Source organism: Hypanus sabinus, chromosome 11, assembly GCF_030144855.1.
Source record: "Hypanus sabinus isolate sHypSab1 chromosome 11, sHypSab1.hap1, whole genome shotgun sequence".
In the NCBI taxonomy this organism is placed as follows: Eukaryota; Metazoa; Chordata; class Chondrichthyes; order Myliobatiformes; family Dasyatidae; genus Hypanus; species Hypanus sabinus.
In genome coordinates, this window is record NC_082716.1 from 22800398 (window position 1) to 22872486 (window position 72089).

Consider the following 72089-nt stretch of genomic DNA (forward strand, 5'->3'; position numbering starts at 1 on the left):
ATATCCTACAGAACATCCCTCTGTAATTGGATCTGTGACAATGACCCACAGAACATCCCTCTGTAACTGGATCTGTGACAATATCCTACAGAACAACCCGCTGTTACTGGATTGATGACAATATTCTACAGAACACCCCTCTGTAACTGGATCGATGACAATATCCAACAGAACATCCCTCTGCAACTGAATCTCTGACAGTAACCAACAGAACTCCACTGTGTAACTAATTGTTTGATAGTAACCCACAGAACATTCCTCTTTAACTGGATCGATGGCAATATCCTACGGAAAATCCCTCTATAACTGGATTTGCGACAATATCCTACAGAACATCCCTCTGTAAGTGGATGGGTGACAATAGCCCACAAAACTTCCCTCTAGAACTGGTTCAATGACAATATCCTACAGATCTCCCCTCTGTAACCTGATCTGTGACAAAATCCAACAAAAAATTCCTCTTTAACTGGATCGATGACAATATCCTACAGAGCACCCCTCGGTAAATTGATCTGTGATAATATCCTACAGAACACCCCTCGGTAACTTGATCTGTGACAATATCCTACAGAACACCCCTCTGTAACTGGATCAGTGACAATATCCGACAGAACATTCCTCTTTAACTGGATCGATAACCATATCCTACAGAACACACGTCTGAAACTGGATCTGTCACAATATCCTGCACAACAACCGTCTGTAACTTGATCTGTGACAATATCCTACAGAGCATTACTCTGTAACTGGATCTGTGACAATAACCCACAAAACTTCCCTCTGTAACTGAATCAGTGACAATAACGTACAGAATATTCCTCTGTAACTGGATCTGTGACAATAAACCACAGAACATCCCTCTGTAACTGGATCGATGACAGTATCCTGCAGAACTTCTGTCTGTAACTGGATCAGAGACAATATCCTGCAGAACATCCCTCTGCAACTGGATCGATGACAATATCCTACAGAACGCCCCTCAGTAACCGGATCTGTGACAATATCCTACAGAATATCCCTCTGGAACTGGATCTGTGACAATATCCTACAGAACACCACTCAGTAACCGGATCTGTGACAATATCCTACAGAACACCCCTCTGTAACTTGATCGGTGACAATATTGTACAGAACATCCCTCTGTAACTTGATCGGTGACAATATTGTACAGAACAACCCTCTGTAACAGGATCTGTGACAATATCCTCCAGAACAACCCTCTGTTACTGGATTGATGACAATATTCTACAGAACATCCCTCTGTAACTGAATCTCTGATAGTAACCCACAGAACACCCGTCTGTAACAGGATCGATGACAATATCCTACAGAATATCCCTCTGTAATTGGATCTGTGACAATAACACACAGAACATCCCTCTGTAACTGAATCTGTGACAATATCCTACAGAACATCTCTCTGTAACTGGATCTGTGACAATATCCAACAGAACACCCCTTTGCAACTGGATCGATGACAATATCCTACAGAACATCCCTCTGTAACTGGATCTGTGACAATATCGTATAGAACATTCCTCTGTAACTGGATCTGCGACAATATCCTACAGAACACCCCTCAGTAACCGGATATGTGACAATATCCTACCGAACATCCCTCTGTAACAGGATCTGTGACAATATCCTACAGAACACCCCTCTGTAACTGGATCGGTGACAATATTGTACAGAACAACCCTCTCTTACTGGATCACGGACAGTATCCTACAGAACAACCCTCTGTAACTGGATCACGGACAATATCCTACAGAACACCCCTCTGTAACTGGATCTGTGACAATATCCTACAAAACAACCCACTGTTAGTGGATTGATGACAATATTCTACAGAAAATCCGTCTGTAAATGGATCTGTGACAATATCCTACAGAACATCCCTCAGTAATTGAATCTGTGACAATATCCTACAGAACATCCCTCTGTAACTGAATCTCTGATCGTAACCCACAGAACACCAGTCTGTAACAGGATCAATGAGAATATCCTACAGAACTTCCCTCTGTAACTGGATATGAGAAAATATTCTACAGAACATCCCGCTGTAACTGGATCTGAGAAAATATTCTACAGAACATCCCTCTGTAACTGGATCTGTGAGAAAATCCTACAGAACACCCCTCTGTAACTGGATCAGTGACAATATCGTACAGAAAATCCCTCTGTAACTGGATCACTGACAATATCCTACAGAACATCCATCTGTAACTGGATCTGTGACAATATCCAGCAGAACGCCATGCTGTTACTGGATTGATGACAATATTCTACAGAACATCCGTCTGTAACTGATCTCTGACAATATCCTACAGAACATCCCTCTGTAACTGAATCTCTGATAGTAACTCACCGAACACCAGTCTGTAACAGGATCGATGAGAATATCCTACAGAACATCCCTCCGTAACTGGATCTGAGAAAATATTCTACAGAACATCCCTCTGTAATTAGATCTGTGACAAAAACCCACCGAACATCCCTCTGTAACTGGATCTGTGACAATATCCTACAGAACATCACTCTGTAACTGGATCTGTGACAAGATCATACAGAACATTCCTCTGTAAATAGATCTGTGACAATATCCTACAGAAAACCCCTCTGTAACTGGATCTGTGACAATAACCCACAAAACGTCCCTCTATAACTGTATCTGTGACAATATCCTACAGATCATCCCTCTGTAATTGCATCTGTGACAATGACCCACAGAACATCCCTCTGTAACTGGATCTGTGACAATATCCTACAGAACAACCCGCTGTTACTGGATTGATGACAATATTCTACAGAACACCCCTCTGTAACTGGATCGATGACAATATCCTACAGAACACCCCTCTGATACTGGATTGGTGACAATATTGTACAGAACATCCCTCTGTAACTGGATCACGGACAATATCCTACAGAACACACCTCTGTAACTGGATCTGTGACAATAACCCACAGAACATCCCTCTGTAACTGGATCTGTGACAAAATCCTACAGAACATCCCTCTGTAACTGGATCTGTGACAATATCCTACAGAACACCCCTCTGTAACTGGATCAATGAGAATATCCTACAGAACAAACCTCTGTAACTGGATCGGTGACAACATCCGACAGAACATCCCTCTGTAACTGAATCTCCGACAGTAACCAACAGAACTCCACTGTGTAACTAATTCTGTGATAGTAACCCACAGAACACCCCTCTGTAACTGGATCTGTGACAATATCTGACATAACTCCAATGTGTAACTAATTCTTTGATAGTAACCCACAGAACACCCCTCTGTAACTGGATCAATAACAATATCCTACACAGGACTACTCTGTAGCTGGATCTGTGACAATATCCAACAGAATATTCCTCTTTAACTGAATCGATGGCAATATCCTACGGAAAATCCCTATAAAACTGGATTTGCGACAATATCCTACAGAACATCCCTCTGTAAGTGGATGGGTGACAATAGCCCACAAAACTTCCCTCTAGAACTGGATCGATGACAATATCCTACAGAGCACCCCTCGGTAACTTGATCTGTGACAATATCCTACAGAACACCCCTCTGTAACTGGATCTGTGACAATATCCTACAGAACACCACTCTGTAACTGGATCTGTGATAATATCCGACAGAACATTCCTCTTTAACTGGATCGATAACAATATCCTACAGAACACACGTCTGAAACTGGATCTGTCACAATATCCTGCAGAACAACCCTCTGTAACTTGATCTGTGACAATAACCCACAGAACATCCCTCTGTAACTGGATCTGTGACAAAAAACAACAGAAAATCCCTCTGTAACTGGATCTGTGACAATGTCCTACAGAACATCCCTCTGTAACTGGATCGCTGACAGTATCCTGCAGAACATCGTTCTGTAACTGGATCTGTGACAATAACCCACAGAACATTCCTCTTTAACTGGATCGATAACAATATCCTACAGAACACACGTCTGAAATTAGATCTGTCACAATATCCTGCAGAACAACCCTCTGTAACTTGATCTGTGACAATATCCTACAGAACACCCCTCTGTAACTGGATCGATGAGAATATCCTACAGAACAACCCTCTGTAACTGGATCTGTGACAAAAAACAACAGAAAATCCCTCTGTAACTGGATCTGTGACAACATCCGACAGAACATCCCTCTGTAACTGAATCTCTGACAGTAACCAACAGAACTCCACTGTGTAACTAATTCTGTGATAGTAACCCACAGAACACCCCTCTGTAACTGGATCGATAACAATATCCTACAGAGGACTACTCTGTAGCTGGATCTGTGACAATATCTGACAGAACGTTCCTCTTTAACTGGATCGATGGTAATATCCTACGGAAAATCCCTCTATAACTGGATTTGCAACAATATCCTACAGAACATCCCTCTGTAAGTGGATAGGTGACAATAGCCCACAAAACTTCCCTCTAGAACTGGATCGATGACAATACCCAACGGAACACCCCTCTGTAACTTGATCTGTGACAATATCCTACAGAACAACCCTCTGTAACTGGATCTGTGACAATATCCTACAGAACATCACTCTGTAACTGGATCTGTGACAATATCGTACAGAACATTCCTCTGTAAACAGATCTGTGACAATATCCTACAGAAAACCCCTCTGTAACTGGATCTGTGACAATAACCCACAAAACGTCCCTCTATAACTGTATCTGTGACAATATCCTACAGAACATCCCTCTGTAATTGGATCTATGACAATGACCCACAGAACATCCCTCTGTAACTGGATCTGTGACAATATCCTACAGAACAACCCGCTGTTACTGGATTGATGACAGTATTCTACAGAACACCCCTCTGTAACTGGATCTATGACAATATCCGACAGAACATCCCTCTGCAACTGAATCTCTGACAGTAACCAACAGAACTCCACTGTGTAACTAATTGTTTGATAGTAACCCACAGAACATTCCTCTTTAACTGGATCGATGGCAATATCCTACGGAAAATCCCTCTATAACTGGATTTGCGACAATATCCTACAGAACATCCCTCTGTAAGTGGATGGGTGACAATAGCCCACAAAACTTCCCTCTAGAACTGGATCAATGACAATATCCTACAGATCTCCCCTCTGTAACCTGATCTGTGACAATATCCAACAAAAAATTCCTCTTTAACTGGATCGATGACAATATCCTACAGAGCACCCCTCGGTAACTTGATCTGTGACAATATCCTACAGAACACCGCTCTGTAACTTGATCTGTGACAATATCCTACAGAACACCCCTCTGTAACTGGATCGATGAGAATATCCTACAGAACAACCCTCTGTAACTGGATCTGTGACAAAAAACAACAGAAAATCCCTCTGTAACTGGATCTGTGACAACATCCGACAGAACATCCCTCTGTAACTGAATCTCTGACAGTAACCAACAGAACTCCACTGTGTAACTAATTCTGTGATAGTAACCCACAGAACACCCCTCTGTAACTGGATCGATAACAATATCCTACAGAGGACTACTCTGTAGCTGGATCTGTGACAATATCCGACAGAACATTCCTCTTTAACTGGATCGATGGCAATATCCTACGGAAAATCCCTCTATAACTGGATTTGCGACAATATCCTACAGAACATCCCTCTGTAAGTGGATGGGTGACAATAGCCCACAAAACTTCCCTCTAGAACAAGATCGATGACAATACCCAACGGAACACCCCTCTGTAACTTGATCTGTGACAATATCCTACAGAACAACCCTCTGTAACTGGATCTGTGACAATAACCCACAGAATATGCCTCTGTAACTGGATCTGTGACAGTATCCTACAGAATATTCCTCTGTAACCGGATCTGTGACAATAACCCACAGAAAATCCCTCTGTAACTGGATCTGTGACTATGTCCTACAGAACATCCCTCTGGAACTAGATCGATGACAAAATCCTAAAGAACTTCAGTCTGTGACTGGATCTGTGACAATATCCTACAGAACATCGCTCTGTAACTTGATCTGTGATAATATCCTACAGAACACCCCTCGGTAACTTGATCTGTGACAATATCCTACAGAACAACCCTCTGTAACTGGATCTGTGACAATAACCCACAGAATATGCCTCTGTAACTGGATCTGTGACAGTATCCTACAGAATATTCCTCTGTAACCGGATCTGTGACAATAACCCACAGAAAATCCCTCTGTAACTGGATCTGTGACTATGTCCTACAGAACATCCCTCTGGAACTAGATCGATGACAAAATCCTACAGAACTTCAGTCTGTGACTGGATCTGTGACAATATCCTACAGAACATCGCTCTGTAACTTGATCTGTGATAATATCCTACAGAACACCCCTCGGTAACTTGATCTGTGACAATATCCTACAGAACAACCCTCTGTAACTGGATCTGTGACAATAACCCACAGAATATGCCTCTGTAACTGGATCTGTGACAGTATCCTACAGAATATTCCTCTGTAACCGGATCTGTGACAATAACCCACAGAAAATCCCTCTGTAACTGGATCTGTGACTATGTCCTACAGAACATCCCTCTGGAACTAGATCGATGACAAAATCCTACAGAACTTCAGTCTGTGACTGGATCTGTGACAATATCCTATAGAACATCGCTCTGTAACTTGATCTGTGATAATATCCTACAGAACACCCCTCGGTAACTTGATCTGTGACAATATCCTACAGAACACCCCTCTGTAACTGGATCAGTGACAATATCCGACAGAACATTCCTCTTTAACTGGATCGATAACCATATCCTACAGAACACACGTCTGAAACTGGATCTGTCACAATATCCTGCACAACAACCGTCTGTAACTTGATCTGTGACAATATCCTACAGAGCATTACTCTGTAACTGGATCTGTAATAATATCCTACAGGACATTACTCTGTAACTGGATCTGTGACAATAACCCACAAAACATCCCTCTGTAACTGAATCAGTGATAATAACGTACAGAATATTCCTCTGTAACTGGATCTGTGACAATAAACCACAGAACATCCCTCTGCAACTGGATCGATGACAATATCCTACAGAACGCCCCTCAGTAACCGGATCTGTGACAATATCCTATAGAAAATCCCTCTGTAACTGGATCACTGACAATATCCTACAGAACATCCATCTGTAACTCGATCTGTGACAATATCCAGCAGAACACCATGCTGTTACTGGATTGATGACAATATTCTACAGAACATCCGTCTGTAACTGGATCTCTGACAATATCCTACAGAACATCCCTCTGTAACTGAATCTCTGATAGTAACTCACCGAACACCAGTCTGTAACAGGATCGATGAGAATATCCTACAGAACATCCCTCCGTAACTGGATCTGAGAAAATATTCTACAGAACATCCCTCTGTAATTAGATCTGTGACAAAAAACCACCGAACATCCCTCTGTAACTGGATCTGTGACAATATCGTACAGAACATTCCTCTGTAAATAGATCTGTGACAATATCCTACAGAAAACCCCTCTGTAACTGGATCTGTGACAATAACCCACAAAACGTCCCTCTATAACTGTATCTGTGACAATATCCTACAGAACATCCCTCTGTAATTGGATCTGTGACAATGACCCACAGAACATCCCTCTGTAACTGGATCTGTGATAATATCCTACAGAACAACCCGCTGTTACTGGATTGATGACAATATTCTACAGAACACCCCTCTGTAACTGGATCGATGACAATATCCTACAGAACACCCCTCTGATACTGGATTGGTGACAATATTGTACAGAACATCCCTCTGTAACTGGATCACGGACAATATCCTACAGAACACACCTCTGTAACTGGATCTGTGACAATAACCCACAGAACATCCCTCTGTAACTGGATCTGTGACAAAATCCTACAGAACATCCCTCTGTAACTGGATCTGTAACAATATCCTACAGAACACCCCTCTGAAATTGGATCACTGACAATATCCTACAGAACATCCTGCTGTAACTGAATCTCTAACCCACAGAACACCCCTCTGTAACTGAATCTCTGACAGTAACCAACAGAACTCCACTCAGTAAGTAATTCTGTGATAGTAACCCACAGAACACCCCTCTGTAACTGGATCGATGACAATATCCTACAGAGGACCACTCTGTAACTGGATCAGTGACAATATCCGACAGAACATCCCTCTGCAACTGAATCTCTGACAGTAACCAACAGAACTCCACTGTGTAACTAATTGTTTGATAGTAACCCACAGAACATTCCTCTTTAACTGGATCGATGGCAATATCCTACGGAAAATCCCTCTATAACTGGATTTGCGACAATATCCTACAGAACATCCCTCTGTAAGTGGATGGGTGACAACATCCGACAGAACATCCCTCTGTAACTGAATCTCTGACAGTAACCAACAGAACTCCACTGTGTAACTAATTCTGTGATAGTAACCCACAGAACACCCCTCTGTAACTGGATCTGTGACAATATCCAACATAACTCCAATGTGTAACTAATTCTTTGATAGTAACCCACAGAACACCCCTCTGTAACTGGATCGATAACAATATCCTACAGAGGACTACTCTGTAACTGGATCTGTGACAATATCCAACAGAACATTCCTCTTTGACTGAATCGATGGCAATATCCTACGGAAAATCCCTCTATAACTGGATTTGCGACAATATCCTACAGAACATCCCTCTGTAAGTGGATGGGTGACAATAGCCCACAAAACTTCCCTCTAGAACTGGATCGATGACAATATCCTACAGAGCTCCCCACGTTAACTTGATCTGTGACAATAACCCACAGAACATCCCTCTGTAACTGGATCTGTGACAAAAAACAACAGAAAATCCCTCTGTAACTGGATCTGTGACAATGTCCTACAGAACATCCCTCTGTAACTGGATCGATGACAATAACCTACAGGACATCCCTCTGAGACTGGGTCTGTGACAATATCCTACAGAACACCCCTCTGTAACTGGATCGCTGACAGTATCCTACAGAACATCGTTCTGTAACTGGATCTGTGACAATAACCCACAGAACATTCCTCTTTAACTGGATCGATAACAATATCCTACAGAACACACGTCTGAAATTGGATCTGTCACAATATCCTGCAGAACAACCCTCTGTAACTTGATCTGTGACAATATCCTACAGAACACCCCTCTGTAACTGGATCGATGAGAATATCCTACAGAACAACCCTCTGAAACTGGATCTGTGACAAAAAACAACAGAAAATCCCTCTGTAACTGGATCTGTGACAACATCCGACAGAACATCCCTCTGTAACTGAATCTCTGACAGTAACCAACAGAACTCCACTGTGTAACTAATTCTGTGATAGTAACCCACAGAACACCACTCTGTAACTGGATCGATAACAATATCCTACAGAGGACTACTCTGTAGCTGGATCTGTGACAATATCTGACAGAACGTTCCTCTTTAACTGGATCGATGGTAATATCCTACGGAAAATCCCTCTATAACTGGATTTGCAACAATATCCTACAGAACATCCCTCTGTAAGTGGATAGGTGACAATAGCCCACAAAACTTCCCTCTAGAACTGGATCGATGACAATACCCAACGGAACACCCCTCTGTAACTTGATCTGTGACAATATCCTACAGAACAACCCTCTGTAACTGGATCTGTGACAATATCCTACAGAACATCACTCTGTAACTGGATCTGTGACAATATCGTACAGAACATTCCTCTGTAAATAGATCTGTGACAATATCCTACAGAAAACCCCTCTGTAACTGGATCTGTGACAATAACCCACAAAACGTCCCTCTATAACAGTATCTGTGACAATATCCTACAGAACATCCCTCTGTAATTGGATCTGTGACAATGACCCACAGAACATCCCTCTGTAACTGGATCTGTGACAATATCCTACAGAACAACCCGCTGTTACTGGATTGATGACAATATTCTACAGAACACCCCTCTGTAACTGGATCGATGACAATATCTGACAGAACATCCCTCTGCAACTGAATCTCTGACAGTAACCAACAGAACTCCACTGTGTAACTATTTGTTTGATAGTAACCCACAGAACATTCCTCTTTAACTGGATCGATGGCAATATCCTACGGAAAATCCCTCTATAACTGGATTTGCGACAATATCCTACAGAACATCCCTCTGTAAGTGGATGGGTGACAATAGCCCACAAAACTTCCCTCTAGAACTGGATCAATGACAATATCCTACAGATCTCCCCTCTGTAACCTGATCTGTGACAATATCCAACAAAAAATTCCTCTTTAACTGGATCGATGACAATATCCTACAGAGCACCCCTCGGTAACTTGATCTGTGACAATATCCTACAGAACACCGCTCTGTAACTTGATCTGTGACAATATCCTACAGAACACCCCTCTGTAACTGGATCGATGAGAATATCCTACAGAACAACCCTCTGTAACTGGATCTGTGACAAAAAACAACAGAAAATCCCTCTGTAACTGGATCTGTGACAACATCCGACAGAACATCCCTCTGTAACTGAATCTCTGACAGTAACCAACAGAACTCCACTGTGTAACTAATTCTGTGATAGTAACCCACAGAACACCCCTCTGTAACTGGATCGATAACAATATCCTACAGAGGACTACTCTGTAGCTGGATCTGTGACAATATCCAACAGAACATTCCTCTTTAACTGGATCGATGGCAATATCCTACGGAAAATCCCTCTATAACTGGATTTGCGACAATATCCTACAGAACATCCCTCTGTAAGTGGATGGGTGACAATAGCCCACAAAACTTCCCTCTAGAACTAGATCGATGACAATACCCAACGGAACACCCCTCTGTAACTTGATCTGTGACAATATCCTACAGAACAACCCTCTGTAACTGGATCTGTGACAATAACCCACAGAATATGCCTCTGTAACTGGATCTGTGACAGTATCCTACAGAATATTCCTCTGTAACCGGATCTGTGACAATAACCCACAGAAAATCCCTCTGTAACTGGATCTGTGACTATGTCCTACAGAACATCCCTCTGGAACTAGATCGATGACAAAATCCTACAGAACTTCAGTCTGTGACTGGATCTGTGACAATATCCTACAGAACATCGCTCTGTAACTTGATCTGTGATAATATCCTACAGAACACCCCTCGGTAACTTGATCTGTGACAATATCCTACAGAACAACCCTCTGTAACTGGATCTGTGACAATAACCCACAGAATATGCCTCTGTAACTGGATCTGTGACAGTATCCTACAGAATATTCCTCTGTAACCGGATCTGTGACAATAACCCACAGAAAATCCCTCTGTAACTGGATCTGTGACTATGTCCTACAGAACATCCCTCTGGAACTAGATCGATGACAAAATCCTACAGAACTTCAGTCTGTGACTGGATCTGTGACAATATCCTATAGAACATCGCTCTGTAACTTGATCTGTGATAATATCCTACAGAACACCCCTCGGTAACTTGATCTGTGACAATATCCTACAGAACACCCCTCTGTAACTGGATCAGTGACAATATCCGACAGAACATTCCTCTTTAACTGGATCGATAACCATATCCTACAGAACACACGTCTGAAACTGGATCTGTCACAATATCCTGCACAACAACCGTCTGTAACTTGATCTGTGACAATATCCTACAGAGCATTACTCTGTAACTGGATCTGTAATAATATCCTACAGGACATTACTCTGTAACTGGATCTGTGACAATAACCCACAAAACATCCCTCTGTAACTGAATCAGTGATAATAACGTACAGAATATTCCTCTGTAACTGGATCTGTGACAATAAACCACAGAACATCCCTCTGCAACTGGATCGATGACAATATCCTACAGAACGCCCCTCAGTAACCGGATCTGTGACAATATCCTATAGAAAATCCCTCTGTAACTGGATCACTGACAATATCCTACAGAACATCCATCTGTAACTCGATCTGTGACAATATCCAGCAGAACACCATGCTGTTACTGGATTGATGACAATATTCTACAGAACATCCGTCTGTAACTGGATCTCTGACAATATCCTACAGAACATCCCTCTGTAACTGAATCTCTGATAGTAACTCACCGAACACCAGTCTGTAACAGGATCGATGAGAATATCCTACAGAACATCCCTCCGTAACTGGATCTGAGAAAATATTCTACAGAACATCCCTCTGTAATTAGATCTGTGACAAAAAACCACCGAACATCCCTCTGTAACTGGATCTGTGACAATATCGTACAGAACATTCCTCTGTAAATAGATCTGTGACAATATCCTACAGAAAACCCCTCTGTAACTGGATCTGTGACAATAACCCACAAAACGTCCCTCTATAACTGTATCTGTGACAATATCCTACAGAACATCCCTCTGTAATTGGATCTGTGACAATGACCCACAGAACATCCCTCTGTAACTGGATCTGTGACAATATCCTACAGAACAACCCGCTGTTACTGGATTGATGACAATATTCTACAGAACACCCCTCTGTAACTGGATCGATGACAATATCTGACAGAACATCCCTCTGCAACTGAATCTCTGACAGTAACCAACAGAACTCCACTGTGTAACTAATTGTTTGATAGTAACCCACAGAACATTCCTCTTTAACTGGATCGATGGCAATATCCTACGGAAAATCCCTCTATAACTGGATTTGCGACAATATCCTACAGAACATCCCTCTGTAAGTGGATGGGTGACAATAGCCCACAAAACTTCCCTCTAGAACTGGATCAATGACAATATCCTACAGATCTCCCCTCTGTAACCTGATCTGTGACAATATCCAACAAAAAATTCCTCTTTAACTGGATCGATGACAATATCCTACAGAGCACCCCTCGGTAACTTGATCTGTGACAATATCCTACAGAACACCGCTCTGTAACTTGATCTGTGACAATATCCTACAGAACACCCCACTGTAACTGGATCGATGAGAATATCCTACAGAACAACCCTCTGTAACTGGATCTGTGACAAAAAACAACAGAAAATCCCTCTGTAACTGGATCTGTGACAACATCCGACAGAACATCCCTCTGTAACTGAATCTCTGACAGTAACCAACAGAACTCCACTGTGTAACTAATTCTGTGATAGTAACCCACAGAACACCCCTCTGTAACTGGATCGATAACAATATCCTACAGAGGACTACTCTGTAGCTGGATCTGTGACAATATCCAACAGAACATTCCTCTTTAACTGGATCGATGGCAATATCCTACGGAAAATCCCTCTATAACTGGATTTGCGACAATATCCTACAGAACATCCCTCTGTAAGTGGATGGGTGACAATAGCCCACAAAACTTCCCTCTAGAACTAGATCGATGACAATACCCAACGGAACACCCCTCTGTAACTTGATCTGTGACAATATCCTACAGAACAACCCTCTGTAACTGGATCTGTGACAATAACCCACAGAATATGCCTCTGTAACTGGATCTGTGACAGTATCCTACAGAATATTCCTCTGTAACCGGATCTGTGACAATAACCCACAGAAAATCCCTCTGTAACTGGATCTGTGACTATGTCCTACAGAACATCCCTCTGGAACTAGATCGATGACAAAATCCTACAGAACTTCAGTCTGTGACTGGATCTGTGACAATATCCTACAGAACATCGCTCTGTAACTTGATCTGTGATAATATCCTACAGAACACCCCTCGGTAACTTGATCTGTGACAATATCCTACAGAACAACCCTCTGTAACTGGATCTGTGACAATAACCCACAGAATATGCCTCTGTAACTGGATCTGTGACAGTATCCTACAGAATATTCCTCTGTAACCGGATCTGTGACAATAACCCACAGAAAATCCCTCTGTAACTGGATCTGTGACTATGTCCTACAGAACATCCCTCTGGAACTAGATCGATGACAAAATCCTACAGAACTTCAGTCTGTGACTGGATCTGTGACAATATCCTATAGAACATCGCTCTGTAACTTGATCTGTGATAATATCCTACAGAACACCCCTCGGTAACTTGATCTGTGACAATATCCTACAGAACACCCCTCTGTAACTGGATCAGTGACAATATCCGACAGAACATTCCTCTTTAACTGGATCGATAACCATATCCTACAGAACACACGTCTGAAACTGGATCTGTCACAATATCCTGCACAACAACCGTCTGTAACTTGATCTGTGACAATATCCTACAGAGCATTACTCTGTAACTGGATCTGTAATAATATCCTACAGGACATTACTCTGTAACTGGATCTGTGACAATAACCCACAAAACATCCCTCTGTAACTGAATCAGTGATAATAACGTACAGAATATTCCTCTGTAACTGGATCTGTGACAATAAACCACAGAACATCCCTCTGCAACTGGATCGATGACAATATCCTACAGAACGCCCCTCAGTAACCGGATCTGTGACAATATCCTATAGAAAATCCCTCTGTAACTGGATCACTGACAATATCCTACAGAACATCCATCTGTAACTGGATCTGTGACAATATCCAGCAGAACACCATGCTGTTACTGGATTGATGACAATATTCTACAGAACATCCGTCTGTAACTGGATCTCTGACAATATCCTACAGAACATCCCTCTGTAACTGAATCTCTGATAGTAACTCACCGAACACCAGTCTGTAACAGGATCGATGAGAATATCCTACAGAACATCCCTCCGTAACTGGATCTGAGAAAATATTCTACAGAACATCCCTCTGTAATTAGATCTGTGACAAAAAACCACCGAACATCCCTCTGTAACTGGATCTGTGACAATATCGTACAGAACATTCCTCTGTAAATAGATCTGTGACAATATCCTACAGAAAACCCCTCTGTAACTGGATCTGTGACAATAACCCACAAAACGTCCCTCTATAACTGTATCTGTGACAATATCCTACAGAACATCCCTCTGTAATTGGATCTGTGACAATGACCCACAGAACATCCCTCTGTAACTGGATCTGTGACAATATCCTACAGAACAACCCGCTGTTACTGGATTGATGACAATATTCTACAGAACACCCCTCTGTAACTGGATCGATGACAATATCTGACAGAACATCCCTCTGCAACTGAATCTCTGACAGTAACCAACAGAACTCCACTGTGTAACTAATTGTTTGATAGTAACCCACAGAACATTCCTCTTTAACTGGATCGATGGCAATATCCTACGGAAAATCCCTCTATAACTGGATTTGCGACAATATCCTACAGAACATCCCTCTGTAAGTGGATGGGTGACAATAGCCCACAAAACTTCCCTCTAGAACTGGATCAATGACAATATCCTACAGATCTCCCCTCTGTAACCTGATCTGTGACAATATCCAACAAAAAATTCCTCTTTAACTGGATCGATGACAATATCCTACAGAGCACCCCTCGGTAACTTGATCTGTGACAATATCCTACAGAACACCGCTCTGTAACTTGATCTGTGACAATATCCTACAGAACACCCCACTGTAACTGGATCGATGAGAATATCCTACAGAACAACCCTCTGTAACTGGATCTGTGACAAAAAACAACAGAAAATCCCTCTGTAACTGGATCTGTGACAACATCCGACAGAACATCCCTCTGTAACTGAATCTCTGACAGTAACCAACAGAACTCCACTGTGTAACTAATTCTGTGATAGTAACCCACAGAACACCCCTCTGTAACTGGATCGATAACAATATCCTACAGAGGACTACTCTGTAGCTGGATCTGTGACAATATCCAACAGAACATTCCTCTTTAACTGGATCGATGGCAATATCCTACGGAAAATCCCTCTATAACTGGATTTGCGACAATATCCTACAGAACATCCCTCTGTAAGTGGATGGGTGACAATAGCCCACAAAACTTCCCTCTAGAACTAGATCGATGACAATACCCAACGGAACACCCCTCTGTAACTTGATCTGTGACAATATCCTACAGAACAACCCTCTGTAACTGGATCTGTGACAATAACCCACAGAATATGCCTCTGTAACTGGATCTGTGACAGTATCCTACAGAATATTCCTCTGTAACCGGATCTGTGACAATAACCCACAGAAAATCCCTCTGTAACTGGATCTGTGACTATGTCCTACAGAACATCCCTCTGGAACTAGATCGATGACAAAATCCTACAGAACTTCAGTCTGTGACTGGATCTGTGACAATATCCTACAGAACATCGCTCTGTAACTTGATCTGTGATAATATCCTACAGAACACCCCTCGGTAACTTGATCTGTGACAATATCCTACAGAACAACCCTCTGTAACTGGATCTGTGACAATAACCCACAGAATATGCCTCTGTAACTGGATCTGTGACAGTATCCTACAGAATATTCCTCTGTAACCGGATCTGTGACAATAACCCACAGAAAATCCCTCTGTAACTGGATCTGTGACTATGTCCTACAGAACATCCCTCTGGAACTAGATCGATGACAAAATCCTACAGAACTTCAGTCTGTGACTGGATCTGTGACAATATCCTATAGAACATCGCTCTGTAACTTGATCTGTGATAATATCCTACAGAACACCCCTCGGTAACTTGATCTGTGACAATATCCTACAGAACACCCCTCTGTAACTGGATCAGTGACAATATCCGACAGAACATTCCTCTTTAACTGGATCGATAACCATATCCTACAGAACACACGTCTGAAACTGGATCTGTCACAATATCCTGCACAACAACCGTCTGTAACTTGATCTGTGACAATATCCTACAGAGCATTACTCTGTAACTGGATCTGTAATAATATCCTACAGGACATTACTCTGTAACTGGATCTGTGACAATAACCCACAAAACATCCCTCTGTAACTGGATCTGTGACAAAAAACAACAGAAAATCCCTCTGTAACTGGATCTGTGACAATGTCCTACAGAACATCCCTCTGTAACTGGATCGATGACAATAACCTACAGAACTTCAGTCTGTGACTGGATCTGTGACAATATCCTATAGAACATCGCTCTGTAACTTGATCTGTGATAATATCCTACAGAACACCCCTCGGTAACTTGATCTGTGACAATATCCTACAGAACACCCCTCTGTAACTGGATCAGTGACAATATCCGACAGAACATTCCTCTTTAACTGGATCGATAACCATATCCTACAGAACACACGTCTGAAACTGGATCTGTCACAATATCCTGCACAACAACCGTCTGTAACTTGATCTGTGACAATATCCTACAGAGCATTACTCTGTAACTGGATCTGTAATAATATCCTACAGGACATTACTCTGTAACTGGATCTGTGACAATAACCCACAAAACATCCCTCTGTAACTGAATCAGTGATAATAACGTACAGAATATTCCTCTGTAACTGGATCTGTGACAATAAACCACAGAACATCCCTCTGCAACTGGATCGATGACAATATCCTACAGAACGCCCCTCAGTAACCGGATCTGTGACAATATCCTATAGAAAATCCCTCTGTAACTGGATCACTGACAATATCCTACAGAACATCCATCTGTAACTGGATCTGTGACAATATCCAGCAGAACACCATGCTGTTACTGGATTGATGACAATATTCTACAGAACATCCGTCTGTAACTGGATCTCTGACAATATCCTACAGAACATCCCTCTGTAACTGAATCTCTGATAGTAACTCACCGAACACCAGTCTGTAACAGGATCGATGAGAATATCCTACAGAACATCCCTCCGTAACTGGATCTGAGAAAATATTCTACAGAACATCCCTCTGTAATTAGATCTGTGACAAAAAACCACCGAACATCCCTCTGTAACTGGATCTGTGACAATATCGTACAGAACATTCCTCTGTAAATAGATCTGTGACAATATCCTACAGAAAACCCCTCTGTAACTGGATCTGTGACAATAACCCACAAAACGTCCCTCTATAACTGTATCTGTGACAATATCCTACAGAACATCCCTCTGTAATTGGATCTGTGACAATGACCCACAGAACATCCCTCTGTAACTGGATCTGTGACAATATCCTACAGAACAACCCGCTGTTACTGGATTGATGACAATATTCTACAGAACACCCCTCTGTAACTGGATCGATGACAATATCTGACAGAACATCCCTCTGCAACTGAATCTCTGACAGTAACCAACAGAACTCCACTGTGTAACTAATTGTTTGATAGTAACCCACAGAACATTCCTCTTTAACTGGATCGATGGCAATATCCTACGGAAAATCCCTCTATAACTGGATTTGCGACAATATCCTACAGAACATCCCTCTGTAAGTGGATGGGTGACAATAGCCCACAAAACTTCCCTCTAGAACTGGATCAATGACAATATCCTACAGATCTCCCCTCTGTAACCTGATCTGTGACAATATCCAACAAAAAATTCCTCTTTAACTGGATCGATGACAATATCCTACAGAGCACCCCTCGGTAACTTGATCTGTGACAATATCCTACAGAACACCGCTCTGTAACTTGATCTGTGACAATATCCTACAGAACACCCCACTGTAACTGGATCGATGAGAATATCCTACAGAACAACCCTCTGTAACTGGATCTGTGACAAAAAACAACAGAAAATCCCTCTGTAACTGGATCTGTGACAACATCCGACAGAACATCCCTCTGTAACTGAATCTCTGACAGTAACCAACAGAACTCCACTGTGTAACTAATTCTGTGATAGTAACCCACAGAACACCCCTCTGTAACTGGATCGATAACAATATCCTACAGAGGACTACTCTGTAGCTGGATCTGTGACAATATCCAACAGAACATTCCTCTTTAACTGGATCGATGGCAATATCCTACGGAAAATCCCTCTATAACTGGATTTGCGACAATATCCTACAGAACATCCCTCTGTAAGTGGATGGGTGACAATAGCCCACAAAACTTCCCTCTAGAACTAGATCGATGACAATACCCAACGGAACACCCCTCTGTAACTTGATCTGTGACAATATCCTACAGAACAACCCTCTGTAACTGGATCTGTGACAATAACCCACAGAATATGCCTCTGTAACTGGATCTGTGACAGTATCCTACAGAATATTCCTCTGTAACCGGATCTGTGACAATAACCCACAGAAAATCCCTCTGTAACTGGATCTGTGACTATGTCCTACAGAACATCCCTCTGGAACTAGATCGATGACAAAATCCTACAGAACTTCAGTCTGTGACTGGATCTGTGACAATATCCTACAGAACATCGCTCTGTAACTTGATCTGTGATAATATCCTACAGAACACCCCTCGGTAACTTGATCTGTGACAATATCCTACAGAACAACCCTCTGTAACTGGATCTGTGACAATAACCCACAGAATATGCCTCTGTAACTGGATCTGTGACAGTATCCTACAGAATATTCCTCTGTAACCGGATCTGTGACAATAACCCACAGAAAATCCCTCTGTAACTGGATCTGTGACTATGTCCTACAGAACATCCCTCTGGAACTAGATCGATGACAAAATCCTACAGAACTTCAGTCTGTGACTGGATCTGTGACAATATCCTATAGAACATCGCTCTGTAACTTGATCTGTGATAATATCCTACAGAACACCCCTCGGTAACTTGATCTGTGACAATATCCTACAGAACACCCCTCTGTAACTGGATCAGTGACAATATCCGACAGAACATTCCTCTTTAACTGGATCGATAACCATATCCTACAGAACACACGTCTGAAACTGGATCTGTCACAATATCCTGCACAACAACCGTCTGTAACTTGATCTGTGACAATATCCTACAGAGCATTACTCTGTAACTGGATCTGTAATAATATCCTACAGGACATTACTCTGTAACTGGATCTGTGACAATAACCCACAAAACATCCCTCTGTAACTGGATCTGTGACAAAAAACAACAGAAAATCCCTCTGTAACTGGATCTGTGACAATGTCCTACAGAACATCCCTCTGTAACTGGATCGATGACAATAACCTACAGGACATCCCTCTGAGACTGGGTCTGTGACAATATCCTACAGAACACCCCTCTGTAACTGGATCTGAGAAAATATTCTACAGAACATCCCTCTGTAATTAGATCTGTGACAAAAACCCACCGAACATCCCTCTGTAACTGGATCTGTGACAATATCCTACAGAACATCACTCTGTAACTGGATCTGTGACAAGATCATACAGAACATTCCTCTGTAAATAGATCTGTGACAATATCCTACAGAAAACCCCTCTGTAACTGGATCTGTGACAATAACCCACAAAACGTCCCTCTATAACTGTATCTGTGACAATATCCTACAGATCATCCCTCTGTAATTGCATCTGTGACAATGACCCACAGAACATCCCTCTGTAACTGGATCTGTGACAATATCCTACAGAACAACCCGCTGTTACTGGATTGATGACAATATTCTACAGAACACCCCTCTGTAACTGGATCGATGACAATATCCTACAGAACACCCCTCTGATACTGGATTGGTGACAATATTGTACAGAACATCCCTCTGTAACTGGATCACGGACAATATCCTACAGAACACACCTCTGTAACTGGATCTGTGACAATAACCCACAGAACATCCCTCTGTAACTGGATCTGTGACAAAATCCTACAGAACATCCCTCTGTAACTGGATCTGTGACAATATCCTACAGAACACCCCTCTGTAACTGGATCAATGAGAATATCCTACAGAACAAACCTCTGTAACTGGATCGGTGACAACATCCGACAGAACATCCCTCTGTAACTGAATCTCTGACAGTAACCAACAGAACTCCACTGTGTAACTAATTCTGTGATAGTAACCCACAGAACACCCCTCTGTAACTGGATCTGTGACAATATCTGACATAACTCCAATGTGTAACTAATTCTTTGATAGTAACCCACAGAACACCCCTCTGTAACTGGATCAATAACAATATCCTACAGAGGACTACTCTGTAGCTGGATCTGTGACAATATCCAACAGAATATTCCTCTTTAACTGAATCGATGGCAATATCCTACGGAAAATCCCTATAAAACTGGATTTGCGACAATATCCTACAGAACATCCCTCTGTAAGTGGATGGGTGACAATAGCCCACAAAACTTCCCTCTAGAACTGGATCGATGACAATATCCTACAGAGCACCCCTCGGTAACTTGATCTGTGACAATATCCTACAGAACACCCCTCTGTAACTGGATCTGTGACAATATCCTACAGAACACCACTCTGTAACTGGATCTGTGATAATATCCGACAGAACATTCCTCTTTAACTGGATCGATAACAATATCCTACAGAACACATGTCTGAAACTGGATCTGTCACAATATCCTGCAGAACAACCCTCTGTAACTTGATCTGTGACAATAACCCACAGAACATCCCTCTGTAACTGGATCTGTGACAAAAAACAACAGAAAATCCCTCTGTAACTGGATCTGTGACAATGTCCTACAGAACATCCCTCTGTAACTGGATCGCTGACAGTATCCTGCAGAACATCGTTCTGTAACTGGATCTGTGACAATAACCCACAGAACATTCCTCTTTAACTGGATCGATAACAATATCCTACAGAACACACGTCTGAAATTAGATCTGTCACAATATCCTGCAGAACAACCCTCTGTAACTTGATCTGTGACAATATCCTACAGAACACCCCTCTGTAACTGGATCGATGAGAATATCCTACAGAACAACCCTCTGAAACTGGATCTGTGACAAAAAACAACAGAAAATCCCTCTGTAACTGGATCTGTGACAACATCCGACAGAACATCCCTCTGTAACTGAATCTCTGACAGTAACCAACAGAACTCCACTGTGTAACTAATTCTGTGATAGTAACCCACAGAACACCCCTCTGTAACTGGATCGATGAGAATATCCTACAGAACAACCCTCTGTAACTGGATCTGTGACAAAAAACAACAGAAAATCCCTCTGTAACTGGATCTGTGACAACATCCGACAGAACATCCCTCTGTAACTGAATCTCTGACAGTAACCAACAGAACTCCACTGTGTAACTAATTCTGTGATAGTAACCCACAGAACACCCCTCTGTAACTGGATCGATAACAATATCCTACAGAGGACTACTCTGTAGCTGGATCTGTGACAATATCCGACAGAACATTCCTCTTTAACTGGATCGATGGCAATATCCTACGGAAAATCCCTCTATAACTGGATTTGCGACAATATCCTACAGAACATCCCTCTGTAAGTGGATGGGTGACAATAGCCCACAAAACTTCCCTCTAGAACAAGATCGATGACAATACCCAACGGAACACCCCTCTGTAACTTGATCTGTGACAATATCCTACAGAACAACCCTCTGTAACTGGATCTGTGACAATAACCCACAGAATATGCCTCTGTAACTGGATCTGTGACAGTATCCTACAGAATATTCCTCTGTAACCGGATCTGTGACAATAACCCACAGAAAATCCCTCTGTAACTGGATCTGTGACTATGTCCTACAGAACATCCCTCTGGAACTAGATCGATGACAAAATCCTAAAGAACTTCAGTCTGTGACTGGATCTGTGACAATATCCTACAGAACATCGCTCTGTAACTTGATCTGTGATAATATCCTACAGAACACCCCTCGGTAACTTGATCTGTGACAATATCCTACAGAACAACCCTCTGTAACTGGATCTGTGACAATAACCCACAGAATATGCCTCTGTAACTGGATCTGTGACAGTATCCTACAGAATATTCCTCTGTAACCGGATCTGTGACAATAACCCACAGAAAATCCCTCTGTAACTGGATCTGTGACTATGTCCTACAGAACATCCCTCTGGAACTAGATCGATGACAAAATCCTACAGAACTTCAGTCTGTGACTGGATCTGTGACAATATCCTACAGAACATCGCTCTGTAACTTGATCTGTGATAATATCCTACAGAACACCCCTCGGTAACTTGATCTGTGACAATATCCTACAGAACAACCCTCTGTAACTGGATCTGTGACAATAACCCACAGAATATGCCTCTGTAACTGGATCTGTGACAGTATCCTACAGAATATTCCTCTGTAACCGGATCTGTGACAATAACCCACAGAAAATCCCTCTGTAACTGGATCTGTGACTATGTCCTACAGAACATCCCTCTGGAACTAGATCGATGACAAAATCCTACAGAACTTCAGTCTGTGACTGGATCTGTGACAATATCCTATAGAACATCGCTCTGTAACTTGATCTGTGATAATATCCTACAGAACACCCCTCGGTAACTTGATCTGTGACAATATCCTACAGAACACCCCTCTGTAACTGGATCAGTGACAATATCCGACAGAACATTCCTCTTTAACTGGATCGATAACCATATCCTACAGAACACACGTCTGAAACTGGATCTGTCACAATATCCTGCACAACAACCGTCTGTAACTTGATCTGTGACAATATCCTACAGAGCATTACTCTGTAACTGGATCTGTAATAATATCCTACAGGACATTACTCTGTAACTGGATCTGTGACAATAACCCACAAAACATCCCTCTGTAACTGAATCAGTGATAATAACGTACAGAATATTCCTCTGTAACTGGATCTGTGACAATAAACCACAGAACATCCCTCTGCAACTGGATCGATGACAATATCCTACAGAACGCCCCTCAGTAACCGGATCTGTGACAATATCCTATAGAAAATCCCTCTGTAACTGGATCACTGACAATATCCTACAGAACATCCATCTGTAACTCGATCTGTGACAATATCCAGCAGAACACCATGCTGTTACTGGATTGATGACAATATTCTACAGAACATCCGTCTGTAACTGGATCTCTGACAATATCCTACAGAACATCCCTCTGTAACTGAATCTCTGATAGTAACTCACCGAACACCAGTCTGTAACAGGATCGATGAGAATATCCTACAGAACATCCCTCCGTAACTGGATCTGAGAAAATATTCTACAGAACATCCCTCTGTAATTAGATCTGTGACAAAAAACCACCGAACATCCCTCTGTAACTGGATCTGTGACAATATCGTACAGAACATTCCTCTGTAAATAGATCTGTGACAATATCCTACAGAAAACCCCTCTGTAACTGGATCTGTGACAATAACCCACAAAACGTCCCTCTATAACTGTATCTGTGACAATATCCTACAGAACATCCCTCTGTAATTGGATCTGTGACAATGACCCACAGAACATCCCTCTGTAACTGGATCTGTGATAATATCCTACAGAACAACCCGCTGTTACTGGATTGATGACAATATTCTACAGAACACCCCTCTGTAACTGGATCGATGACAATATCCTACAGAACACCCCTCTGATACTGGATTGGTGACAATATTGTACAGAACATCCCTCTGTAACTGGATCACGGACAATATCCTACAGAACACACCTCTGTAACTGGATCTGTGACAATAACCCACAGAACATCCCTCTGTAACTGGATCTGTGACAAAATCCTACAGAACATCCCTCTGTAACTGGATCTGTAACAATATCCTACAGAACACCCCTCTGAAATTGGATCACTGACAATATCCTACAGAACATCCTGCTGTAACTGAATCTCTAACCCACAGAACACCCCTCTGTAACTGAATCTCTGACAGTAACCAACAGAACTCCACTCAGTAAGTAATTCTGTGATAGTAACCCACAGAACACCCCTCTGTAACTGGATCGATGACAATATCCTACAGAGGACCACTCTGTAACTGGATCAGTGACAATATCCGACAGAACATCCCTCTGCAACTGAATCTCTGACAGTAACCAACAGAACTCCACTGTGTAACTAATTGTTTGATAGTAACCCACAGAACATTCCTCTTTAACTGGATCGATGGCAATATCCTACGGAAAATCCCTCTATAACTGGATTTGCGACAATATCCTACAGAACATCCCTCTGTAAGTGGATGGGTGACAATAGCCCACAAAACTTCCCTCTAGAACTGGATCAATGACAATATCCTACAGATCTCCCCTCTGTAACCTGATCTGTGACAATATCCAACAAAAAATTCCTCTTTAACTGGATCGATGACAATATCCTACAGAGCACCCCTCGGTAACTTGATCTGTGACAATATCCTACAGAACACCGCTCTGTAACTTGATCTGTGACAATATCCTACAGAACACCCCTCTGTAACTGGATCGATGAGAATATCCTACAGAACAACCCTCTGTAACTGGATCTGTGACAAAAAACAACAGAAAATCCCTCTGTAACTGGATCTGTGACAACATCCGACAGAACATCCCTCTGTAACTGAATCTCTGACAGTAACCAACAGAACTCCACTGTGTAACTAATTCTGTGATAGTAACCCACAGAACACCCCTCTGTAACTGGATCGATAACAATATCCTACAGAGGACTACTCTGTAGCTGGATCTGTGACAATATCCAACAGAACATTCCTCTTTAACTGGATCGATGGCAATATCCTACGGAAAATCCCTCTATAACTGGATTTGCGACAATATCCTACAGAACATCCCTCTGTAAGTGGATGGGTGACAATAGCCCACAAAACTTCCCTCTAGAACTAGATCGATGACAATACCCAACGGAACACCCCTCTGTAACTTGATCTGTGACAATATCCTACAGAACAACCCTCTGTAACTGGATCTGTGACAATAACCCACAGAATATGCCTCTGTAACTGGATCTGTGACAGTATCCTACAGAATATTCCTCTGTAACCGGATCTGTGACAATAACCCACAGAAAATCCCTCTGTAACTGGATCTGTGACTATGTCCTACAGAACATCCCTCTGGAACTAGATCGATGACAAAATCCTACAGAACTTCAGTCTGTGACTGGATCTGTGACAATATCCTACAGAACATCGCTCTGTAACTTGATCTGTGATAATATCCTACAGAACACCCCTCGGTAACTTGATCTGTGACAATATCCTACAGAACAACCCTCTGTAACTGGATCTGTGACAATAACCCACAGAATATGCCTCTGTAACTGGATCTGTGACAGTATCCTACAGAATATTCCTCTGTAACCGGATCTGTGACAATAACCCACAGAAAATCCCTCTGTAACTGGATCTGTGACTATGTCCTACAGAACATCCCTCTGGAACTAGATCGATGACAAAATCCTACAGAACTTCAGTCTGTGACTGGATCTGTGACAATATCCTATAGAACATCGCTCTGTAACTTGATCTGTGATAATATCCTACAGAACACCCCTCGGTAACTTGATCTGTGACAATATCCTACAGAACACCCCTCTGTAACTGGATCAGTGACAATATCCGACAGAACATTCCTCTTTAACTGGATCGATAACCATATCCTACAGAACACACGTCTGAAACTGGATCTGTCACAATATCCTGCACAACAACCGTCTGTAACTTGATCTGTGACAATATCCTACAGAGCATTACTCTGTAACTGGATCTGTAATAATATCCTACAGGACATTACTCTGTAACTGGATCTGTGACAATAACCCACAAAACATCCCTCTGTAACTGAATCAGTGATAATAACGTACAGAATATTCCTCTGTAACTGGATCTGTGACAATAAACCACAGAACATCCCTCTGCAACTGGATCGATGACAATATCCTACAGAACGCCCCTCAGTAACCGGATCTGTGACAATATCCTATAGAAAATCCCTCTGTAACTGGATCACTGACAATATCCTACAGAACATCCATCTGTAACTGGATCTGTGACAATATCCAGCAGAACACCATGCTGTTACTGGATTGATGACAATATTCTACAGAACATCCGTCTGTAACTGGATCTCTGACAATATCCTACAGAACATCCCTCTGTAACTGAATCTCTGATAGTAACTCACCGAACACCAGTCTGTAACAGGATCGATGAGAATATCCTACAGAACATCCCTCCGTAACTGGATCTGAGAAAATATTCTACAGAACATCCCTCTGTAATTAGATCTGTGACAAAAAACCACCGAACATCCCTCTGTAACTGGATCTGTGACAATATCGTACAGAACATTCCTCTGTAAATAGATCTGTGACAATATCCTACAGAAAACCCCTCTGTAACTGGATCTGTGACAATAACCCACAAAACGTCCCTCTATAACTGTATCTGTGACAATATCCTACAGAACATCCCTCTGTAATTGGATCTGTGACAATGACCCACAGAACATCCCTCTGTAACTGGATCTGTGATAATATCCTACAGAACAACCCGCTGTTACTGGATTGATGACAATATTCTACAGAACACCCCTCTGTAACTGGATCGATGACAATATCCTACAGAACACCCCTCTGATACTGGATTGGTGACAATATTGTACAGAACATCCCTCTGTAACTGGATCACGGACAATATCCTACAGAACACACCTCTGTAACTGGATCTGTGACAATAACCCACAGAACATCCCTCTGTAACTGGATCTGTGACAAAATCCTACAGAACATCCCTCTGTAACTGGATCTGTAACAATATCCTACAGAACACCCCTCTGAAATTGGATCACTGACAATATCCTACAGAACATCCTGCTGTAACTGAATCTCTAACCCACAGAACACCCCTCTGTAACTGAATCTCTGACAGTAACCAACAGAACTCCACTCAGTAAGTAATTCTGTGATAGTAACCCACAGAACACCCCTCTGTAACTGGATCGATGACAATATCCTACAGAGGACCACTCTGTAACTGGATCAGTGACAATATCCGACAGAACATCCCTCTGCAACTGAATCTCTGACAGTAACCAACAGAACTCCACTGTGTAACTAATTGTTTGATAGTAACCCACAGAACATTCCTCTTTAACTGGATCGATGGCAATATCCTACGGAAAATCCCTCTATAACTGGATTTGCGACAATATCCTACAGAACATCCCTCTGTAAGTGGATGGGTGACAACATCCGACAGAACATCCCTCTGTAACTGAATCTCTGACAGTAACCAACAGAACTCCACTGTGTAACTAATTCTGTGATAGTAACCCACAGAACACCCCTCTGTAACTGGATCTGTGACAATATCCGACATAACTCCAATGTGTAACTAATTCTTTGATAGTAACCCACAGAACACCCCTCTGTAACTGGATCGATAACAATATCCTACAGAGGACTACTCTGTAACTGGATCTGTGACAATATCCAACAGAACATTCCTCTTTGACTGAATCGATGGCAATATCCTACGGAAAATCCCTCTATAACTGGATTTGCGACAATATCCTACAGAACATCCCTCTGTAAGTGGATGGGTGACAATAGCCCACAAAACTTCCCTCTAGAACTGGATCGATGACAATATCCTACAGAGCTCCCCACGTTAACTTAATCTGTGACAATAACCCACAGAACATCCCTCTGTAACTGGATCTGTGACAAAAAACAACAGAAAATCCCTCTGTAACTGGATCTGTGACAATGTCCTACAGAACATCCCTCTGTAACTGGATCGATGACAATAACCTACAGGACATCCCTCTGAGACTGGGTCTGTGACAATATCCTACAGAACACCCCTCTGTAACTGGATCGCTGACAGTATCCTACAGAACATCGTTCTGTAACTGGATCTGTGACAATAACCCACAGAACATTCCTCTTTAACTGGATCGATAACAATATCCTACAGAACACACGTCTGAAATTGGATCTGTCACAATATCCTGCAGAACAACCCTCTGTAACTTGATCTGTGACAATATCCTATAGAACACCCCTCTGTAACTGGATCGATGAGAATATCCTACAGAACAACCCTCTGAAACTGGATCTGTGACAAAAAACAACAGAAAATCCCTCTGTAACTGGATCTGTGACAACATCCGACAGAACATCCCTCTGTAACTGAATCTCTGACAGTAACCAACAGAACTCCACTGTGTAACTAATTCTGTGATAGTAACCCACAGAACACCACTCTGTAACTGGATCGATAACAATATCCTACAGAGGACTACTCTGTAGCTGGATCTGTGACAATATCTGACAGAACGTTCCTCTTTAACTGGATCGATGGTAATATCCTACGGAAAATCCCTCTATAACTGGATTTGCAACAATATCCTACAGAACATCCCTCTGTAAGTGGATAGGTGACAATAGCCCACAAAACTTCCCTCTAGAACTGGATCGATGACAATACCCAACGGAACACCCCTCTGTAACTTGATCTGTGACAATATCCTACAGAACAACCCTCTGTAACTGGATCTGTGACAATATCCTACAGAACATCACTCTGTAACTGGATCTGTGACAATATCGTACAGAACATTCCTCTGTAAATAGATCTGTGACAATATCCTACAGAAAACCCCTCTGTAACTGGATCTGTGACAATAACCCACAAAACGTCCCTCTATAACTGTATCTGTGACAATATCCTACAGAACATCCCTCTGTAATTGGATCTGTGACAATGACCCACAGAACATCCCTCTGTAACTGGATCTGTGACAATATCCTACAGAACAACCCGCTGTTACTGGATTGATGACAATATTCTACAGAACACCCCTCTGTAACTGGATCGATGACAATATCTGACAGAACATCCCTCTGCAACTGAATCTCTGACAGTAACCAACAGAACTCCACTGTGCAACTAATTGTTTGATAGTAACCCACAGAACATTCCTCTTTAACTGGATCGATGGCAATATCCTACGGAAAATCCCTCTATAACTGGATTTGCGACAATATCCTACAGAACATCCCTCTGTAAGTGGATGGGTGACAATAGCCCACAAAACTTCCCTCTAGAACTGGATCAATGACAATATCCTACAGATCTCCCCTCTGTAACCTGATCTGTGACAATATCCAACAAAAAATTCCTCTTTAACTGGATCGATGACAATATCCTACAGAGCACCCCTCGGTAACTTGATCTGTGACAATATCCTACAGAACACCGCTCTGTAACTTGATCTGTGACAATATCCTACAGAACACCCCTCTGTAACTGGATCGATGAGAATATCCTACAGAACAACCCTCTGTAACTGGATCTGTGACAAAAAACAACAGAAAATCCCTCTGTAACTGGATCTGTGACAACATCCGACAGAACATCCCTCTGTAACTGAATCTCTGACAGTAACCAACAGAACTCCACTGTGTAACTAATTCTGTGATAGTAACCCACAGAACACCCCTCTGTAACTGGATCGATAACAATATCCTACAGAGGACTACTCTGTAGCTGGATCTGTGACAATATCCAACAGAACATTCCTCTTTAACTGGATCGATGGCAATATCCTACGGAAAATCCCTCTATAACTGGATTTGCGACAATATCCTACAGAATATCCCTCTGTAAGTGGATGGGTGACAATAGCCCACAAAACTTCCCTCTAGAACTAGATCGATGACAATACCCAACGGAACACCCCTCTGTAACTTGATCTGTGACAATATCCTACAGAACAACCCTCTGTAACTGGATCTGTGACAATAACCCACAGAATATGCCTCTGTAACTGGATCTGTGACAGTATCCTACAGAATATTCCTCTGTAACCGGATCTGTGACAATAACCCACAGAAAATCCCTCTGTAACTGGATCTGTGACTATGTCCTACAGAACATCCCTCTGGAACTAGATCGATGACAAAATCCTACAGAACTTCAGTCTGTGACTGGATCTGTGACAATATCCTACAGAACATCGCTCTGTAACTTGATCTGTGATAATATCCTACAGAACACCCCTCGGTAACTTGATCTGTGACAATATCCTACAGAACAACCCTCTGTAACTGGATCTGTGACAATAACCCACAGAATATGCCTCTGTAACTGGATCTGTGACAGTATCCTACAGAATATTCCTCTGTAACCGGATCTGTGACAATAACCCACAGAAAATCCCTCTGTAACTGGATCTGTGACTATGTCCTACAGAACATCCCTCTGGAACTAGATCGATGACAAAATCCTATAGAACTTCAGTCTGTGACTGGATCTGTGACAATATCCTACAGAACATCGCTCTGTAACTTGATCTGTGATAATATCCTACAGAACACCCCTCGGTAACTTGATCTGTGACAATATCCTACAGAACAACCCTCTGTAACTGGATCTGTGACAATAACCCACAGAATATGCCTCTGTAACTGGATCTGTGACAGTATCCTACAGAATATTCCTCTGTAACCGGATCTGTGACAATAACCCACAGAAAATCCCTCTGTAACTGGATCTGTGACTATGTCCTACAGAACATCCCTCTGGAACTAGATCGATGACAAAATCCTACAGAACTTCAGTCTGTGACTGGATCTGTGACAATATCCTACAGAACATCGCTCTGTAACTTGATCTGTGATAATATCCTACAGAACACCCCTCGGTAACTTGATCTGTGACAATATCCTACAGAACACCCCTCTGTAACTGGATCAGTGACAATATCCGACAGAACATTCCTCTTTAACTGGATTGATAACCATATCCTACAGAACACACGTCTAAAACTGGATCTGTCACAATATCCTGCACAACAACCGTCTGTAACTTGATCTGTGACAATATCCTACAGAGCATTACTCTGTAACTGGATCTGTAATAATATCCTACAGGACATTACTCTGTAACTGGATCTGTGACAATAACCCACAAAACATCCCTCTGTAACTGAATCAGTGACAATAACGTACAGAATATTCCTCTGTAACTGGATCTGTGACAATAAACCACAGAACATCCCTCTGTAACTGGATCGATGACAATATCCTGCAGAACTGCTGTCTGTAACTGGATCAGAGACAATATCCTGCTGAACATCCCTCTGCAACTGGATCGATGACAATATCCTACAGAACGCCCCTCAGTAACCGGATCTGTGACAATATCCTATAGTAAATCCCTCTGTAACTGGATCACTGACAATATCCTACAGAACATCCATCTGTAACTGGATCTGTGACAATATCCAGCAGAACACCATGCTGTTACTGGATTGATGACAATATTCTACAGAACATCCGTCTGTAACTGGATCTCTGACAATATCCTACAGAACATCCCTCTGTAACTGAATCTCTGATAGTAACTCACCGAACACCAGTCTGTAACAGGATCGATGAGAATATCCTACAGAACATCCCTCCGTAACTGGATCTGAGAAAATATTCTACAGAACATCCCTCTGTAATTAGATCTGTGACAAAAACCCACCGAACATCCCTCTGTAACTGGATCTGTGACAATATCCTACAGAACATCAGTCTGTAACTGGATCTGTGACAATATCGTACAGAACATTCCTCTGTAAATAGATCTGTGACAATATCCTACAGAAAACCCCTCTGAAACTGGATCTGTGACAATAACCCACAAAACGTCCCTCTATAACTGTATCTGTGACAATATCCTACAGAACATCCCTCTGTAATTGGATCTGTGACAATGACCCACAGAACATCCCTCTGTAACTGGATCTGTGACAATATCCTACAGAACAACCCGCTGTTACTGGATTGATGACAATATTCTACAGAACACCCCTCTGTAACTGGATCGATGACAATATCCTACAGAACACCCCTCTGATACTGGATTGGTGACAACATTGTACAGAACATCCCTCTGTAACTGGATCACGGACAATATCCTACAGAACACACCTCTGTAACTGGATCTGTGACAATAACCCACAGAACATCCCTCTGTAACTGGATCTGTGACAAAATCCTACAGAACATCCCTCTGTAACTGGAACTGTAACAATATCCTACAGAACACCCCTCTGAAATTGGATCACTGACAATATCCTACAGAACATCCTGCTGTAACTGAATCTCTAACCCACAGAACACCCCTCTGTAACTGAATCTCTGACAGTAACCAACAGAACTCCACTCAGTAAGTAATTCTGTGATAGTAACCCACAGAACACCCCTCTGTAACTGGATCGATGACAATATCCTACAGAGGACCACTCTGTAACTGGATCAGTGACAATATCCGACAGAACATCCCTCTGCAACTGAATCTCTGACAGTAACCAACAGAACTCCACTGTGTAACTAATTGTTTGATAGTAACCCACAGAACACCCCTCTGTAACTGGATCGATGACAATATCCGACAGAACATACCTCTTTAACTGAATCGATGGCAATATCCTACGGAAAATCCCTCTATAACTGGATTTGCGACAATATCCTACAGAACATCCCTCTGTAAGTGGATGGGTGACAACATCCGACAGAACATCCCTCTGTAACTGAATCTCTGACAGTAATCAACAGAACTCCACTGTGTAACTAATTCTGTGATAGTAACCCACAGAACACCCCTCTGTAACTGGATCTGTGACAATATCCGACATAACTCCAATGTGTAACTAATTCTTTGATAGTAACCCACAGAACACCCCTCTGTAACTGGATCGATAACAATATCCTACAGAGGACTACTCTGTAGCTGGATCTGTGACAATATCCAACAGAACATTCCTCTTTAACTGAATCGATGGCAATATCCTACGGAAAATCCCTCTATAACTGGATTTGCGACAATATCCTACAGAACATCCCTCTGTAAGTGGATGGGTGACAATAGCCTACAAAACTTCCCTCTAGAACTGGATCGATGACAATATCCTACAGAGCACCCCACATTAACTTGATCTGTGACAATATCCTACAGAACACCCCTCTGTAACTGGATCTGTGACAATATCCTACAGAACACCGCTCTGTAACTGGATCTGTGATAATATCCGACAGAACATTCCTCTTTAACTGGATCGATAACAATATCCTACAGAACACACGTCTGAAACTGGATCTGTCACAATATCCTGCAGAACAACCCTCTGTAACTTGATCTGTGACAATAACCCACAGAACATCCCTCTGTAACTGGATCTGTGACAAAAAACAACAGAAAATCCCTCTGTAACTGGATCTGTGACAATGTCCTACAGAACATCCCTCTGTAACTGGATCGATGACAATAACCTACAGGACATCCCTCTGAAACTGGGTCTGTGACAATATCCTACAGAACACCCCTCTGTAACTGGATCGCTGACAGTATCCTACAGAACATCGTTCTGTAACTGGATCTGTGACAATAACCCACAGAACATTCCTCTTTAACTGGATCGATAACAATATCCTACAGAACACACGTCTGAAATTGGATCTGTCACAATATCCTGCAGAACAACCCTCTGTAACTTGATCTGTGACAATATCCTACAGAACACCCCTCTGTAACTGGATCGATGAGAATATCCTACAGAACAACCCTCTGAAACTGGATCTGTGACAAAAAACAACAGAAAATCCCTCTGTAACTGGATCTGTGACAACATCCGACAGAACATCCCTCTGTAACTGAATCTCTGACAGTAACCAACAGAACTCCACTGTGTAACTAATTCTGTGATAGTAACCCACAGAACACCCCTCTGTAACTGGATCGATAACAATATCCTACAGAGGACTACTCTGTAGCTGGATCTGTGACAATATCTGACAGAACGTTCCTCTTTAACTGGATCGATGGTATTATCCTACGGAAAATCCCTCTATAACTGGATTTGCAACAATATCCTACAGAACATCCCTCTGTAAGTGGATAGGTGACAATAGCCCACAAAACTTCCCTCTAGAACTGGATCGATGACAATACCCAACGGAACACCCCTCTGTAACTTGATCTGTGACAATATCCTACAGAACAACCCTCTGTAACTGGATCTGTGACAATATCCTACAGAACATCACTCTGTAACTGGATCTGTGACAATATCGTACAGAACATTCCTCTGTAAACAGATCTGTGACAATATCCTACAGAAAACCCCTCTGTAACTGGATCTGTGACAATAACCCACAAAACGTCCCTCTATAACTGTATCTGTGACAATATCCTACAGAACATCCCTCTGTAATTGGATCTGTGACAATGACCCACAGAACATCCCTCTGTAACTGGATCTGTGACAATATCCTACAGAACAACCCGCTGTTACTGGATTGATGACAATATTCTACAGAACACCCCTCTGTAACTGGATCTATGACAATATCCGACAGAACATCCCTCTGCAACTGAATCTCTGACAGTAACCAACAGAACTCCACTGTGTAACTAATTGTTTGATAGTAACCCACAGAACATTCCGCTTTAACTGGATCGATGGCAATATCCTACGGAAAATCCCTCTATAACTGGATTTGCGACAATATCCTACAGAACATCCCTCTGTAAGTGGATGGGTGACAATAGCCCACAAAACTTCCCTCTAGAACTGGATCAATGACAATATCCTACAGATTTCCCCTCTGTAACCTGATCTGTGACAATATCCAACAAAAAATTCCTCTTTAACTGGATCGATGACAATATCCTACAGAGCACCCCTCGGTAACTTGATCTGTGACAATATCCTACAGAACACCGCTCTGTAACTTGATCTGTGACAATATCCTACAGAACACCCCTCTGTAACTGGATCGATGAGAATATCCTACAGAACAACCCTCTGTAACTGGATCTGTGACAATATCCTACAGAACATCACTCTGTAACTGGATCTGTGACAATATCGTACAGAACATTCCTCTGTAAACAGATCTGTGACAATATCCTACAGAAAACCCCTCTGTAACTGGATCTGTGACAATAACCCACAAAACGTCCCTCTATAACTGTATCTGTGACAATATCCTACAGAACATCCCTCTGTAATTGGATCTGTGACAATGACCCACAGAACATCCCTCTGTAACTGGATCTGTGACAATATCCTACAGAACAACCCGCTGTTACTGGATTGATGACAATATTCTACAGAACACCCCTCTGTAACTGGATCTATGACAATATCCGACAGAACATCCCTCTGCAACTGAATCTCTGACAGTAACCAACAGAACTCCACTGTGTAACTAATTGTTTGATAGTAACCCACAGAACATTCCGCTTTAACTGGATCGATGGCAATATCCTACGGAAAATCCCTCTATAACTGGATTTGCGACAATATCCTACAGAACATCCCTCTGTAAGTGGATGGGTGACAATAGCCCACAAAACTTCCCTCTAGAACTGGATCAATGACAATATCCTACAGATTTCCCCTCTGTAACCTGATCTGTGACAATATCCAACAAAAAATTCCTCTTTAACTGGATCGATGACAATATCCTACAGAGCACCCCTCGGTAACTTGATCTGTGACAATATCCTACAGAACACCGCTCTGTAACTTGATCTGTGACAATATCCTACAGAACACCCCTCTGTAACTGGATCGATGAGAATATCCTACAGAACAACCCTCTGTAACTGGATCTGTGACAATATCCTACAGAACATCACTCTGTAACTGGATCTGTGACAATATCGTACAGAACATTCCTCTGTAAACAGATCTGTGACAATATCCTACAGAAAACCCCTCTGTAACTGGATCTGTGACAATAACCCACAAAACGTCCCTCTATAACTGTATCTGTGACAATATCCTACAGAACATCCCTCTGTAATTGGATCTGTGACAATGACCCACAGAACATCCCTCTGTAACTGGATCTGTGACAATATCCTACAGAACAACCCGCTGTTACTGGATTGATGACAATATTCTACAGAACACCCCTCTGTAACTGGATCTATGACAATATCCGACAGAACATCCCTCTGCAACTGGATCTGTGACAATATCCTACAGAACACCGCTCTGTAACTGGATCTGTGATAATATCCGACAGAACATTCCTCTTTAACTGGATCGATAACAATATCCTACAGAACACACGTCTGAAACTGGATCTGTCACAATATCCTGCAGAACAACCCTCTGTAACTTGATCTGTGACAATAACCCACAGAACATCCCTCTGTAACTGGATCTGTGACAAAAAACAACAGAAAATCCCTCTGTAACTGGATCTGTGACAATGTCCTACAGAACATCCCTCTGTAACTGGATCGATGACAATAACCTACAGGACATCCCTCTGAAACTGGGTCTGTGACAATATCCTACAGAACACCCCTCTGTAACTGGATCGCTGACAGTATCCTACAGAACATCGTTCTGTAACTGGATCTGTGACAATAACCCACAGAACATTCCTCTTTAACTGGATCGATAACAATATCCTACAGAACACACGTCTGAAATTGGATCTGTCACAATATCCTGCAGAACAACCCTCTGTAACTTGATCTGTGACAATATCCTACAGAACACCCCTCTGTAACTGGATCGATGAGAATATCCTACAGAACAACCCTCTGAAACTGGATCTGTGACAAAAAACAACAGAAAATCCCTCTGTAACTGGATCTGTGACAACATCCGACAGAAAATCCCTCTGTAACTTAATCTCTGACAGTAACCAACAGAACTCCACTGTGTAACTAATTCTGTGATAGTAACCCACAGAACACCCCTCTGTAACTGGATCGATAACAATATCCTACAGAGGACTACTCTGTAGCTGGATCTGTGACAATATCTGACAGAACGTTCCTCTTTAACTGGATCGATGGTATTATCCTACGGAAAATCCCTCTATAACTGGATTTGCAACAATATCCTACAGAACATCCCTCTGTAAGTGGATAGGTGACAATAGCCCACAAAACTTCCCTCTAGAACTGGATCGATGACAATACCCAACGGAACACCCCTCTGTAACTTGATCTGTGACAATATCCTACAGAACAACCCTCTGTAACTGGATCTGTGACAATATCCTACAGAACATCACTCTGTAACTGGATCTGTGACAATATCGTACAGAACATTCCTCTGTAAACAGATCTGTGACAATATCCTACAGAAAACCCCTCTGTAACTGGATCTGTGACAATAACCCACAAAACGTCCCTCTATAACTGTATCTGTGACAATATCCTACAGAACATCCCTCTGTAATTGGATCTGTGACAATGACCCACAGAACATCCCTCTGTAACTGGATCTGTGACAATATCCTACAGAACAACCCGCTGTTACTGGATTGATGACAATATTCTACAGAACACCCCTCTGTAACTGGATCTATGACAATATCCGACAGAACATCCCTCTGCAACTGAATCTCTGACAGTAACCAACAGAACTCCACTGTGTAACTAATTGTTTGATAGTAACCCTCAGAACATTCCGCTTTAACTGGATCGATGGCAATATCCTACGGAAAATCCCTCTATAACTGGATTTGCGACAATATCCTACAGAACATCCCTCTGTAAGTGGATGGGTGACAATAGCCCACAAAACTTCCCTCTAGAACTGGATCAATGACAATATCCTACAGATTTCCCCTCTGTAACCTGATCTGTGACAATATCCAACAAAAAATTCCTCTTTAACTGGATCGATGACAATATCCTACAGAGCACCCCTCGGTAACTTGATCTGTGACAATATCCTACAGAACACCGCTCTGTAACTTGATCTGTGACAATATCCTACAGAACACCCCTCTGTAACTGGATCGATGAGAATATCCTACAGAACAACCCTCTGTAACTGGATCTGTGACAATATCCTACAGAACATCACTCTGTAACTGGATCTGTGACAATATCGTACAGAACATTCCTCTGTAAACAGATCTGTGACAATATCCTACAGAAAACCCCTCTGTAACTGGATCTGTGACAATAACCCACAAAACGTCCCTCTATAACTGTATCTGTGACAATATCCTACAGAACATCCCTCTGTAATTGGATCTGTGACAATGACCCACAGAACATCCCTCTGTAACTGGATCTGTGACAATATCCTACAGAACAACCCGCTGTTACTGGATTGATGACAATATTCTACAGAACACCCCTCTGTAACTGGATCTATGACAATATCCGACAGAACATCCCTCTGCAACTGAATCTCTGACAGTAACCAACAGAACTCCACTGTGTAACTAATTGTTTGATAGTAACCCACAGAACATTCCGCTTTAACTGGATCGATGGCAATATCCTACGGAAAATCCCTCTATAACTGGATTTGCGACAATATCCTACAGAACATCCCTCTGTAAGTGGATGGGTGACAATAGCCCACAAAACTTCCCTCTAGAACTGGATCAATGACAATATCCTACAGATTTCCCCTCTGTAACCTGATCTGTGACAATATCCAACAAAAAATTCCTCTTTAACTGGATCGATGACAATATCCTACAGAGCACCCCTCGGTAACTTGATCTGTGACAATATCCTACAGAACACCGCTCTGTAACTTGATCTGTGACAATATCCTACAGAACACCCCTCTGTAACTGGATCGATGAGAATATCCTACAGAACAACCCTCTGTAACTGGATCTGTGACAATATCCTACAGAACATCACTCTGTAACTGGATCTGTGACAATATCGTACAGAACATTCCTCTGTAAACAGATCTGTGACAATATCCTACAGAAAACCCCTCTGTAACTGGATCTGTGACAATAACCCACAAAACGTCCCTCTATAACTGTATCTGTGACAATATCCTACAGAACATCCCTCTGTAATTGGATCTGTGACAATGACCCACAGAACATCCCTCTGTAACTGGATCTGTGACAATATCCTACAGAACAACCCGCTGTTACTGGATTGATGACAATATTCTACAGAACACCCCTCTGTAACTGGATCTATGACAATATCCGACAGAACATCCCTCTGCAACTGAATCTCTGACAGTAACCAACAGAACTCCACTGTGTAACTAATTGTTTGATAGTAACCCACAGAACATTCCGCTTTAACTGGATCGATGGCAATATCCTACGGAAAATCCCTCTATAACTGGATTTGCGACAATATCCTACAGAACATCCCTCTGTAAGTGGATGGGTGACAATAGCCCACAAAACTTCCCTCTAGAACTGGATCAATGACAATATCCTACAGATTTCCCCTCTGTAACCTGATCTGTGACAATATCCAACAAAAAATTCCTCTTTAACTGGATCGATGACAATATCCTACAGAGCACCCCTCGGTAACTTGATCTGTGACAATATCCTACAGAACACCGCTCTGTAACTTGATCTGTGACAATATCCTACAGAACACCCCTCTGTAGCTGGATCTGTGACAATATCCTACAGAACACCCCTCTGTAACTGGATCGATGAGAATATCCTACAGAACAACCCTCTGTAACTGGATCTGTGACAAAAAACAACAGAAAATCCCTCTGTAACTGGATCTGTGACAACATCCGACAGAACATCCCTCTGTAACTGAATCTCTGACAGTAACCAACAGAACTCCACTGTGTAACTAATTCTGTGATAGTAACCCACAGAACACCCCTCTGTAACTGGATCGATAACAATATCCTACAGAGGACTACTCTGTAGCTGGATCTGTGACAATATCCGACAGAACATTCCTCTTTAACTGGATCGATGGCAATATCCTACGGAAAATCCCTCTATAACTGGATTTGCGACAATATCCTACAGAACATCCCTCTGTAAGTGGATGGGTGACAATAGCCCACAAAACTTCCCTCTAGAACTAGATCGATGACAATACCCAACGGAACACCCCTCTGTAACTTGATCTGTGACAATATCCTACAGAACAACCCTCTGTAACTGGATCTGTGACAATATCCTACAGAACATCACTCTGTAACTGGATCTGTGACAATAACCCACAGAATATGCCTCTGTAACTGGATCTGTGACAGTATCCTACAGAATATTCCTCTGTAACCGGATCTGTGACAATAACCCACAGAAAATCCCTCTGTAACTGGATCTGTGACTATGTCCTACAGAACATCCCTCTGGAACTAGATCGATGACAAAATCCTACAGAACTTCAGTCTGTGACTGGATCTGTGACAATATCCTACAGAACATCGCTCTGTAACTTGATCTGTGATAATATCCTACAGAACACCCCTCGGTAACTTGATCTGTGACAATATCCTACAGAACAACCCTCTGTAACTGGATCTGTGACAATAACCCACAGAATATGCCTCTGTAACTGGATCTGTGACAGTATCCTACAGAATATTCCTCTGTAACCGGATCTGTGACAATAACCCACAGAAAATCCCTCTGTAACTGGATCTGTGACTATGTCCTACAGAACATCCCTCTGGAACTAGATCGATGACAAAATCCTACAGAACTTCAGTCTGTGACTGGATCTGTGACAATATCCTACAGAACATCGCTCTGTAACTTGATCTGTGATAATATCCTACAGAACACCCCTCGGTAACTTGATCTGTGACAATATCCTACAGAACACCCCTCTGTAACTGGATCAGTGACAATATCCGACAGAACATTCCTCTTTAACTGGATCGATAACCATATCCTACAGAACACACGTCTGAAACTGGATCTGTCACAATATCCTGCACAACAACCGTCTGTAACTTGATCTGTGACAATATCCTACAGAGCATTACTCTGTAACTGGATCTGTAATAATATCCTACAGGACATTACTCTGTAACTGGATCTGTGACAATAACCCACAAAACATCCCTCTGTAACTGAATCAGTGACAATAACGTACAGAATATTCCTCTGTAACTGGATCTGTGACAATAAACCACAGAACATCCCTCTGTAACTGGATCGATGACAATATCCTGCAGAACTGCTGTCTGTAACTGGATCAGAGACAATATCCTGCTGAAGATCCCTCTGCAACTGGATCGATGACAATATACTACAGAACGCCCCTCAGTAACCGGATCTGTGACAATATCCTATAGAAAATCCCTCTGTAACTGGATCACTGACAATATCCTACAGAACATCCATCTGTAACTGGATCTGTGACAATATCCAGCAGAACACCATGCTGTTACTGGATTGATGACAATATTCTACAGAACATCCGTCTGTAACTGGATCTCTGACAATATCCTACAGAACATCCCTCTGTAACTGAATCTCTGATAGTAACTCACCGAACACCAGTCTGTAACAGGATCGATGAGAATATCCTACAGAACATCCCTCCGTAACTGGATCTGAGAAAATATTCTACAGAACATCCCTCTGTAATTAGATCTGTGACAAAAACCCACCGAACATCCCTCTGTAACTGGATCTGTGACAATATCCTACAGAACATCAGTCTGTAACTGGATCTGTGACAATATCGTACAGAACATTCCTCTGTAAATAGATCTGTGACAATATCCTACAGAAAACCCCTCTGAAACTGGATCTGTGACAATAACCCACAAAACGTCCCTCTATAACTGTATCTGTGACAATATCCTACAGAACATCCCTCTGTAATTGGATCTGTGACAATGACCCACAGAACATCCCTCTGTAACTGGATCTGTGACAATATCCTACAGAACAACCCGCTGTTACTGGATTGATGACAATATTCTACAGAACACCCCTCTGTAACTGGATCGATGACAATATCCTACAGAACACCCCTCTGATACTGGATTGGTGACAATATTGTACAGAACATCCCTCTGTAACTGGATCACGGACAATATCCTACAGAACACACCTCTGTAACTGGATCTGTGACAATAACCCACAGAACATCCCTCTGTAACTGGATCTGTGACAAAATCCTACAGAACATCCCTCTGTAACTGGAACTGTAACAATATCCTACAGAACACCCCTCTGAAATTGGATCACTGACAATATCCTACAGAACATCCTGCTGTAACTGAATCTCTAACCCACAGAACACCCCTCTGTAACTGAATCTCTGACAGTAACCAACAGAACTCCACTCAGTAAGTAATTCTGTGATAGTAACCCACAGAACACCCCTCTGTAACTGGATCGATGACAATATCCTACAGAGGACCACTCTGTAACTGGATCAGTGACAATATCCGACAGAACATCCCTCTGCAACTGAATCTCTGACAGTAACCAACAGAACTCCACTGTGTAACTAATTGTTTGATAGTAACCCACAGAACACCCCTCTGTAACTGGATCGATGACAATATCCGACAGAACATACCTCTTTAACTGAATCGATGGCAATATCCTACGGAAAATCCCTCTATAACTGGATTTGCGACAATATCCTACAGAACATCCCTCTGTAAGTGGATGGGTGACAACATCCGACAGAACATCCCTCTGTAACTGAATCTCTGACAGTAATCAACAGAACTCCACTGTGTAACTAATTCTGTGATAGTAACCCACAGAACACCCCTCTGTAACTGGATCTGTGACAATATCCGACATAACTCCAATGTGTAACTAATTCTTTGATAGTAACCCACAGAACACCCCTCTGTAACTGGATCGATAACAATATCCTACAGAGGACTACTCTGTAGCTGGATCTGTGACAATATCCAACAGAACATTCCTCTTTAACTGAATCGATGGCAATATCCTACGGAAAATCCCTCTATAACTGGATCTGTGACAATATCCTACAGAACACCGCTCTGTAACTGGATCTGTGATAATATCCGACAGAACATTCCTCTTTAACTGGATCGATAACAATATCCTACAGAACACACGTCTGAAACTGGATCTGTCACAATATCCTGCAGAACAACCCTCTGTAACTTGATCTGTGACAATAACCCACAGAACATCCCTCTGTAACTGGATCGGTGACAAAAAACAACAGAAAATCCCTCTGTAACTGGATCTGTGACAACATCCGACAGAACATCCCTCTGTAACTGAATCTCTGACAGTAACCAACAGAACTCCACTGTGTAACTAATTGTTTGATAGTAACCCACAGAACATCCCTCTGTAACTGGATCGATGAGAATATCCTACAGAACATCCCTCTGTAACTGGATCTGTGACAATATCCTACAGAACAACCCGCTGTTACTGGATTGATGACAATATTCTACAGAACACCCCTCTGTAACTGGATCGATGACAATATCCTACAGAACACCCCTCTGATACTGGATTGGTGACAATATTGTACAGAACATCCCTCTGTAACTGGATCACGGACAATATCCTACAGAACACACCTCTGTAACTGGATCTGTGACAATAACCCACAGAACATCCCTCTGTAACTGGATCTGTGACAAAATCCTACAGAACATCCCTCTGTAACTGGAACTGTAACAATATCCTACAGAACACCCCTCTGAAATTGGATCACTGACAATATCCTACAGAACATCCTGCTGTAACTGAATCTCTAACCCACAGAACACCCCTCTGTAACTGAATCTCTGACAGTAACCAACAGAACTCCACTCAGTAAGTAATTCTGTGATAGTAACCCACAGAACACCCCTCTGTAACTGGATCGATGACAATATCCTACAGAGGACCACTCTGTAACTGGATCAGTGACAATATCCGACAGAACATCCCTCTGCAACTGAATCTCTGACAGTAACCAACAGAACTCCACTGTGTAACTAATTGTTTGATAGTAACCCACAGAACACCCCTCTGTAACTGGATCGATGACAATATCCGACAGAACATACCTCTTTAACTGAATCGATGGCAATATCCTACGGAAAATCCCTCTATAACTGGATTTGCGACAATATCCTACAGAACATCCCTCTGTAAGTGGATGGGTGACAACATCCGACAGAACATCCCTCTGTAACTGAATCTCTGACAGTAATCAACAGAACTCCACTGTGTAACTAATTCTGTGATAGTAACCCACAGAACACCCCTCTGTAACTGGATCTGTGACAATATCCGACATAACTCCAATGTGTAACTAATTCTTTGATAGTAACCCACAGAACACCCCTCTGTAACTGGATCGATAACAATATCCTACAGAGGACTACTCTGTAGCTGGATCTGTGACAATATCCAACAGAACATTCCTCTTTAACTGAATCGATGGCAATATCCTACGGAAAATCCCTCTATAACTGGATCTGTGACAATATCCTACAGAACACCGCTCTGTAACTGGATCTGTGATAATATCCGACAGAACATTCCTCTTTAACTGGATCGATAACAATATCCTACAGAACACACGTCTGAAACTGGATCTGTCACAATATCCTGCAGAACAACCCTCTGTAACTTGATCTGTGACAATAACCCACAGAACATCCCTCTGTAACTGGATCGGTGACAAAAAACAACAGAAAATCCCTCTGTAACTGGATCTGTGACAACATCCGACAGAACATCCCTCTGTAACTGAATCTCTGACAGTAACCAACAGAACTCCACTGTGTAACTAATTGTTTGATAGTAACCCACAGAACATCCCTCTGTAACTGGATCGATGAGAATATCCTACAGAACACCCCTCGGTAACTTGACCTGTGACAATGTCCTACAGAACACCCCTCTGTAACTGGATCTCTGACAATAACCCACAGAACATCCCTCTGTAACTGGATCTCTTGAAGTAACCAACAGAACTCCACTCTGTATGTAATTCTGTGATAGTAAGCCACAGAACACCCCTCTGTAACGGGATCTGTGACAATATCCGACAGAACTCCAATGTGTAACTAATTCTTTGATAGTAACCCACAGAACACCCCTCTGTAACTGGATCGATGACAATATCCTACAGAGGACCACTCTGTAACTGGATCTGTGACAATATCCGACAGAACATTCCTCTTTAACTGGATCGATGGCAATATCCTATGGAAAATCCCTCTATAACCGGATTTGCAACAATATCCTACGGAACATCCCTCTGTAACTGGATCGATGACAATATCCTACGGAAAATACCTCTATAACTGGATTTGCGACAATATCCTACAGAACATCCCTCTGTAAGTGGATGGGTGACAATAACCCACAAAACTTCCCTCTAGAACTGGATCGATGACAATATCCTACAGATCACCCCTCTGTAACTTGATCTGTGACAATATCCAACAAAACATTCCTCTTTAACTGGATGGATGACAATATCCTACAGATCACCCCTCGGTAACTTGATCTGTGACAATATCCTACAGAACACCGCTCTGTAACTGGATCTGTGACAAAAAACAACAGAAAATCCCTCTGTAACTGGATCTGTGACAATGTCCTACAGAACACCCCTCTGTAACTGGATCTCTGACAATAACCCACAGAACATCCCTCTGTAACTGGATCTCTTGAAGTAACCAACAGAACTCCACTCTGTAAGTAATTCTGTGATAGTAAGCCACAGAACACCCCTCTGTAACTGGATCTGTGACAATATCCGACAGAACTCCAATGTGTAACTAATTCTTTGATAGTAACCCACAGAACACCCCTCTGTAACTGGATCGATGACAATATCCTACAGAGGACCACTCTGTAACTGGATCTGTGACAATATCCGACAGAACATTCCTCTTTAACTGGATCGATGGCAATATCCTATGGAAAATCCCTCTATAACCGGATTTGCAACAATATCCTACGGAACATCCCTCTGTAACTGGATCGATGACAATATCCTACGGAAAATACCTCTATAACTGGATTTGCGACAATATCCTACAGAACATCCCTCTGTAAGTGGATGGGTGACAATAACCCACAAAACTTCCCTCTAGAACTGGATCGATGACAATATCCTACAGAGCACCCCTCGGTAACTTGATCCGTGACAATATCCTACAGAACACCGCTCTGTAACTGGATCTGTGACAATATCCGACAGAACATTCCTCTTTAACTGGATCGATAACAATATCCTACAGAACACACGTCTGAAACTGGATCTGTCACAATATCCTGCAGAACAACCCTCTGTAACTTGATCTGTGACAATATCCTACAGAACACCCCTCTGTAACTGGATCGATGAGAATATCCTACAGAACAACCCTCTGTAACTGGATCTGTGACAAAAAAAAACAGAAAATCCCTCTGTAACTGGATCTGTGACAACATCCGACAGAACATCCCTCTGTAACTGAATCTGTGACAATATCCTACAGAACATCAGTCTGTAACTGGATCTGTGACAATATCGTACAGAACATTCCTCTGTAAATAGATCTGTGACAATATCCTACAGAAAACCCCTCTGAAACTGGATCTGTGACAATAACCCACAAAACGTCCCTCTATAACTGTATCTGTGACAATATCCTACAGAACATCCCTCTGTAATTGGATCTGTGACAATGACCCACAGAACATCCCTCTGTAACTGGATCTGTGACAATATCCTACAGAACAACCCGCTGTTACTGGATTGATGACAATATTCTACAGAACACCCCTCTGTAACTGGATCGATGACAATATCCTACAGAACACCCCTCTGATACTGGATTGGTGACAATATTGTACAGAACATCCCTCTGTAACTGGATCACGGACAATATCCTACAGAACACACCTCTGTAACTGGATCTGTGACAATAACCCACAGAACATCCCTCTGTAACTGGATCTGTGACAAAATCCTACAGAACATCCCTCTGTAACTGGAACTGTAACAATATCCTACAGAACACCCCTCTGAAATTGGATCACTGACAATATCCTACAGAACATCCTGCTGTAACTGAATCTCTAACCCACAGAACACCCCTCTGTAACTGAATCTCTGACAGTAACCAACAGAACTCCACTCAGTAAGTAATTCTGTGATAGTAACCCACAGAACACCCCTCTGTAACTGGATCGATGACAATATCCTACAGAGGACCACTCTGTAACTGGATCAGTGACAATATCCGACAGAACATCCCTCTGCAACTGAATCTCTGACAGTAACCAACAGAACTCCACTGTGTAACTAATTGTTTGATAGTAACCCACAGAACACCCCTCTGTAACTGGATCGATGACAATATCCGACAGAACATACCTCTTTAACTGAATCGATGGCAATATCCTACGGAAAATCCCTCTATAACTGGATTTGCGACAATATCCTACAGAACATCCCTCTGTAAGTGGATGGGTGACAACATCCGACAGAACATCCCTCTGTAACTGAATCTCTGACAGTAATCAACAGAACTCCACTGTGTAACTAATTCTGTGATAGTAACCCACAGAACACCCCTCTGTAACTGGATCTGTGACAATATCCGACATAACTCCAATGTGTAACTAATTCTTTGATAGTAACCCACAGAACACCCCTCTGTAACTGGATCGATAACAATATCCTACAGAGGACTACTCTGTAGCTGGATCTGTGACAATATCCAACAGAACATTCCTCTTTAACTGAATCGATGGCAATATCCTACGGAAAATCCCTCTATAACTGGATCTGTGACAATATCCTACAGAACACCGCTCTGTAACTGGATCTGTGATAATATCCGACAGAACATTCCTCTTTAACTGGATCGATAACAATATCCTACAGAACACACGTCTGAAACTGGATCTGTCACAATATCCTGCAGAACAACCCTCTGTAACTTGATCTGTGACAATAACCCACAGAACATCCCTCTGTAACTGGATCGGTGACAAAAAACAACAGAAAATCCCTCTGTAACTGGATCTGTGACAACATCCGACAGAACATCCCTCTGTAACTGAATCTCTGACAGTAACCAACAGAACTCCACTGTGTAACTAATTGTTTGATAGTAACCCACAGAACATCCCTCTGTAACTGGATCGATGAGAATATCCTACAGAACATCCCTCTGTAACTGGATCTGTGACAATATCCTACAGAACAACCCGCTGTTACTGGATTGATGACAATATTCTACAGAACACCCCTCTGTAACTGGATCGATGACAATATCCTACAGAACACCCCTCTGATACTGGATTGGTGACAATATTGTACAGAACATCCCTCTGTAACTGGATCACGGACAATATCCTACAGAACACACCTCTGTAACTGGATCTGTGACAATAACCCACAGAACATCCCTCTGTAACTGGATCTGTGACAAAATCCTACAGAACATCCCTCTGTAACTGGAACTGTAACAATATCCTACAGAACACCCCTCTGAAATTGGATCACTGACAATATCCTACAGAACATCCTGCTGTAACTGAATCTCTAACCCACAGAACACCCCTCTGTAACTGAATCTCTGACAGTAACCAACAGAACTCCACTCAGTAAGTAATTCTGTGATAGTAACCCACAGAACACCCCTCTGTAACTGGATCGATGACAATATCCTACAGAGGACCACTCTGTAACTGGATCAGTGACAATATCCGACAGAACATCCCTCTGCAACTGAATCTCTGACAGTAACCAACAGAACTCCACTGTGTAACTAATTGTTTGATAGTAACCCACAGAACACCCCTCTGTAACTGGATCGATGACAATATCCGACAGAACATACCTCTTTAACTGAATCGATGGCAATATCCTACGGAAAATCCCTCTATAACTGGATTTGCGACAATATCCTACAGAACATCCCTCTGTAAGTGGATGGGTGACAACATCCGACAGAACATCCCTCTGTAACTGAATCTCTGACAGTAATCAACAGAACTCCACTGTGTAACTAATTCTGTGATAGTAACCCACAGAACACCCCTCTGTAACTGGATCTGTGACAATATCCGACATAACTCCAATGTGTAACTAATTCTTTGATAGTAACCCACAGAACACCCCTCTGTAACTGGATCGATAACAATATCCTACAGAGGACTACTCTGTAGCTGGATCTGTGACAATATCCAACAGAACATTCCTCTTTAACTGAATCGATGGCAATATCCTACGGAAAATCCCTCTATAACTGGATCTGTGACAATATCCTACAGAACACCGCTCTGTAACTGGATCTGTGATAATATCCGACAGAACATTCCTCTTTAACTGGATCGATAACAATATCCTACAGAACACACGTCTGAAACTGGATCTGTCACAATATCCTGCAGAACAACCCTCTGTAACTTGATCTGTGACAATAACCCACAGAACATCCCTCTGTAACTGGATCGGTGACAAAAAACAACAGAAAATCCCTCTGTAACTGGATCTGTGACAACATCCGACAGAACATCCCTCTGTAACTGAATCTCTGACAGTAACCAACAGAACTCCACTGTGTAACTAATTGTTTGATAGTAACCCACAGAACATCCCTCTGTAACTGGATCGATGAGAATATCCTACAGAACACCCCTCGGTAACTTGACCTGTGACAATGTCCTACAGAACACCCCTCTGTAACTGGATCTCTGACAATAACCCACAGAACATCCCTCTGTAACTGGATCTCTTGAAGTAACCAACAGAACTCCACTCTGTATGTAATTCTGTGATAGTAAGCCACAGAACACCCCTCTGTAACGGGATCTGTGACAATATCCGACAGAACTCCAATGTGTAACTAATTCTTTGATAGTAACCCACAGAACACCCCTCTGTAACTGGATCGATGACAATATCCTACAGAGGACCACTCTGTAACTGGATCTGTGACAATATCCGACAGAACATTCCTCTTTAACTGGATCGATGGCAATATCCTATGGAAAATCCCTCTATAACCGGATTTGCAACAATATCCTACGGAACATCCCTCTGTAACTGGATCGATGACAATATCCTACGGAAAATACCTCTATAACTGGATTTGCGACAATATCCTACAGAACATCCCTCTGTAAGTGGATGGGTGACAATAACCCACAAAACTTCCCTCTAGAACTGGATCGATGACAATATCCTACAGATCACCCCTCTGTAACTTGATCTGTGACAATATCCAACAAAACATTCCTCTTTAACTGGATGGATGACAATATCCTACAGATCACCCCTCGGTAACTTGATCTGTGACAATATCCTACAGAACACCGCTCTGTAACTGGATCTGTGACAAAAAACAACAGAAAATCCCTCTGTAACTGGATCTGTGACAATGTCCTACAGAACACCCCTCTGTAACTGGATCTCTGACAATAACCCACAGAACATCCCTCTGTAACTGGATCTCTTGAAGTAACCAACAGAACTCCACTCTGTAAGTAATTCTGTGATAGTAAGCCACAGAACACCCCTCTGTAACTGGATCTGTGACAATATCCGACAGAACTCCAATGTGTAACTAATTCTTTGATAGTAACCCACAGAACACCCCTCTGTAACTGGATCGATGACAATATCCTACAGAGGACCACTCTGTAACTGGATCTGTGACAATATCCGACAGAACATTCCTCTTTAACTGGATCGATGGCAATATCCTATGGAAAATCCCTCTATAACCGGATTTGCAACAATATCCTACGGAACATCCCTCTGTAACTGGATCGATGACAATATCCTACGGAAAATACCTCTATAACTGGATTTGCGACAATATCCTACAGAACATCCCTCTGTAAGTGGATGGGTGACAATAACCCACAAAACTTCCCTCTAGAACTGGATCGATGACAATATCCTACAGAGCACCCCTCGGTAACTTGATCCGTGACAATATCCTACAGAACACCGCTCTGTAACTGGATCTGTGACAATATCCGACAGAACATTCCTCTTTAACTGGATCGATAACAATATCCTACAGAACACACGTCTGAAACTGGATCTGTCACAATATCCTGCAGAACAACCCTCTGTAACTTGATCTGTGACAATATCCTACAGAACACCCCTCTGTAACTGGATCGATGAGAATATCCTACAGAACAACCCTCTGTAACTGGATCTGTGACAAAAAAAAACAGAAAATCCCTCTGTAACTGGATCTGTGACAACATCCGACAGAACATCCCTCTGTAACTGAATCTCTGACAGTAACCAACAGAACTCCACTGTGTAACTAATTCTGTGATAGTAACGCACAGAACACCCCTCTGTAACTGGATCGATAACAATATCCTACAGAGGACTACTCTGTAATTGGATCTGTGACAATATCCTACAGAAAACCCCTCTGTAACTGGATCTGTGACAATAACCCACAAAACGTCCCTCTATAACTGTATCTGTTGCAAAATCCTACAGAACATCCCTCTGTAATTGGATCTGTGACAATGACCCACAGAAAATCCCTCTGTAACTGGATCTGTGACAATATCCTACAGAACAACCCGCTGTTACTGGATTGATGACAATATTCTACAGAACACCCCTCTGCAACTGGATCGATGACAATATCCGACAGAACATCCCTCTGCAACTGAATCTCTGACAGTAACCAACAGAACTCCACTGTGTAACTAATTCTGTGATAGTAACCCACAGAACACCCCTCTATAACTGGATTTGCGACAATATCCTACAGAACATCCCTCTGTAAGTGGATGGGTGACAATAGCCCACAAAACTTCCCTCTAGAACTGGATCAATGACAATATCCTACAGATTTCCCCTCTGTAACCTGATCTGTGACAATATCCAACAAAAAATTCCTCTTTAACTGGATCGATGACAATATCCTACAGAGCACCCCTCGGTAACTTGATCTGTGACAATATCCTACAGAACACCGCTCTGTAACTTGATCTGTGACAATATCCTACAGAACACCCCTCTGTAACTGGATCGATGAGAATATCCTACAGAACAACCCTCTGTAACTGGATCTGTGACAAAAAACAACAGAAAATCCCTCTGTAACTGGATCTGTGACAACATCCGACAGAACATCTCTCTGTAACTGAATCTCTGACAGTAACCAACAGAACTCCACTGTGTAACTAATTCTGTGATAGTAACCCACAGAACACCCCTCTGTAACTGGATCGATAACAATATCCTACAGAGGACTACTCTGTAGCTGGATCTGTGACAATATCCGACAGAACATTCCTCTTTAACTGGATCGATGGCAATATCCTACGGAAAATCCCTCCTTAACTGGATTTGCGACAATATCCTACAGAACATCCCTCTGTAAGTGGATGGGTGACAATAGCCCACAAAACTTCCATCTAGAACTAGATCGATGACAATACCCAACGGAACACCCCTCTGTAACTTGATCTGTGACAATATCCTACAGAACAACCCTCTGTAACTGGATCTGTGACAATAACCCACAGAATATGCCTCTGTAACTGGATCTGTGACAGTATCCTACAGAATAATCCTCTGTAACCGGATCTGTGACAATAACCCACAGAAAATCCCTCTGTAACTGGATCTGTGACTATGTCCTACAGAACATCCCTCTGGAACTAGATCGATGACAAAATCCTACAGAACTTCAGTCTGTGACTGGATCTGTGAGAATATCCTACAGACCATCGCTCTGTAACTTGATCTGTGATAATATCCTACAGAACACCCCTCGGTAACTTGATCTGTGACAATATCCTACAGAACACCCCTCTGTAACTGGATCAGTGACAATATCCGACAGAACATTCCTCTTTAACTGGATCGATAACCATATCCTATAGAACACACGTCTGAAACTGGATCTGTCACAATATCCTGCACAACAACCGTCTGTAACTTGATCTGTGACAATATCCTACAGAGCATTACTCTGTAACTGGATCTGTGACGATAACCACAGAACATGCCTCTGTAACTGAATCTGTAATAATATCCTACAGGACATTACTCTGTAACTGGATCTGTGACAATAACCCACAAAACATCCCTCTGTAACTGAATCAGTGACAATAACGTACAGAATATTCCTCTGTAACTGGATCTGTGACAATAAACCACAGAACATCCCTCTGTAACTGGATCGATGACAATATCCTGCAGAACTTCTGTCTGTAACTGGATCAGAGACAATATCCTGCAGAACATCCCTCTGCAACTGGATCGATGACAATATCCTACAGAACGCCCCTCAGTAACCGGATCTGTGACAATATCCTACAGAAAATCCCTCTGTAACTGGATCACTGACAATATCCTACAGAACATCCATCTGTAACTGGATCTGTGACAATATCCAGCAGAACACCATGCTGTTACTGGATTGATGACAATATTCTACAGAACATCCGTCTGTAACTGGATCTCTGACAATATCCTACAGAACATCCCTCTGTAACTGAATCTCTGATAGTAACTCACCGAACACCAGTCTGTAACAGGATCGATGAGAATATCCTACAGAACATCGCTCCGTAACTGGATCTGAGAAAATATTCTACAGAACATCCCTCTGTAATTAGATCTGTGACAATATCCTACAGAACATCACTCTGTAACTGGATCTGTGACAATATCGTACAGAACATTCCTCTGTAAATAGATCTGTGACAAAATCCTACAGAAAACCCCTCTGTAACTGGATCTGTGACAATAACCCACAAAACGTCCCTCTATAACTGTATCTGTGACAATATCCTACAGAACATCCCTCTGTAATTGGATCTGTGACAATGACCCACAGAACATCCCTCTGTAACTGGATCTGTGACAATATCCTACAGAACACCCCTCTGTAACTGGATCGATGATAATATCCTACAGAACACCCCTCTGATACTGGATTGGTGACAATATTGTACAGAACATCCCTCTGTAACTGGATCACGGACAATATCCTACAGAACACACCTCTGTAACTGGATCTGTGACAATAACCCACAGAACATCCCTCTGTAACTGGATCTGTGACAAAATCCTACAGAACATCCCTCTGTAACTGGATCTGTAACAATATCCTACAGAACACCCCTCTGAAATTGGATCACTGAAAATATCCTACAGAACATCCTGCTGTAACTGAATCTCTAACCCACAGAACACCCCTCTGTAACTGAATCTCTGACAGTAACCAACAGAACTCCACTCTGTAAGTAATTCTGTGATAGTAACCCACAGAACACCCCACTGTAACTGGATCGATGACAATCTCCTACAGAGGACCACTCTGTAACTGGATCAGTGACAATATCCGACAGAACATCCCTCTGCAACTGAATCTCTGACAGTAACCAACAGAACTCCACTGTGTAACTAATTGTTTGATAGTAACCCACAGAACACCCCTCTGTAACTGAATCGATGGCAATATCCTACGGAAAATCCCTCTATAACTGGAATTGAGACAATATCCTACAGAACATCCCTCTGTAAGTGGATGGGTGACAATAGCCCACAAAACTTCCCTCTAGAACTGGATCGATGACAATATCCTACAGAGCACCCCTCGGTAACTTGACCTGTGACAATATCCTACAGAACACCCCTCTGTAACTGGATCTGTGACAATATCCTACAGAACATCCCTCTGTAAGTGGATGGGTGACAATAGCCCACAAAACTTCCCTCTAGAACTGGATCGATGACAATATCCTACAGAGCACCCCTCGGTAACTTGACCTGTGACAATATCCTACAGAACACCCCTCTGTAACTGGATCTGTGACAATATCCGACAGAACGTTCCTCTTTAACTGGATCGATAACAATATCCTACAGAACACACGTCTGAAACTGGATCTGTCACAATATCCTGCAGAACAACCCTCTGTAACTTGATCTGTGACAATAACCCACAGAACATCCCTCTGTAACTGGATCTGTGACAAAAAACAACAGAAAATCCCTCTGTAACTGGATCTGTGACAATGTCCTACAGAACATCCCTCTGTAACTGGATCGATGACAATAACCTACAGGACATCCCTCTGAAACTGGATCTGTGACAATATCCTACAGAACACCCCTCTGTAACTGGATCTCTGACAATAACCCACAGAACATCCCTCTGTAACTGGATCTGTGACAAAATCCTACAGAACATCCCTCTGTAACTGGATCTGTAACAATATCCTACAGAACACCACTCTGAAACTGGATTACTGACAATATCCGACAGAACATTCCTCGTTAACTGGATCGATGGCAATATCCTACGGAAAATCCCTCTATAACTGGATTTGCGACAATATCCTACAGAACATCCCTCTGTAAGTGGATGGGTGACAATAGCCCACAAAACTTCCCTCTAGAACTGGATCGATGACAATATCCTACAGATCACCCCTCTGTAACTTGATCTGTGACAATATCCAACAAAACATTCCTCTTTAACTGGATCGATGACAATATCCTACAGAGCACCCCTCGGTAACTTGATCTGTGACAATATCCTACAGAACACCCCTCTGTAACTGGATCGATAACAATATCCTACAGAACACCGCTCTATAACTGGATCTGTGACAATATCCGACAGAACATTCCTCTTTAACTGGATCGATAACAATATCCTACAGAACACACGTCTGAAACTGGATCCGTCACAATATCCTGCAGAACAACCCTCTGTAACTTGATCTGTGACAATATCCTACAGAACACCCCTCTGTAACTGGATCAATGAGAATATCCTACAGAACAAACCTCTGTAACTGGATCGGTGACAACATCCGACAGAACATCCCTCTGTAACTGAATCTCTGACAGTAACCAACAGAATTCCACTGTGTAACTAATTCTGTGATAGTAACCCACAGAACACCCCTCTGTAACTGGATCTGTGACAATATCCGACATAACTCCAATGTGTAACTAATTCTTTGATAGTAACCCACAGAACACCCCTCTGTAACTGGATCGATAACAATATCCTACAGAGGACTATTCTGTAGCTGGATCTGTGACAATATCCAACAGAACATTCCTCTTTAACTGAATCGATGGCAATATCCTACGGAAAATCCCTCTATAACTGGATTTGCGACAATATCCTACAGAACATCCCTCTGTAAGTGGATGGGTGACAATAGCCCACAAAACTTCCCTCTAGAACTGGATCGATGACAATATCCTACAGAGCACCCCACGGTAACTTGTTCTGTGACAATATCCTACAGAACACCCCTCTGTAACTGGATCTGTGACAATATCCGACAGAACATTCCTCTTTAACTGGATCGATAACAATATCCTACAGAACACACGTCTGAAACTGGATCTGTCACAATATCCTGCAGAACAACCCTCTGTAACTGGATCTGTAACAATGTCCTACAGAACATCCCTCTGTAACTGGATCGATGACAATAACCTACAGGACATCCCTCTGTAACTGGATCTCTGACAATAACCCACAGAACATCCCTCTGTAACTGGATCTGTAACAATATCCTACAGAACACCCCTCTGAAACTGGATTACTGACAATATCCTACAGAACATCCCTCTGTAACTGAATCTCTAACCCACAGAACACCCCTCTGTAACTGAATCTCTAACCCACAGAACACCCCTCTGTAACTGAATCTCTGACAGTAACCAACAGAACTCCACTCTGTAAGTAATTCTGTGATAGTAAGCCACAGAACACCCCTCTGTAACTGGATCTGTGACAATATCCGACAGAACTCCAATGTGTAACTAATTCTTTGATAGTAACCCACAGAACACCCCTCTGTAACTGGATCGATGACAATATCCTACAGAGGACCACTCTGTAACTGGATCTGTGACAATATCCGACAGAACATTCCTCTTTAACTGGATCGATGGCAATATCCTATGGAAAATCCCTCTATAACCGGATTTGCAACAATATCCTACAGAACATCCCTCTGTAACTGGATCGATGACAATATCCTACGGAAAATACCTCTATAACTGGATTTGCGACAATATCCTACAGAACATCCCTCTGTAAGTGGATGGGTGACAATAACCCACAAAACTTCCCTCTAGAACTGGATCGATGACAATATCCTACAGATCACCCCTCGGTAACTTGATCTGTGACAATATCCTACAGAACACCCCTCTGTAACTGGATCTGTGACAATATCCTACAGAACACTGCTCTGTAACTGGATCTGTGACAATATCCGACAGAACATTCCTCTTTAACTGGATCGATAACAATATCCTACAGAACACACGTCTGAAACTGGATCCGTCACAATATCCTGCAGAACAACCCTCTGTAACTTGATCTGTGACAATATCCTACAGAACACCCCTCTGTAACTGGATGGATGAGAATATCCTACAGAACAACCCTCTGTAACTGGATCTGTGACAAAAAACAACAGAAAATCCCTCTGTAACTGGATCTGTGACAACATCCGACAGAACATCACTCTGTAACTGAATCTCTGACAGTAACCAACAGAACTCCACTGAGTAACTAATTCTGTGATAGTAACCCACAGAACACCCCTCTGTAACTGGATCGATAACAATATCCTACAGAACACACGTCTGAAACTGGATCTGTCACAATATCCTGCAGAACAACCCTCTGTAACTTGATCTGTGACAATATCCTACAGAACACCCCTCTGTAACTGGATCGATGAGAATATCCTACAGAACAACCCTCTGTAACTGGATCTGTGACAAAAAACAACAGAAAATCCCTCTGTAACTGGATCTCTGACAATAACCCACAGAACATCCCTCTGTAACTGGATCTGTAACAATATCCTACAGAACACCCCTCTGAAACTGGATTACTGACAATATCCTACAGAACATCCCTCTGTAACTGAATCTCTAACCCACAGAACACCCCTCTGTAACTGAATCTCTAACCCACAGAACACCCCTCTGTAACTGAATCTCTGACAGTAACCAACAGAACTCCACTCTGTAAGTAATTCTGTGATAGTAAGCCACAGAACACCCCTCTGTAACTGGATCTGTGACAATATCCGACAGAACTCCAATGTGTAACTAATTCTTTGATAGTAACCCACAGAACACCCCTCTGTAACTGGATCGATGACAATATCCTACAGAGGACCACTCTGTAACTGGATCTGTGACAATATCCGACAGAACATTCCTCTTTAACTGGATCGATGGCAATATCCTATGGAAAATCCCTCTATAACCGGATTTGCAACAATATCCTACAGAACATCCCTCTGTAACTGGATCGATGACAATATCCTACGGAAAATACCTCTATAACTGGATTTGCGACAATATCCTACAGAACATCCCTCTGTAAGTGGATGGGTGACAATAACCCACAAAACTTCCCTCTAGAACTGGATCGATGACAATATCCTACAGATCACCCCTCGGTAACTTGATCTGTGACAATATCCTACAGAACACCCCTCTGTAACTGGATCTGTGACAATATCCTACAGAACACTGCTCTGTAACTGGATCTGTGACAATATCCGACAGAACATTCCTCTTTAACTGGATCGATAACAATATCCTACAGAACACACGTCTGAAACTGGATCCGTCACAATATCCTGCAGAACAACCCTCTGTAACTTGATCTGTGACAATATCCTACAGAACACCCCTCTGTAACTGGATGGATGAGAATATCCTACAGAACAACCCTCTGTAACTGGATCTGTGACAAAAAACAACAGAAAATCCCTCTGTAACTGGATCTGTGACAACATCCGACAGAACATCACTCTGTAACTGAATCTCTGACAGTAACCAACAGAACTCCACTGAGTAACTAATTCTGTGATAGTAACCCACAGAACACCCCTCTGTAACTGGATCGATAACAATATCCTACAGAACACACGTCTGAAACTGGATCTGTCACAATATCCTGCAGAACAACCCTCTGTAACTTGATCTGTGACAATATCCTACAGAACACCCCTCTGTAACTGGATCGATGAGAATATCCTACAGAACAACCCTCTGTAACTGGATCTGTGACAACATCCGACAGAACATCCCTCTGTAACTGAATCTCTGACAGTAACCAACAGAACTCCACTGTGTAACTAATTCTGTGATAGTAACCCACAGAACACCCCTCTGTAACTGGATCGATAACAATATCCTACAGAGGACTACTCTGTAGCTGGATCTGTGACAATATCCGACAGAACGTTCCTCTTTAACTGGATCGATAACAATATCCTACAGAACACACGTCTGAAACTGGATCTGTCACAATATCCTGCAGAACAACCCTCTGTAACTTGATCTGTGACAATAACCCACAGAACATCCCTCTGTAACTGGATCTGTGACAAAAAACAACAGAAAATCCCTCTGTAACTGGATCTGTGACAATGTCCTACAGAACATCCCTCTGTAACTGGATCGATGACAATAACCTACAGGACATCCCTCTGAAACTGGATCTGTGACAATATCCTACAGAACACCCCTCTGTAACTGGATCTCTGACAATAACCCACAGAACATCCCTCTGTAACTGGATCTGTGACAAAATCCTACAGAACATCCCTCTGTAACTGGATCTGTAACAATATCCTACAGAACACCCCTCTGAAACTGGATTACTGACAATATCCGACAGAACATTCCTCTTTAACTGGATCGATGGCAATATCCTACGGAAAATCCCTCTATAACTGGATTTGCGACAATATCCTACAGAACATCCCTCTGTAAGTGGATGGGTGACAATAGCCCACAAAACTTCCCTCTAGAACTGGATCGATGACAATATCCTACAGATCACCCCTCTGTAACTTGATCTGTGACAATATCCAACAAAACATTCCTCTTTAACTGGATCGATGACAATATCCTACAGAGCACCCCTCGGTAACTTGATCTGTGACAATATCCTACAGAACACCCCTCTGTAACTGGATCGATAACAATATCCTACAGAACACCGCTCTATAACTGGATCTGTGACAATATCCGACAGAACATTCCTCTTTAACTGGATCGATAACAATATCCTACAGAACACACGTCTGAAACTGGATCCGTCACAATATCCTGCAGAACAACCCTCTGTAACTTGATCTGTGACAATATCCTACAGAACACCCCTCTGTAACTGGATCAATGAGAATATCCTACAGAACAAACCTCTGTAACTGGATCGGTGACAACATCCGACAGAACATCCCTCTGTAACTGAATCTCTGACAGTAACCAACAGAACTCCACTGTGTAACTAATTCTGTGATAGTAACCCACAGAACACCCCTCTGTAACTGGATCTGTGACAATATCCGACATAACTCCAATGTGTAACTAATTCTTTGATAGTAACCCACAGAACACCCCTCTGTAACTGGATCGATAACAATATCCTACAGAGGACTATTCTGTAGCTGGATCTGTGACAATATCCAACAGAACATTCCTCTTTAACTGAATCGATGGCAATATCCTACGGAAAATCCCTCTATAACTGGATTTGCGACAATATCCTACAGAACATCCCTCTGTAAGTGGATGGGTGACAATAGCCCACAAAACTTCCCTCTAGAACTGGATCGATGACAATATCCTACAGAGCACCCCACGGTAACTTGATCTGTGACAATATCCTACAGAACACCCCTCTGTAACTGGATCTGTGACAATATCCGACAGAACATTCCTCTTTAACTGGATCGATAACAATATCCTACAGAACACACGTCTGAAACTGGATCTGTCACAATATCCTGCAGAACAACCCTCTGTAACTTGATCTGTGACAATAACCCACAGAACATCCCTCTGTAACTGGATCTGTGACAAAAAACAACAGAAAATCCCTCTGTAACTGGATCTGTGACAATGTCCTACAGAACATCCCTCTGTAACTGGATCGATGACAATAACCTACAGGACATCCCTCTGTAACTGGATCTCTGACAATAACCCACAGAACACCCCTCTGTAACTGAATCTCTAACCCACAGAACACCCCTCTGTAACTGAATCTCTGACAGTAACCAACAGAACTCCACTCTGTAAGTAATTCTGTGATAGTAAGCCACAGAACACCCCTCTGTAACTGGATCTGTGACAATATCCGACAGAACTCCAATGTGTAACTAATTCTTTGATAGTAACCCACAGAACACCCCTCTGTAACTGGATCGATGACAATATCCTACAGAGGACCACTCTGTAACTGGATCTGTGACAATATCCGACAGAACATTCCTCTTTAACTGGATCGATGGCAATATCCTATGGAAAATCCCTCTATAACCGGATTTGCAACAATATCCTACAGAACATCCCTCTGTAACTGGATCGATGACAATATCCTACGGAAAATACCTCTATAACTGGATTTGCGACAATATCCTACAGAACATCCCTCTGTAAGTGGATCGGTGACAATAACCCACAAAACTTCCCTCTAGAACTGGATCGATGACAATATCCTACAGATCACCCCTCGGTAACTTGATCTGTGACAATATCCTACAGAACACCCCTCTGTAACTGGATCTGTGGCAATATCCTACAGAACACTGCTCTGTAACTGGATCTGTGACAATATCCGACAGAACATTCCTCTTTAACTGGATCGATAACAATATCCTACAGAACACACGTCTGAAACTGGATCCGTCACAATATCCTGCAGAACAACCCTCTGTAACTTGATCTGTGACAATATCCTACAGAACACCCCTCTGTAACTGGATGGATGAGAATATCCTACAGAACAACCCTCTGTAACTGGATCTGTGACAAAAAACAACAGAAAATCCCTCTGTAACTGGATCTGTGACAACATCCGACAGAACATCACTCTGTAACTGAATCTCTGACAGTAACCAACAGAACTCCACTGAGTAACTAATTCTGTGATAGTAACCCACAGAACACCCCTCTGTAACTGGATCGATAACAATATCCTACAGAACACACGTCTGAAACTGGATCTGTCACAATATCCTGCAGAACAACCCTCTGTAACTTGATCTGTGACAATATCCTACAGAACACCCCTCTGTAACTGGATCGATGAGAATATCCTACAGAACAACCCTCTGTAACTGGATCTGTGACAACATCCGACAGAACATCCCTCTGTAACTGAATCTCTGACAGTAACCAACAGAACTCCACTGTGTAACTAATTCTGTGATAGTAACCCACAGAACACCCCTCTGTAACTGGATCGATAACAATATCCTACAGAGGACTACTCTGTAGCTGGATCTGTGACAATATCCGACAGAACGTTCCTCTTTAACTGGATCGATAACAATATCCTACAGAACACACGTCTGAAACTGGATCTGTCACAATATCCTGCAGAACAACCCTCTGTAACTTGATCTGTGACATTAACCCACAGAACATCCCTCTGTAACTGAATCTCTGACAGTAACCAACAGAACTCCACTCTGTAAGTAATTCTGTGATAGTAAGCCACAGAACACCCCTCTGTAACTGGATCTGTGACAATATCCGACAGAACTCCAATGTGTAACTAATTCTTTGATAGTAACCCACAGAACACCCCTCTGTAACTGGATCGATGACAATATCCTACAGAGGACCACTCTGTAACTGGATCTGTGACAATATCCGACAGAACATTCCTCTTTAACTGGATCGATGGCAATATCCTATGGAAAATCCCTCTATAACCGGATTTGCAACAATATCCTACAGAACATCCCTCTGTAACTGGATCGATGACAATATCCTACGGAAAATACCTCTATAACTGGATTTGCGACAATATCCTACAGAACATCCCTCTGTAAGTGGATCGGTGACAATAACCCACAAAACTTCCCTCTAGAACTGGATCGATGACAATATCCTACAGATCACCCCTCGGTAACTTGATCTGTGACAATATCCTACAGAACACCCCTCTGTAACTGGATCTGTGGCAATATCCTACAGAACACTGCTCTGTAACTGGATCTGTGACAATATCCGACAGAACATTCCTCTTTAACTGGATCGATAACAATATCCTACAGAACACACGTCTGAAACTGGATCCGTCACAATATCCTGCAGAACAACCCTCTGTAACTTGATCTGTGACAATATCCTACAGAACACCCCTCTGTAACTGGATGGATGAGAATATCCTACAGAACAACCCTCTGTAACTGGATCTGTGACAAAAAACAACAGAAAATCCCTCTGTAACTGGATCTGTGACAACATCCGACAGAACATCACTCTGTAACTGAATCTCTGACAGTAACCAACAGAACTCCACTGAGTAACTAATTCTGTGATAGTAACCCACAGAACACCCCTCTGTAACTGGATCGATAACAATATCCTACAGAACACACGTCTGAAACTGGATCTGTCACAATATCCTGCAGAACAACCCTCTGTAACTTGATCTGTGACAATATCCTACAGAACACCCCTCTGTAACTGGATCGATGAGAATATCCTACAGAACAACCCTCTGTAACTGGATCTGTGACAACATCCGACAGAACATCCCTCTGTAACTGAATCTCTGACAGTAACCAACAGAACTCCACTGTGTAACTAATTCTGTGATAGTAACCCACAGAACACCCCTCTGTAACTGGATCGATAACAATATCCTACAGAGGACTACTCTGTAGCTGGATCTGTGACAATATCCGACAGAACGTTCCTCTTTAACTGGATCGATAACAATATCCTACAGAACACACGTCTGAAACTGGATCTGTCACAATATCCTGCAGAACAACCCTCTGTAACTTGATCTGTGACAATAACCCACAGAACATCCCTCTGTAACTGGATCTGTGACAAAAAACAACAGAAAATCCCTCTGTAACTGGATCTGTGACAATGTCCTACAGAACATCCCTCTGTAACTGGATCGATGACAATAACCTACAGGACATCCCTCTGAAACTGGATCTGTGACAATATCCTACAGAACACCCCTCTGTAACTGGATCTCTGACAATAACCCACAGAACATCCCTCTGTAACTGGATCTGTGACAAAATCCTACAGAACATCCCTCTGTAACTGGATCTGTAACAATATCCTACAGAACACCCCTCTGAAACTGGATTACTGACAATATCCGACAGAACATTCCTCTTTAACTGGATCGATGGCAATATCCTACGGAAAATCCCTCTATAACTGGATTTGCGACAATATCCTACAGAACATCCCTCTGTAAGTGGATGGGTGACAATAGCCCACAAAACTTCCCTCTAGAACTGGATCGATGACAATATCCTACAGATCACCCCTCTGTAACTTGATCTGTGACAATATCCAACAAAACATTCCTCTTTAACTGGATCGATGACAATATCCTACAGAGCACCCCTCGGTAACTTGATCTGTGACAATATCCTACAGAACACCCCTCTGTAACTGGATCGATAACAATATCCTACAGAACACCGCTCTATAACTGGATCTGTGACAATATCCGACAGAACATTCCTCTTTAACTGGATCGATAACAATATCCTACAGAACACACGTCTGAAACTGGATCCGTCACAATATCCTGCAGAACAACCCTCTGTAACTTGATCTGTGACAATATCCTACAGAACACCCCTCTGTAACTGGATCAATGAGAATATCCTACAGAACAAACCTCTGTAACTGGATCGGTGACAACATCCGACAGAACATCCCTCTGTAACTGAATCTCTGACAGTAACCAACAGAACTCCACTGTGTAACTAATTCTGTGATAGTAACCCACAGAACACCCCTCTGTAACTGGATCTGTGACAATATCCGACATAACTCCAATGTGTAACTAATTCTTTGATAGTAACCCACAGAACACCCCTCTGTAACTGGATCGATAACAATATCCTACAGAGGACTATTCTGTAGCTGGATCTGTGACAATATCCAACAGAACATTCCTCTTTAACTGAATCGATGGCAATATCCTACGGAAAATCCCTCTATAACTGGATTTGCGACAATATCCTACAGAACATCCCTCTGTAAGTGGATGGGTGACAATAGCCCACAAAACTTCCCTCTAGAACTGGTTCGATGACAATATCCTACAGAGCACCCCACGGTAACTTGATCTGTGACAATATCCTACAGAACACCCCTCTGTAACTGGATCTGTGACAATATCCGACAGAACATTCCTCTTTAACTGGATCGATAACAATATCCTACAGAACACACGTCTGAAACTGGATCTGTCACAATATCCTGCAGAACAACCCTCTGTAACTTGATCTGTGACAATAACCCACAGAACATCCCTCTGTAACTGGATCTGTGACAAAAAACAACAGAAAATCCCTCTGTAACTGGATCTGTGACTATGTCCTACAGAACATCCCTCTGTAACTGGATCGATGACAATAACCTACAGGACATCCCTCTGTAACTGGATCTCTGACAATAACCCACAGAACACCCCTCTGTAACTGAATCTCTAACCCACAGAACACCCCTCTGTAACTGAATCTCTGACAGTAACCAACAGAACTCCACTCTGTAAGTAATTCTGTGATAGTAAGCCACAGAACACCCCTCTGTAACTGGATCTGTGACAATATCCGACAGAACTCCAATGTGTAACTAATTCTTTGATAGTAACCCACAGAACTCCCCTCTGTAACTGGATCGATGACAATATCCTACAGAGGACCACTCTGTAACTGGATCTGTGACAATATCCGACAGAACATTCCTCTTTAACTGGATCGATGGCAATATCCTATGGAAAATCCCTCTATAACCGGATTTGCAACAATATCCTACAGAACATCCCTCTGTAACTGGATCGATGACAATATCCTACGGAAAATACCTCTATAACTGGATTTGCGACAATATCCTACAGAACATCCCTCTGTAAGTGGATCGGTGACAATAACCCACAAAACTTCCCTCTAGAACTGGATCGATGACAATATCCTACAGATCACCCCTCGGTAACTTGATCTGTGACAATATCCTACAGAACACCCCTCTGTAACTGGATCTGTGGCAATATCCTACAGAACACTGCTCTGTAACTGGATCTGTGACAATATCCGACAGAACATTCCTCTTTAACTGGATCGATAACAATATCCTACAGAACACACGTCTGAAACTGGATCCGTCACAATATCCTGCAGAACAACCCTCTGTAACTTGATCTGTGACAATATCCTACAGAACACCCCTCTGTAACTGGATGGATGAGAATATCCTACAGAACAACCCTCTGTAACTGGATCTGTGACAAAAAACAACAGAAAATCCCTCTGTAACTGGATCTGTGACAACATCCGACAGAACATCCCTCTGTAACTGAATCTCTGACAGTAACCAACAGAACTCCACTGTGTAACTAATTCTGTGATAGTAACCCACAGAACACCCCTCTGTAACTGGATCGATAACAATATCCTACAGAACACACGTCTGAAACTGGATCTGTCACAATATCCTGCAGAACAACCCTCTGTAACTTGATCTGTGACAATATCCTACAGAACACCCCTCTGTAACTGGATTGATGAGAATATCCTACAGAACAACCCTCTGTAACTGGATCTGTGACATCATCCGACAGAACATCCCTCTGTAACTGAATCTCTGACAGTAACCAACAGAACTCCACAGTGTAACTAATTCTGTGATAGTAACCCACAGAACACCCCTCTGTAACTGGATCGATAACAATATCCTACAGAGGACTATTCTGTAGCTGGATCTGTGACAATATCCAACAGAACATTCCTCTTTAACTGAATCGATGGCAATATCCTACGGAAAATCCCTCTATAACTGGATTTGCGACAATATCCTACAGAACATCCCTCTGTAAGTGGATGGGTGACAATAGCCCACAAAACTTCCCTCTAGAACTGGATCGATGACAATATCCTACAGAGCACGTCACGGTAACTTGATCTGTGACAATATCCTACAGAACACCCCTCTGTAACTGGATCTGTGACAATATCCGACAGAACATTCCTCTTTAACTGGATCAATAACAATATCCTACAGAACACACGTCTGAAACTGGATCTGTCACAATATCCTGCAGAACAACCCTCTGTAACTTGATCTGTGACAATATCCTACAGAACACCCCTCTGTAACTGGATCGATGAGAATATCCTACAGAACAACCCTCTGTAACTGGATCTGTGACAATAACCCACAGAACATCCCTCTGTAACTGGATCTGTGACAAAAAACAACAGAAAATCCCTCTGTAACTGGATCTGTGACAATGTCCTACAGAACATCCCTCTGTAACTGGATCGATGACAATAACCTACAGGACATCCCTCTGTAACTGGATCTCTGACAATAACCCACAGAACATCCCTCTGTAACTGGATCTGTAACAATATCCTACAGAACACCCCTCTGAAACTGGATTACTGACAATATCCTACAGAACATCCCTCTGTAACTGAATCTCTAACCCACAGAACACCCCTCTGTAACTGAATCTCTAACCCACAGAACACCCCTCTGTAACTGAATCTCTGACAGTAACCAACAGAACTCCACTCTGTAAGTAATTCTGTGATAGTAAGCCACAGAACACCCCTCTGTAACTGGATCTGTGACAATATCCGACAGAACTCCAATGTGTAACTAATTCTTTGATAGTAACCCACAGAACACCCCTCTGTAACTGGATCGATGACAATATCCTACAGAGGACCACTCTGTAACTGGATCTGTGACAATATCCGACAGAACATTCCTCTTTAACTGGATCGATGGCAATATCCTATGGAAAATCCCTCTATAACCGGATTTGCAACAATATCCTACAGAACATCCCTCTGTAACTGGATCGATGACAATATCCTACGGAAAATACCTCTATAACTGGATTTGCGACAATATCCTACAGAACATCCCTCTGTAAGTGGATGGGTGACAATAACCCACAAAACTTCCCTCTAGAACTGGATCGATGACAATATCCTACAGATCACCCCTCGGTAACTTGATCTGTGACAATATCCTACAGAACACCCCTCTGTAACTGGATCTGTGACAATATCCTACAGAACACTGCTCTGTAACTGGATCTGTGACAATATCCGACAGAACATTCCTCTTTAACTGGATCGATAACAATATCCTACAGAACACACGTCTGAAACTGGATCCGTCACAATATCCTGCAGAACAACCCTCTGTAACTTGATCTGTGACAATATCCTACAGAACACCCCTCTGTAACTGGATCGATGAGAATATCCTACAGAACAACCCTCTGTAACTGGATCTGTGACAAAAAACAACAGAAAATCCCTCTGTAACTGGATCTGTGACAACATCTGACAGAACATCACTCTGTAACTGAATCTCTGACAGTAACCAACAGAACTCCACTGAGTAACTAATTCTGTGATACTAACCCACAGAACACCCCTCTGTAACTGGATCGATAACAATATCCTACAGAACACACGTCTGAAACTGGATCTGTCACAATATCCTGCAGAACAACCCTCTGTAACTTGATCTGTGACAATATCCTACAGAACACCCCTCTGTAACTGGATCGATGAGAATATCCTACAGAACAATCCTCTGTAACTGGATTGGTGACAACATCCGACAGAACATCCCTCTGTAACTGAATCTCTGACAGTAACCAACAGAACTCCACTGTGTAACTAATTCTGTGATAGTAACCCACAGAACACCCCTCTGTAACTGGATCGATAACAATATCCTACAGAGGACTACTCTGTAGCTGGATCTGTGACAATATCCGACAGAACGTTCCTCTTTAACTGGATCGATAACAATATCCTACAGAACACACGTCTGAAACTGGATCTGTCACAATATCCTGCAGAACAACCCTCTGTAACTTGATCTGTGACAATAACCCACAGAACATCCCTCTGTAACTGGATCTGTGACAAAAAACAACAGAAAATCCCTCTGTAACTGGATCTGTGACAATGTCCTACAGAACATCCCTCTGTAACTGGATCGATGACAATAACCTACAGGACATCCCTCTGAAACTGGATCTGTGACAATATCCTACAGAACACCCCTCTGTAACTGGATCTCTGACAATAACCCACAGAACATCCCTCTGTAACTGGATCTGTGACAAAATCCTACAGAACATCCCTCTGTAACTGGATCTGTAACAATATCCTACAGAACACCCCTCTGAAACTGGATTACTGACAATATCCGACAGAACATTCCTCTTTAACTGGATCGATGGCAATATCCTACGGAAAATCCCTCTATAACTGGATTTGCGACAATATCCTACAGAACATCCCTCTGTAAGTGGATGGGTGACAATAGCCCACAAAACTTCCCTCTAGAACTGGATCGATGACAATATCCTACAGATCAACCCTCTGTAACTTGATCTGTGACAATATCCAACAAAACATTCCTCTTTAACTGGATCGATGACAATATCCTACAGAGCACCCCTCGGTAACTTGATCTGTGACAATATCCTACAGAACACCCCTCTGTAACTGGATCGATAACAATATCCTACAGAACACCGCTCTATAACTGGATCTGTGACAATATCCGACAGAACATTCCTCTTTAACTGGATCGATAACAATATCCTACAGAACACACGTCTGAAACTGGATCCATCACAATATCCTGCAGAACAACCCTCTGTAACTTGATCTGTGACAATATCCTACAGAACACCCCTCTGTAACTGGATCAATGAGTATATCCTACAGAACAAACCTCTGTAACTGGATCGGTGACAACATCCGACAGAACATCCCTCTGTAACTGAATCTCTGACAGTAACCAACAGAACTCCACTGTGTAACTAATTCTGTGATAGTAACCCACAGAACACCCCTCTGTAACTGGATCTGTGACAATATCCGACATAACTCCAATGTGTAACTAATTCTTTGATAGTAACCCACAGAACACCCCTCTGTAACTGGATCGATAACAATATCCTACAGAGGACTATTCTGTAGCTGGATCTGTGACAATATCCAACAGAACATTCCTCTTTAACTGAATCGATGGCAATATCCTACGGAAAATCCCTCTATAACTGGATTTGCGACAATATCCTACAGAACATCCCTCTGTAAGTGGATGGGTGACAATAGCCCACAAAACTTCCCTCTAGAACTGGATCGATGACAATATCCTACAGAGCACCCCACGGTAACTTGATCTGTGACAATATCCTACAGAACACCCCTCTGTAACTGGATCTGTGACAATATCCGACAGAACATTCCTCTTTAACTGGATCGATAACAATATCCTACAGAACACACGTCTGAAACTGGATCTGTCACAATATCCTGCAGAACAACCCTCTGTAACTTGATCTGTGACAATAACCCACAGAACATCCCTCTGTAACTGGATCTGTGACAAAAAACAACAGAATATCCCTCTGTAACTGGATCTGTGACAATGTCCTACAGAACATCCCTCTGTAACTGGATCGATGACAATAACCTACAGGACATCCCTCTGTAACTGGATCTCTGACAATAACCCACAGAACATCCCTCTGTAACTGGATCTGTAACAATATCCTACAGAACACCCCTCTGAAACTGGATTACTGACAATATCCTACAGAACATCCCTCTGTAACTGAATCTCTAACCCACAGAACACCCCTCTGTAACTGAATCTCTAACCCACAGAACACCCCTCTGTAACTGAATCTCTGACAGTAACCAACAGAACTCCACTCTGTAAGTAATTCTGTGATAGTAAGCCACAGAACACCCCTCTGTAACTGGATCTGTGACAATATCCGACAGAACTCCAATGTGTAACTAATTCTTTGATAGTAACCCACAGAACACCCCTCTGTAACTGGATCGATGACAATATCCTACAGAGGACCACTCTGTAACTGGATCTGTGACAATATCCAACAGAACATTCCTCTTTAACTGGATCGATGGCAATATCCTATGGAAAATCCCTCTATAACCGGATTTGCAACAATATCCTACAGAACATCCCTCTGTAACTGGATCGATGACAATATCCTACGGAAAGTACCTCTATAACTGGATTTGCGACAATATCCTACAGAACATCCCTCTGTAAGTGGATGGGTGACAATAACCCACAAAACTTCCCTCTAGAACTGGATCGATGACAATATCCTACAGATCACCGCTCGGTAACTTGATCTGTGACAATATCCTACAGAACACCCCTCTGTAACTGGATCTGTGACAATATCCTACAGAACACTGCTCTGTAACTGGATCTGTGACAATATCCGACAGAACATTCCTCTTTAACTGGATCGATAACAATATCCTACAGAACACACGTCTGAAACTGGATCCGTCACAATATCCTGCAGAACAACCCTCTGTAACTTGATCTGTGACAATATCCTACAGAACACCCCTCTGTAACTGGATCGATGAGAATATCCTACAGAACAACCCTCTGTAACTGGATCTGTGACAAAAAA